At 45.1% G+C, this 72,089-nt stretch overlaps 1 long non-coding RNA gene across 1 annotated transcript; it reads right to left on the bottom strand.

Moving 5' to 3' along the window:
• Nucleotides 1-15,454: 15,454 nt before the first annotated feature.
• LOC120991533 lies at nucleotides 15,455-37,040 on the bottom strand. Its single transcript, XR_005776711.1, has 3 exons — nucleotides 37,030-37,040; nucleotides 21,360-21,363; nucleotides 15,455-15,807 (listed from the first exon to the last, which is right to left on the bottom strand). It is a non-coding gene; the product is annotated as an uncharacterized LOC120991533 (long non-coding RNA).
• Between the last annotated feature and the right edge of the window lie 35,049 nt (nucleotides 37,041-72,089).

A 72,089-nucleotide genomic window follows, 5' to 3' on the forward strand; every position in this document is an offset into this window, starting at 1 on the left:
CAGCCACTCGTACACCGTAAAGCACACCCTCCTTGAGCTGCAGCAACATAACAGCATCCCCCAACATAGGCTGATATACGATGTTTCCACCCGTTGGAATTCCACCCTCCATAAGTTGGAGTGACTATATGAACAGAGAAAGGCCATCAACGATTTCCTGATGATCCAAGTGGACAGGAGTACTCCCCTGTGTAACTTTAATGTCAGCCAGTGGCAGCTCATGCGTGACACTTGCTATTTGCTTAGGAGGAGAGGGCCACGTCATTCTTCAGTCGCCAGGACTACAGGATGAACGATGTCATTCCACTGCTTCATGTCCTGGAACAGATGCTAGTATATATGGATGGTCAGGGGACTGGAGATGTGGTGTGGTGCCTAAATCTCACGGCCACATGAGCCCTGTGGGGGCTGAACTGGAGGAGGAGGAGGACATTGGAGCACAGGCAATGTCTAGCGAAATGGGTGGTTTTGCTACACAGGTAACAGGAAAAGAGGAGCAGGAGGAGCAAGAGAGAGATAGGGAAGATGAGGCAGATGACCCAGACACATCGTGGCAGTATGCAGTGGAGATGGAGGCATGGAGTCCCTCCGAGTCACTTGCGTGAATGGCAATGCTCATTTGCTTGTGTAGTGACAGTCGAATTGTCACCATTCAGCATAGGGATGACTTCTGGCTCTTCACCTTGTTGGACCCTCCCTACCGGTCCAAAATGGGTGCCTTTTTTACACCCGCTGAGAGGGAGGACAAACTGAACTACTAAAGAGACATCCTATGTAGTCAGTTGGCCGCTGCCTATCTGCATCATCAACCACCCTATCGCAGGTCTAACTGGGGGGGGGGGGGGCTCTGCACTCATGTTCCACTGACATGGCTGCTGGGGAGGGGTGGGATGGTAGGAGCAGTACCAGCTCCATTTGCAGCAGCCTGAGTCTACAGTCGCTGATGAGCAACTTTCTTCACCCGCATAGTGAAATAAGTACTCACCGGCAGCAAGACGTAGAGCAGAACCTGAGCCAGCAGGTCGTGGCATACTTAGAGTGCACCCTGTCAGCCGACCCTGAAGATCCGCTGAACTACTGGGCAGCCAAACTGTATTTGTGGTCGCAACTGGCCGAGTTTGCCCTGGAAAAGCTGTCCTGCCCGGCAAGTAGTGTGGCATAAGAGCGGGTGTTTAGTGTGGCGGGGGCCATAGTTACTGTCACGTGGCGGTTCTCCGTGACGTGGTTTGTGCCCACTCTCAGGCAGTATCGTCTCCCAGTAGATATTCAGGTCTGTTGCGCCCTTGCGTTCTGGCTATGGCGTTCCGTGGTTGCTGGTTGCTAAGGGCGACGTCCTTTATCGCAGCTTCTTTGCTGTGGTTTCTTGTTTACCCCTGACCTGATTAGGTACCTCCCTGCGTGGTTCTGATAGGGTTAAACTCTCTCTTCAGTTCCAGGGGTGTGTCCTTTCAGGTGCGCTTGTTAGGCTGCTACTTCTGTCTTTGAGTATGGAGGTTCAAGGCTCGAAATTACGAATATATATCACTATAGCCCTGTGAGATGCAAACCTTCAGGACCTGCTGGGAGTTGCAGTTTTCCTGCAACATGCTGTAATTGTATATCACAATTATGATTGCATGCTACAAAAAATTTAATGAACATTGCTAAAAAAAAGTCATACACACTCCAACATACGGTATCAATATAGTATAGATCGGCCTCAAAAAGTGAGTCCTCACACAGCTCCATAGACGTAAATGTAAAAACATACAGTATTTTTTGTTTCATTTTGTGCTTTAGTTGTTTTTTTTTTTTTGTATTAACATGTAGGATACCTAGGTTTCAAGTAAAGATTTTTTTTATAAATAACAGAAAAAAAGAAAAACAGACATATATTACTGTTGGTATCACTGTGTCTGTAACGACCTGCTATATAAAAATATGACACAATTTATCCCCTCAGGTGAATGCCATAAAAAAAAAAACTGTGCCAAAACAAAGTCTAATGCCAAGCAATCTAAAAATCGTATGTACTCCGCATCATCTTGCAAAAAACAAGCTCCTACATAAGACAATTGCTTAAAAAAAAAAAAAAAATTGGCTTTCAGAAAATGGTACCACAAAAAGATATTTTTCACTGTGTAAAACTTAAAAGGATTGTCTTATCTCAGACAATGGCGGCATATGGCTTGTCTTATAGATGTGGGTCCCACCTATATCAGTAACGGAGCCCCGCAAAGTGGTGGCTGGAGGACTCCAGTCCGGCCACCACCAAGCAGTCCCCCTATAGAAGTGAATGGGAACGCACTGCTCATGACTGGCCACTGCTCCCATTCACTTCTTTGGGCCCGACAGAAATAGCCGAGCCAGCGCATGGCTATTTATGGCGGCCCCATAAAAAAATAAATGGAGGGCAGCTGCATATGCGCAGTGCGCCCTCCACCACTTTCAGGGCTCCATTCTCAATATAGGTGCGGGTCCTAGTGGTGGGACCCGCACCTAAAAGACAATGGGGGCATATCTTAGCAATATGCCCCCATTGTCTGAGATGAGACAATCCCTTTAATAGAAATAAAAAAGTAGACATATTAGGCATTGCTGCGTCTGTAACGACCTTCTTTATAAAAATATGACATGACCTATCCCCTCAGGTGAATGCCATAAAAAAAGCCACTTTTTGGTCCCCTTGCCCCAAAACAGTGTAATATTGAACGACCAAGAAACCACATGCAAACAACAATAGATATGTTAACTCTTCCTGCAAAAAAGGAGCCCCTACATAAGAAAAAAATATATATATATACACTGCTCAAAAAAATAAAGAGAACACTTAAACAACACAATGTAACTCCAAGTCAATCACACTTCTGTGAAATCAAACTGTCCACTTAGGAGGCAACACTGAGTGACAATCAATTTCACATGCTGTTGTGCAAATGGGATAGACAACAGGTGGAAATTATAGGCAATTAGCAAGACACCCCCAATAAAGGAGTGGTTCTGCAGGTGGTGATCACAGACCACTTCTCAGTTCCTATGCTTCCTGGCTGATGTTTTGGTCACTTTTGAATGCTGGCGGTGCTTTCACTCTAGTGGTAGCATGAGACAGAGTCTACAACCCACACAAGTGGCTCAGGTAGTGCAGCTTATCCAGGATGGCACATCAATGCGAGCTGTGGCAAGAAGGTTTGCTGTGTCTGTCATCGTAGTGTCCAGAGCATGGAGGCGCTGCCAGGAGGCCAGTACATCAGGAGATGTGGAGGAGGCCGTAGGAGGCCAACAACCCAGCAGCAGGACCGCTACCTCCGCCTTTGTACAAGGAGGAACAGGAGGAGCACTGCCAGAGCCCTGCAAAATGACCTCCAGCAGGCCACAAATGTGCATGTGTCTGCTCAAACGGTCAGAAACAGACTCCATGAGGGTGATATGAGGGCCCAACATCCACAGGTGGGGGTTGTGCTTACAGCCCAACACCGTGCAGGACGTTTGGCATTTGCCAGAGAACACCAAGATTGGCAAATTTGCCACTGGCGCCCTGTGCTCTTCACAGATGAAAGCAGGTTCACACTGAGCACATGTGACAGACGTGACAGAGTCTGGAGGTGCCGTGGAGAACGTTCTGCTGCCTGCAACATCCTCCAGCATGACCGGTTTGGCATTGGGTCAGTAATGGTGTGGGGTGGCATTTCTTTGGAGGGCCGCACAGCCCTCCATGTGCTCGCCAGAGGTAGCCTGACTGCCATTAGGTACCGAGATGAGATCCTCAGACCCCTTGTGAGACCATATGCTGGTGCGGTTGGCCCTGGGTTCCTCCTAATGCAAGACAATGCTAGACTTCATGTGGCTGGAGTGTGTCAGCAGTTCCTGCAAGACGAAGGCATTGATGCTATGGACTGGCCCGCCCGTTTCCCAGACCTGAATCAAATTGAGCACATCTGGGACATCATGTCTCGCTCTATCCACCAACGTCACGTTGCACCACAGACTGTCCAGGAGTTGGCAGATGCTTTAGTCCACGTCTGGGAGGAGATCCCTCAGGAGACCATTTGCCACCTCATCAGGAGCATGCACAGGCATTGTAGGGAGGTCATACAGGCACGTGGAGGCCACACACACTACTGAGCCTCATTTTGACTTGTTTTAAGGACATTACATCAAAGTTGGATCAGCCTGTAGTGTGTTTTTCCACTTTAATTTTGAGTGTGACTCCAAATCCAGACCTCCATGGGTTGAAAAATTTGATTTCCATTTTTTTATTTATGTGTGATTTTGTTGTCAGCACATTCAACTATGTAAAGAACAAAGTATTTCAGAAGAATATTTAATTAACTCAGATCTAGGATGTGTTATTTTTGTGTTCCCTTTATTTTTTTGAGCAGTGTGTGTATATATATATATATATATATATATATATATATATGGCTTTCAGCAATGGAAACATGATTTCTTTTTAAAAAAAGCTCTATTATGTAAAAAGAAAAAAATAGACATATTATCACAGTGTAGTTTACTGTGACATGGTTTACCGTGTTGCTCGCTTTAGTAGCTCTTGGGCATAATGGCTGCAGTGGATGTTGTGTAGGCTGATTACCTGATGAACAAATTAAATGCCAATTCATCGGGTACCGTAATTCGATCGTTTGTGCGCACATAAAAATTATTTACTGGAAGTAGATTGTGCTGTGTAATCACGATCTGCTGCCGGCAAACAACTAGTCAGTATGGGGAAGAACATTGACAGTAGTGATCACTGCTCCCCATACGATGGAGATCACTGCATCTAAATACAGCGTTCTCCTCCGTTAAAGATCAGGCAATTGTCGGGAAGGAACGCTTCCTTCCCAACAATCTCCTGCTCTGTCGCCCTGTGTAAAGGGACCTTAAAAGAGTAGGTTATCAACTACAATGAGCTGCTTAGTGAGAAACAATTTGATATCGAGCAGTGCACAATACCGTTCTGTTTTGCACACTGTATTGTGTGCTAAACTGCAAATATTCATGTGCATGAGCCCTAAAAATAAACAAGTAATATTTATTTTTGGTAGCTGTAGGGTGGGCCCCTAGAATAATTTCCACTGGTGCGTCCTAGGCACCCCAGTCCGACACTGTCTGTATGGCTGTCGTCCCAGAAGGAAGCCTCTTCTAAAGATAATGCCTGCAAACAGTTTGCTGAACACATGCAGACTAAGGACATGGATTACTGGAATCTGATGTGTCAAGCATGTGTGACAGCAACCAGATGAGGAGTACAAAGACAAGTGTGTCTTGCCTACAATCAAGCAAGGTCGTGGGAGTGTCATGGTTTAGGGCTGTATGAGTGCTGCTGGCTGTGGGGAGCTACAGTTAGTTGAGGGAACCATGAATGCCAACATGTACTGTGACATACTGAAGCAGAGAATGATCCCCTCCCTTCAGAAACTGGGCCTACAGAGTGCCTCCATGGGGTTTTTCTGCACCGCAACAAAAATAGAAAAATTTATATTTTTTTGCGGTGCGGACAGATCACTTATCCAAGTTGAATGGGTCTGGATTATTCGGTTCGATCCAAATTTATTTGTGGCTAATCGCATAAAAAAATGGCTATTTCCTGTCTGCAGAGAGCCTTTATAGTGGTGTAGAACACTGTGCCTTGCAGTCACATGCATAGGGAGTCTTCTGTAGTAGTGAAAGAATACTTTGAATCAGTATGACATGTATATGACAGGCGTCACTCTTAGAATCACTGCACACTTCACTTATTTGGGCAGTTACGGGGCCAAAACTGACCAAATAACTCAAGGGTGAACTTAACCTTACAGGTCAATGTTAGCCCCAGGTATAAAGAACTGTGCAGAGACCCAAGATTCCTACTATAGTGTGAAAAAGCGCACTCCGTTTACACCAATTAACTGATTCCACATATATTTCTATAAAACCTGTTCTATTAAATGCTTATACACGTAGAGCCCCCCACCCCCGACAGAGTGGAGTGGGTGTCAGCAGTAAGTTTGTGTTGACGTCAATGATTATTTTGCCCTTCCTCTGATCCATCAGAACAATAAACCACATAAAACGGATCCTGTCTGTGGAGCATCCGCCTTCACTCGGTCAGCATTTGGTCAGTAATATATCAGTATTGCTAAAGCCAAAAAACACAGTAGTGGATCCAAAACAGAGATGACACGTGAATGGAATATTTGCATTTCTTCTGTGTTTTGTACCCACTCTTGCTTTTGGCTACCAAATAATAAGCCAATTCTGATGCAAAATAGGGACCATGTCATGCAGGCCTTACAGCTGTTACATAGACAGGATCTGTTGTGCGTCTCATTTTTCAGATCAGACAGATAGACAAGAAGAAGGGTCAAAAAAATGATTATGTCAACCAGGCCGAAAGGCAAAATAGTGGCCCAGTCATGAAGTGGGGAGGGTGGGAACAGCGTGAGAAGTCCACAGAGTGGCCCTATGACATAGTGGTGAGGTGGAAGCAGCATGAGGGTGGCACAATGACAGTGTGGAGGTGGCAGCAGCAGCATCAAGAGGCAACTTAGTGGCCCAATGACAGAGTGTGGAGATGGCAGCAGCATCAGGAGGAGGCCACAGAGTGGTACAATGAAAGTGTGGAGGTGGCAGCATCAGGAGGCCACAGAGTGGCACAATTAGAGAGTGTGGAGGTGGCAGCAACACCATCAGGAGGAAGCCACAGGGTGGAACATTAACAGTGTGGAGGTGGCAGTAGCATCAGGATGCCACACAGTGGCACAATGACAGAGTGGAGGTGGCAGCAGCATCAGAAGGGGGCCACAGGGTGGCACATTGACAGTATGGAGGTGGAAGCATCAGTATCAGGAGACCTGAGTGGTGAGGTGGCAGCAGCATCAGGAGACCACAGAGTGACCCGTTGACAGAGTGGGGAGGTGGATGGCAATACCAGTACCAGCTGAAGATGGTGGGTGAAAGAAGGAGCATTTGGCATCAGATGTGTCACATCAGGCAGGTGGCAGCATCAGAATAGTAACTGAGGCAGGTAGCCAGAAGAAACAGGTCTCTTTTGTCAAAGTGTTGGTGTGACACCATGGATGATCTAGTCTGATGCATCATGCAATGATGGGTGGAAATCCTGGCTGATCTACGCCTGATTCATCTTGACAAAGGTCAGTCTCTCCACATTTTGGGTGTACAGGCAAGTTCTTTTTAGGGTAACTATGGCCTCCGTCACTCTGATGCCACACTACTGGCTGGGCAGGACAGCTTTTCCAGGGCAAACTCGGCCAGTTGCAGACACAAATTCAACTTGGCTGCCCATTAGTCCAGCAAATATTCAATTAGGGGTGGCAGGGTGCTGTTCAAGTATGCCACCTCCTGCTGGTTTAGGTCCTGCTCCAAGTCCAGCTGCTGCTGAGTAGATTCTTCACTAGGCGGGTGAAGAAAACTGCTTATCAGCGACTCTAGACTCAAGTTGCTACTGATGGAGCTGGAACTGCTTTTACCCCCCCCCCACCCTGCCAAAGCAGCCATAGCAGAGGAACTTGAGCGCAGATGGCCCCCTGGTCAGACCAGAGGATGGACAATGGCGCAGATAGGCAGCGGACAACTGACTACATATGATATATCTATAGTAGTTCAAATTGTCCTCCCTCTCAGCGAGTGTAAAAAAGGCCCTCATTTTGGACTGGTAGCGAGGGTCCAAAAAATAGAAAGCCAGAAGTCATCACTATGCTGAATGGTGACAATTCGGCTGTCACTACACAAGAAAATGAGCATGGAGCGGGCCATTTGCGCAAGTAACTCGGAGGGACTCACTGCCTCCATCTCCACTGCATACTGTAACAATGTGTCTGGGTCATCTGCCTCGTCTTCCTCATCTTTCTCTTGCTCCTCCTTCTCCTCCTTTCCTGTCACCTGTGTAGCAAAACCACCCATTTTGCTAGACATTGCTTGTGCTCCAATGTCCTCCTCCTCCCCCAGTTCAGCCCCCACAGGGCTCATGTGGCCGTGAGATGTAGGCACCATGTGTCCAGTCCCCTGACCATCCATATTTACCAGCATCTGTTCCAGGACATGAAGCAGTGAAATGACATCGTTCATCCCGTGGTCCTGGCAGCTGACAAATAGCATGGCCTCCTCAAAGGGCCTGAGCAAACGGCAAGTGTCACACATGAGCTGCCACTGGCTGACATCGAAGTTACACAGGGGAGTACTCTTGTCTGCTTGGATCATCAAGAAATTGTTAATGGCCTTTCTCTATTCGCATAGTCGGTCCAACATATGGAGGTGGAATTCCAACAGGTGAAAACGTCGCATATCAGCCTATGTTGGGGGATGCCATTCTGCCACTGCCGGTCAAGGAGGGTGCTCTGTGGTGTTCGAGTGGCTGAAGTGCATGCAAAGTTTCCTGACCATTTTTAGGATGTCTTGCAGATGGGTGGAAGACTTCAGGTACCGCTTGACAACCAGATTAAACACGTGTGCCATGCAGGGCGCATGGCTCAGCCCTCCTTGACGCAGCGCTGACACCATGTTCTTCCCGTTGTCTGGCACCATGGTTCCGTTTTTGAGTTGGCGCAGAGAAAGCCATGACACGGAGCAGTTCCTCCCCTAAGTGACTCTGTTTGCCCAGGCAAACGAGGTGCAGAACAGTGTGACACCGCCGTGCCCTGCACATGTGATATGCTGGAGGGGCACTGTGAATTGCCCCTGCAGTGGAGGCTGAGGAAATGGTGGAGGATGATGAGGCAGATGCTGACATTGTTGCAGGACCAACGGCATGAGAACGCAAAGGCAGAAGCGGCGTCACATGACCAAGTTGCTGGTGTGGCTATGCACGAACCACATTCACCCAGTGATCCGTTAAGGGCATGTATTGTCCCTGACCATAGTTAGAGCTACACATGTTGGCGCTACCATGCACTTTGGCAGACACCAACAGGCTCAGGGACTGGCCCACCTTCTGTTCTACATACGTGTGCAGGGCTGGTACTCACTTTTCCACAAAGTAATGAAGGCTTGGGACTCTCCACCTCAGCTCAGCAAAAGCCATTAGTTCTCTGAAAGGTGCAGAGTCCACCACTTAGAAAGGGAGGGACTGCAGCACCAGCAACTTGGCCAGGAGCACATTCAGCTTCTGCAACATTGGATGAGTTCACACATACTGTTGTCTCTTGGCAATCGTTTCAGTGATCCATTGCTGACGGAATGACTGAAGAGGAGTAGGAGAAGGAGCATGAACATCAGCACCAGCAGATAATGGGAAGAACAGACAGCTTCCTTTTGGCTAAGGTGGTGGAGCCTTGACTACCTGAAATCGGCTGTGTGCCACTGGGTGATGCAGCGGTTGAAGCGGCAGTCTGGACTGCCACATTGGAGCCACGGTTCTCCCAGGCCACTCTATGGTGACGCTGCATATGTTGACGCAGGGCCATAGTGCCAACATTGGCACCCTGGCCATGCTTCACCTTCTGCCCACAGATTCTACAAATGGCCATGTTCACTTCTTTTGACAGCTTAACAAAAAACTGCCACAACGCCGAGTAGGTGATTTTACCCCCAACACTCCGCACTGACTGACTGTTACTGCCGCTGTTTCCGTGAACCCCTGCACCACTACTTTCGGGCAGGTACAAAGCGGGTGGTCTACCCCGGGCCCATTTGGCTTCTGACCTCCCACTGCTGCCTCCCTGCTGACTCCTGGCTTGCTACCCCTCTTCTTCTGATGATGATTAAGCCCCTAATTCACCCAGCTCCCAAGTGCGATCAGGTAAATTAACATCATCGAGTACTGTCTGCACATCACTGATGTCCTCCTCAACGGTCTCTGGGTTATGAGCCTGACCTCTCGCAACATCAGCTCCCACGCCACTCTCCTCAACACTACTTTCACTCCTACAGGAGAAAGCTTTGGATGTCTCCTCCACATCATGGATGGCCTGTAGCTGCTCACTGTCCTCTAGTAGCTCTATAGTGGAGATGAGCCCACAGCATATAATACTTGTCTGGCTGAGGGAACAGAAAAGGAGGCAGGTTGAGGACAGGTGAGGGCAGAGTGCCTGCTCCCGGGCCATGCTAACTAAGGGTTGTGTCTGATGAACCAACTGACTCTTGGCTGGGGATGTCTGATGTCACTTGAGAAGAAGTGGATGACCAAGTCAACCATTCAAGAACCGCTGGGTTGCTGGTCAATACACGACCCCTAGATGACACTGGGAGCTCAGGCTTCTCACTGCGACTCCTGCTGCCATGCTCCCTTACTCTACTGCGACCTGTGCCTAAGCCAGAAACATTTAGGTCTCTGTCACTCTCCTGTGCAGAGCTTGGCACTTCTCTGTCTGACATACTCACTTCACTACACAACGGCTAATAAGCCGTTTTTTTCCCCCACTAATACACGTCAATGAAGGCTTTAGAACTTATAACTGCACCGCCGAACGGCAAATAATATATATTTTTTGCCACTAATACATGCCGAAAAGGGCTTTAGCACATATAACTGCACCGCTGAACTGCAAATATATATATTTTTTGCCAATAATACACGTCAAAAAAGGGCTGTAATTTTATCACTTCACCACACAACTGCAAATACTTTTTTTGTGCCACTAATACACAAAGAAAAGGTTGGAGAACATATAACTGCACCGCTAAATGACAAATATATATATTTTTTACACTAATACATAACAAAAAGGGCTGTAATTTTCTCACTTCACCACACAATGGGAAATACTTTTTTAATGCCACTTATACAGACCAAAAAGTGCTTTAGAATATATGACTGCACCACTGAACGGCAAATATATTTTTTGCCACTACTACACGCCAAAAAGGGCTGTAATTTTCTTACTTCACCACACAACGGCAAATCCTTTTTTTTTTGTGCCACTAATACATGCCAAAAATGGGCTTTAGAACATATAACTGCACCGCTGAACAGAAAATATATATTTTTTGGCACTAATACACGCCCAAATGGGCTGTAATTTTCTCACTTCCCCACACAAAGGCAAATACATTTTTTTTGTGCCACGAATACACGCCAAAAAGGGCTTTAGAACATATAACTGCACAGCTGAACGGCAAATAGGCCCTTACTTTTTTCCACTTATACACGCCACATAAGGCTTTAGAAAATATAACGGCACCGCAGAACGGGAAATAATATATATTTTTGCCACTAATACATGCCGAAAAGGGCTTTAATTTTCTCACTTCACCACACAATGGCAAATATATTTTTTGTGCCACTAATACAAGCCAAAAAGGGCTTTAAAACATATAACTGCACCACTGAACGGCAAATATATATATATTTTGCCAGTAATACACACCAAAAAGGGCTGTTATTTTCTCATTACACCACACAATGGCAAATACATTTTTTGTGCCACTAATACACCCCAAAAAGGACTTTAGAACATATAACTGCACCGCTGAACGGCAAATGTAATTTTTTTTTGCCACTAATACATGCCAAAAAGGGCTGTAATTTTTTCATTTCACCACACAACGGCAAATACTTTTTTTTGTGTGCCACTAATACACGCTGTGGGGATTTGCTCTGGTAGACAGGACAAGCGGATGCAGTATACAGTAGAGGCAAAGAGCAGTTTGTAACTCAAAAACATCCGTGTTTTATTCACACTTATGGCAACAAAACAGTACGACAGTCCATCTGCAGTTTTGGTGTTTGTTCACACTTAGACAGTTTATACTGTACGTCAAAAACAGTCACCTTTTATCCTGGGTGTTAATCCACACCCGATCTGCATAGCACAGGACAAAGCAGTCCTCCCAAATTCAGGCCTCCAGCCTGGCACAAGGCTCAGATTCCACAGAGATTGCCAGAGCTACAATGTCAGAGAGAGAGATCATCACCACCACCTGACATTGCTGGCTGTTTTTTTATAGGCCTCTCAAAACCCGGCCTGGAACGTGGGGCGTAGTCACCCACCCAGCACTTTGGCTACTCCCAGTAAGAGCCATCCCGGATCAGCTATTACAGCTATATTATATATACAGCTATAATAAATAGAGATGTCGCAAACATAAAATTTTTCGTTCGCGATTGGCGAACGGCAATTTCCACAAAAGTTTGCGAACGGGCGAACCGGGCGAACCGCCATTGACTTCAATAGGCAGGCAAATTTTAAAACCCACAGGGACTCTTTCTGGCCACAATAGTGATGGAAAAGTTGTTTAAAGGATACTAACACCTGGACTGTGGCATGCCGGAGGGGGATCCATGGCAAAACTCCCATGGAAAATTACGTAGTTGACGCAGAGTCGGGTTTTAATCCATAAAGGGCATAAATCACCTAACATTCCTAAATTGTTTGGAATAACGTGCTTTAAAACATCAGGTATGATGTTGTATCGATCAGGTAGTGTAAGAGTTACGCCCGCTTCACAGTGACAGACCAAACTCTAAAAGACCAAACTCCTAGTTTAACGCACCACAAACAACCGCAAACAGTCCATTTGCACAACCGCAAACTCCCCATTTGCACAAGGTTGGATACAAAGCTAGCCATGTCCCGTTCCTTGTCCTCACTGACGTCATTGAAGGTCTCTTCCTCCACCCAGCCACGTACAACACCAAGGGACCCCGAAAGGTGACAACAAGCCCCCTGGGTCGCCTGCTGTGGTTGGTCGTCCACCTCCTTCTTCAGACTCCTCTCTCTGCGTTGCCGCAGGTCCAGCAATCGACGACGACAAGGCTGTTTATGGTGGTGATGGTGACCACAACTCTTCCTCTTCATGCTCATCTACGGCCTGATCCAGCACTCTTCGCAGGGCACGCTCCAGAAAAAATGCATATGGGATGAGGTCGATGATGTTGCCTTGGGTTTGACTGACCAGGTTTGTCACCTCCGCAAAAGGACGCATGAGCCTACAGCCATTGTGCATGAGCGTTCAGTAACGCGGCCAAAAAATACCCAGCTCTGAAGAGGCTGTCCTCTTTTTTTTTATTAAAAAAATATGTTCTTACCAGTTTAATCTCTGTTTTGTCCCCTATCAGGAGCCGGTGTAGTGTATGGAATCGATTTTAGGCGCACTGCGCGTGCGCCGTGCAATTTACTGTGCTACCAGATATGAGTGGTATGTTAAGTAGTACTATTCCTATCAGTTTAATCCCTGTTACTTCCCCAGGGGACGTGTATGGAATATATTTTAGGAACCGGGAGATGGAAAAAGATGCTTGGTTGGTCCTCTTACTTGCAATTTGGGGCACTGCGCGTGTGCCGTGCAATGTACTGTGCCACCCTTTATGAGTGGCGTGTTAAGTAGTACTATTCTTATCAGTTTAATCCCTGTTACGTCCCCTATCAGGGGACGTGTATGGAATAGATTTTAGACAACCGCAAAGAGTTGTCAATAGTTGACACACTCATGACATAAATTTTATTCCTCTATGCGTCAATCGTGGTGTAGTGATGACTGTGCTCGTGCGCACGTTTGTGAGATTGCAGGCGATGGCGGTTTTTCAAAGCCTATGGTCGTGCTGAGGTAGTTCAGTGACAGTTAAGTGACCCAGAAAACAATGATTCTGCAGTGTGGGCCCATTGTTGGCCTAGTAGGCTTTAATGATCACCTTAGATGATCACAAAAAAAAATTATGTTTTTTCTATGCAAAATTATCCAGCCGATCGCTTTTGGTCTGTTCACAATGAAGCAACGACCCTATCTCATCTGGGGTGTGCCAACATTGCCATTGCCAACACACTCATAGAGGTGATTGCGTCATTGTGATACGCAAGGCCCTTCACCACAACAAGGTAACGATCACGAAGGGGAATTGACACATGTATGTGCCTTTTTATTTTTTTGCAGCCACAGCGCAGCACCAGAGGCCAGAAAAATTAGGCATGTACACATGCCTGAAAAATTAGGTATTGTTGCAGAAAGTGCACTAAAACATTGCGGCTTGAACCTTAGTTGGTGGCGGAGAAGTCACGCAAGTCATCCGGCATGCAGAGATAAAATACAGCAGCTTGTGGACCATTTTTAGCCCAAGGCATCTCATCTCATCAGGCCTTTTTTAGTCAAATGTATCGCCCACTGTCAGTCCCTTCGGGATCCATGCCTCATTCATCTTAATAAAGGTGAGGTAATCTAGACTTTTTTGACCTAGGCGACTTCTCTTCTCAGTGACAATACCTCCTGCTGCACTGAAAGTCCTTTCTGACAGGACACTTGAAGATGGGCAGGCCAGAAGTTCTATCGCAAATTGGGATAGCTCAGGCCACAGGTCAAGCCTGCACACCCAGTAATCAAGGGGTTCATCGCTCCTCAGAGTGTTGATAGCAGTTAAGGCGAGCTAGTCTGCTACCTGTCGGTCGAGTCGTTCTCTGAGGGTAAACCCCGAAGGGCTGTGGCGATGCGTAGGACTTAAAAAGCTCTGCATTTCCTCCATCAACAACACGTCTGTAAAGCATCCTGTCCTTGCCGGCGTGGTCATGGTAGGAGGAGGATTACTTTCACCTCATCCCCTGTTAGATTCCCGTTTTGCTGTGACATCACCCTTAAACGCTGTGTAAAGCATACTTTTTAACTTGTTTTGGAACTGCTGCATCCCTTCCCACTTCCGGTAATTCAATAACATTTCAGCCACTTTCTGCTTATACCGGGGGTCTAGTAGCGTGGCCACCCAGTACAGGTCGTTCTCCTTCAGCCTTTTTATACGAGGGTCCCTCAACAGGCATGACAGAATGAAAGACCCCATTTGCACAAGGTTGGATGCCGAGCTACTCATGTCCCGTTCCTCGTCCTCACTGATGTAATTGAAGGTCTGTTCTTCCCCCCAGCCACGTACAACACCACGGGTACCAGATAGGTGACAACGAGCACCCTGAGATGCCTGCTGTGGTTGGTCTTCCTCCTCCTAAAAGCCACATTCCTCCTCTGACTCCTCTTCCTCAGACTCCTCTTCCAGCGTTGCCGCAGGTCCAGCAAGCGATGCTGATAAGGCTGTTTCTGGTGGTGATGGTGACCACAACTCTTCCTCTTTCTCTTCACGCTCATCTACGGCCTGATCCAGCACTCTTCGCAGAACACGCTCCAGGAAGAAAACAAATGGGATGATGTCACTGATGGTGCCTTCAGTGCGACTGACTAGGTTTGTCACCTCCTCAAAAGGACGCATGAGCCTACAGGCATTGCGCATGAGCGTCCATTAACGTGGCAAAAAAATACCCAGCTCCGCAGAGGCTGTCCTAGCACCCCGGTCATACAAATACTCGTTGATGGCTTTTTCTTGTTGGAGCAGGTGGTCGAACATTAGGAGTGTTGAATTCCAACGTGTCGGGCTGTCGCAAATCAAGGGCCTCACTGGCATGTTGTTTCGCCGCTGAATATCTGAAAAGTGCGCCTGTCATGCCCTGCTCGGATGGTGTGCGAAGGTCTGTCAGATTGGCAGCACGTGTTTAACCTTTTGTTTGTTTTGGAATCATGCTGGATCTGCCTTCCTTCAGGTGCTCTGGGTGGGGTCATTGGCTTAAATTGCCTTCAATCCCAGAGGGCTGTGCGGGTTATACAATTCATTCTGGTCTTGGATTCAGGAAGGAAGGAAGGATTGTCTGTTCCAGCTCAGATAAGTTTCGTTTCTGTTTGTGTGGTTTGCGGTCTAGGCTATTTGTGTGTCTTCTGCCCCTTCTCCCCTTTCACCATCTCAGGGATTCTAGGGTGTTTTGCAGTCCAGGCACGAGGATACTTCATACCTACCATCAAGGTCTGAATGTGGGCTTAGCAGCATAGGGAGAGAAGTCAGGGATGTGCTTGGAGGTGACCTGTCCCCAGGATCTAGCCTAGACATTTGTGTATTTGGTTGTCTGTGTATCTGAGTTCCTGTCCGCCCTGACATTATAACCCGCCATACTGTGACTGCCATTACTCAGCGGTTTTGTGATGGCGTCAATTGATGCACTGGTTGACCGCATGCAGGGATTATCCCTAGAGGTTGCCGATCTGCGTAGTTCGGTCACACAGTGTCAGAGTGTTCTGGCATCAGGTGCACGTCAAATTGGTGGGGAGCCTAAAGTCGCTCTTCCCGAGAAATTTACAGGGGGTGCGGATGATTTTATCCGCTTTAAAGAGTCATGCAAACAGTATTTTCGACTGCGTCCATTTTCGTCAGGTGATGAAAGTCAGAGAATTGGTATCATCATGTCTCTGCTTAAAGGGGACGCACAATCCTGGGCTTTTCCTCTGCCGCCCTGTTCTCTGGCCCTCCGGTCGTTGGAGGAATTTTTCAAAGCCCTAGGATTGATTTACGATGACCCAGATCGGGTCTCGATGGCAGAATCTAAATTGCATAACTTATTACAGGGTGAACATACTGCAGAGGTTTACTGCGTAGAGTTTAGGAGATGGGCGTCAGGTTGGAACGACCCTGCGTTACGTAGTCAGTTTTGTCAGGGGTTATCTGAGAGGTTGAAAGATGCCCTGGCTTTTCATGAGTACCCGGATACTCTAGAGAATGCCATGTCTTTGGCTATACGGTTGGATAGACGTATCAGAGAGAGGTGTAAGGGTCCCTCCGCGCAAGGGATCCCTTCTGCGTGTGGTTTCGTCTCACCTGCTGCCCAGGGTGATATTACTTATAACTCTGGGGTAGGGGAGGAACCCATGCAGTTGGGTCAAATATTTTTTCGTTCTGATAGGAAAAACTTTAGGAGATTACATAAACTATGTTACTACTGTGGAAAAAGTGACCATTTTGTTTTTGCTTGTCCTTTTGTTAAACCGCATGATGATATGAAAGAAAAAAAAAAACATCCTGACTCTTGGTAGCGTGAATGGAGTAGTGGAACAAGGTATGCAAGCTCCCTGTAATTCTCGTTTCCAGCTATGGTGGCGCTAGACTCAAGCAAATTTTCTGTGGAGGTATTCATTGACTGTGGTGCTGGGTTAAACCTCATTGACTTTCTTTTTCTTCAAAATCTGAGTCTAAGTAAGTGCACTTTAGAAAGGGAGATTCCGGTGTTTGCAATAGATTCTTCACCTCTCTCTCAAAGGAGTTTCACTCATATTGCACATGGTATTCAGTTGAGGGTGGGTGATTCACATGTAGAGTTTATATCTTGTTTTGTCATGAGGGATTTGCCTGCTGCTATAGTCCTAGGTTTACCGTGGTTGACAAAACATAATCCAATTATTGATTGGCAAGCAAGACAAATTATTGTTTGGGAGAATTTTGTTCGGAGAATTGTCTTGGCACATCTATCTCTGGGGTGTCCACTGCGGTTCTACCTCAATATCTCTCAGACTTTGCGGATGTCTTTTCGGAGGGTGGGACCCTGGAATTGCCCCCTCATCGTGACTATGATTGTCCAGTTAATCTCCTCTCAGGAGCTAAGTTGCCAAAGTCTCACCTTTACAATCTTTCCCAACCTGAAAGAGAGGTCATGCGAAAGTATATCGCCGAGAGTTTGGCAAAAGGTCATATTAGGCCATCTAAGTCTCCGGTGGCAGTAGGTTTTTTCTTTGTCAAGAAAAAGGATGGATCACTGAGACCGTGCTTGGATTTTCGGGAATTGAACCGTATTACGGTCCAGGATCCGTATCCCCTTCCTTTGATCTCCGACCTTTTTGATCAGATTGTTGGTGCCAGGGTGTTCTCCAAGTTGGATTTGAGAGGGGCCTACAATCTGATCAGAATCAAGGAAGGGGATGAGTGGAAGACGGCCTTCAATACGCACGAGGGTCATTTTAAGAATCTGGTTATGCCTTTTGGGTTGACGAACGCGCCAGCGGTATTTCAGCGATTCGTCAATGAAATTTTTCATCACTTAGTGGGGAGGTTTGTGGTAGTTTACTTAGATGACATTTTAATTTACTCTCCTGATCTGAAGACCCATCAGGATCATGTGAGACAGGTTTTGACCTTCCTTCAGGAGAATAAGTTACATGCCAAATTGGAAAAATGTGTGTTTTCTGTGCAGGAGCTTCCGTTTTTGGGATATCTGCTTTCCGACTCTGGTTTTCGTATGGACCCCGAAAAAGTCCGGGCGGTTCTGGAATGGACCGACCAGAGAATCAGAAAGCTTTGATGCGGTTTTTGGGGTTTACTAACTATTATAGAAAATTTATTCTAAACTATTCCACCATTGTTAAACCTCTGACTGTTATGACAAAGAAGGGCACTGACGTCTCTGTTTGGTCGGAGGAGGCATTGCAGGCCTTTTCGACTATTAAGGAGTGTTTTGCGTCTGCTCCCATTCTGGTGCAGCCCGATGTGTCTCAACCATTCGTGGTGGAGGTGGATGCATCAGAAGTGGGGGTGGGAGCGGTTCTGTCGCAAGGTTCTTCTCCTGGCAAATGGGTCCCGTGTGCTTTCTTTTCCAAGAAACTCTCGATCGCCGAGAGGAACTATGATGTGGGAGATAGAGAGTTGCTGGCTATAAAGTTGGCCTTTGAGGAATGGCGTCACTGGTTGGAGGGGGCTTCTCACCCGGTTACTGTTTATACGGATCATAAGAATTTGGCTTACCTGCAATCTGCCAAGCGTCTGAACCCTAGACAGGCCAGTTGGTCACTGTTTTTTACCAGGTTCAATTTTGTTGTTACTTTTCGTCCAGGGGTCAAAAACATCAAGGCAGATGCGTTGTCTCACAGTTTTCCTGGGGGAGGTGATTCAGAGGATCCTGCTCCGATTTTGGCTGACGGGGTTGTAGTTTCCGCTCTGTATCCTGAATTGGAGATGGAGGTGTTGGGAGCCCAGGAGGGGGCTCCTGGTTCCTGTCCCCCAGGGAGGTTGTTTGTTCCCGAAGAACTGCGATACAAGGTTTTCAAGGAACATCACGATAATGTCCTTGCCGGACATCCTGGTGGTAAGTCCACCTGTGACCTTGTGTCTCTGAGGTTCTGGTGGCCCGGGTTACGTAGGAGCATTGAGGATTACGTGCAGCGTGTGAGACCTGTGCACGATCTAAGGTTGCTCATACTCGACCGGTTGGTTCACTCCTTCCTTTATCTATTCCGTCTCGTCCATGGACTTTATTACGGATCTACCGAGCTCCTCGGGGAAAACAGTAATTTTGGTGGTAGTTGATCGTTTTAGCAAGATGACTCATTTTATATCGTTAACTAGTCTGCCTAATGCCAAGACTCTTGCGCAAATTTTTGTTGACAATATCGTGAGATTGCATGGTATTCCTTCGGATGTGGTTTCTGATAGGGGCACGCAGTTTGTCTCCAGGTTCTGGAGGGCGTTCTGCTCTCGGCTTGGCATTCAACTTTCTTTCTCTTCGGCTTTCCATCCACAGTCGAATGGACAGACGGAGCGTACTAATCAGAACCTGGGGACCTACTTGAGGTGCTTTGTGGCGGAGAATCAGGAGGACTGGTCCTCATTCTTGTCGTTAGCGGAGTTTGCTTTGAATAACCGTAGACAGGAATCCACGGGTAAGTCGCCATTTTTTGGCGCATATGGTTTTCATCCTCAGTTTGGTACCCTTTCTGGGACTAGTTCCTCTGGGATGCCAGAGGAGGAAAGGTTTTCTTCTACCTTATCCTCTATCTGGCGGAGGATACAAGTGAATTTGGAGACGATGGGTGAGAGATATAAGCGAATGGCTGACAGGAGACGTGTGACTGGTCCGGACCTGTGTGTGGATGATCTGGTGTGGTTGTCCACTAAAAACATTAAATTGAGAGTGCCATCTTGGAAACGGGGTCCAAGATTTATCGGCCCGTACAAAATATCTGCGCTGATCAATCCAGTAGCGTTTCAACTGGATCTTCCGCAAACTTGGAGGATCCATGATGTGTTCCATAGATCTTTATTGAAAAAATATGTGAGACCAGTGGAACCATCGCCATTGTTCCCTCCTCCTGTTCTGGTCGATGGGAATTTAGAGTTCGAGATCTCCAGGATTCTTGATTCTAGAGTTCTTCAGGGTTCCCTTCAGTACCTGGTACACTGGAGGGGATATGGCCCAGAAGAGAGGATGTGGGTTCCGGCACTGGAGGTCAACGCCAGCTGACTGGTTAGGGCTTTTCACAGAGCCCACCCGGATAAGGTTGGTCCGGGGTGCCCGGAGGGCACCCGTAGAAGGGGGGGTACTGTCATGCCCTGCTCGGATGGTGTGCGGAGGTCTGTCAGATTGGCAGCACTTGTTTAACCTTTTGTTTGTTTTGGAATCATGCTGGTTTCGCCTTCCTTCAGGTGCTCTGGGTGGGGTCATTGGCTTAAATTGCCTTCAATCCCAGAGGGCTGTGCGGGTTATACAATTCATTCTGGTCTTGGATTCAGGAAGGAAAGAAGGATTGTCTGTTCCAGCTCAGATAAGTTTTGTTTCTGTTTGTGTGGTTTGCGGTCTAGGCTATTTGTGTGTCTTCTGCCCCTTCTCCCCTTTCACCATCTCAGGGATTCTAGGGTGTTTTGCAGTCCAGGCACAAGAAAACTTCATACCTACCATCAAGGTCTGAATGTGGGCTTAGCAGCATAGGGAGAGAAGTCAGGGATGTGCTAGGAGGTAAACTGTCCCCAGCATCTAGCCTAGACACTTGTGTATTTGGTTGTCTGTGTATCTGAGTTCCTGTCCGCCGTGACAGCGCCATGGCCGTGTAGGAACGCCTGAAATGGCCACACACCTTCCTGGTCTGCTTGAGTACGTCTTGTAAGCCTGGGTACTTATGCACAAAGCGTTGTACGATCAGATTCAACACATGTGCCATGCACGGCACATGTGTCAACTTGCCCAAATTCAATGCCGCCAACAAATTGCTTCCGTTGTCACACACCACTTTGCCGATCTCCAGTTGGTGCGGAGTCAGCAACTGATCCACCTGTGCATTCAGGGCGGACAGGAGTGCTGGTCAGGTGTGACTCTCTGCTTTCAGGCAAGTCTACCCAAAGACGGCATGACACTGTCGTATCCGGGTTGTGGAATAGCCCCTGGGGAGCTGGGGGGGTGCAGTTGATGTGGAGCAAGATGCAGCAGCAGAAGAGGACTCAGCCGAGGAGGTTAGCGAAGAGGATGGAGTAGGAGGAGTAGAGGAGGTGGCAGCAGGCCTGCCTGCAAGTCGTGGCGGTGTCACCAACTCCTCTGCAGAGCCATGCATTCCATGCTTGGCAGCCGTCAGCAGGTTTACCCAATGCGCAGTGTACGTGATATACCTGCCCTGACCGTGCTTTGCAGACCAGGTAAAATGGTCAGATGGACCCTTGCCCCAACACTGTGTGCAAGACATGCCATGACTTCCTTTTCCACAATAGAGTACAGGTTGGGGATTGCCTTTTGTGCAAAGAAATTTCAGCCGGGTACCTTCCACTGCTGTGTCCCAATAGCTACAAATTTTTTGAAGGCCTCAGACTCCACCAGCTTGTATGGTAAAAGCTGGCGGGCTAAGAGTTCCGACAAGCGGATGGTTGAGAGGGGGCAAGGAGGACAGCAGTGGTTGACGTGGCTGAAGATGCTGGACCAGGAGGAGGATGGCGGCTTTTTTTTTTTTAAATTTTTTTTTTTAGTTATCTTTATTTTACTTTTAGAAAACCGTACAATCAATACATAAGCCAATCTCTGTCATGATAATATATCCAATGTAACAGTCATATAACATCATTATATCCCCCCCCCCACCACCCCTTGGCTGTCGTCCCCTCCGTTCAGTTAATGTATGATAGTCTCAAAAATTTAATAATGTATAACTACATAGCCCTTCCTTTCAATATCCTCGTATATTTTAATTTATTGTAAGAGTAAAGCCCACTCCCTTGACGAGGGCGGGGAGACAGATCCCCAATACTTGACCAATATAGCTTTCGCTACCATCAATCCTCTCATCCAAATCCGTCTAACTTGGGGCGGAATCTCCATCTCTGAGCCATAATCTCCAAAGATCACTATCAGGATCCCCGGGTTATAGTTCATTGTAGATTCCTTTTGAAGGGCAGAAAAAACCTCATCCCAAAACTTTCTTATTTTATTGCAACCCCAAAGCAAATGAACATAGTTCGCATTTACATATCCACACTTAGGACAGGAACAGTCCCGGTCCTTATTTTGGGGGAATTTCCCTTGGGTTTTGGGCGTATAATACAACCTATGGAGAATCTTAAATTGGATTAGCCTATGGGCACTGGAAACTGTCGCCTTTTTCACATTCCTATAGATAGTAGGCCATTGCAGTGGGGGGCAATTCAACTCCTGCTCCCACTTACTAGGGCTTTTAAAAGGCCTTACGGTTGCCAGTGCCAATCGGAGCTTAGCATATAAACTAGATAGTTTCACCTTCACGTCCTTCTGAGCTTCACAGTAATCAAAGAATATATTTTCTCGTGGAAAAATAACACCCCTGTCCCTAGATGCTTCAAATATGTGTTTCAGTCGTGCATAGTTAAATAAATCTAATGGTGAACTAGCAGAAAAATCAAATTCCAAAAATGACTTAAAACGACCTGCCTGAAAAAGATGAGACACCCTATTGATGCCATTTCGTGTCCAATAACCAAAATCTGTAATTTTGAAGAATTCCTCTAACCCCCTGTTCCCCCACAGAGGGGTAAAAGCGAACGGGTCGGAGACTTTAAGGATCTCCTTCAACCTATTCCACACCCTCTGTAGTGAGCAAGGGATCAACAGGGACCTCTCCATTCCCATAGACCCAGTCTCCAAATATGCAAATATGTTCTCTATTGACCTATCAATAACCTTAGATAAATACAGTGAAAGTAAGCACTCTTTCCAATAACAACAACGCTGTATCTGTGCACACAAAAAATAACCTTACAAAAAAGGAAGTGACAGCCCGCCATCTGCCTCCGACAACCAAAGATATCTCTGCTTTATACGCACCCTCTTCCTTCCCCAAATTAAATCGTTGATCAAAGTCTCCAATCTATGGAAAAACATATCATCAATCCAAATAGGAGAAGCACTGATCGGGAACAAAACTATAGGCAATATAATCATCTTAATCAATGCGATTCGATCTGTCTGGGCCAGTATCAATTTCCGCCAAGCGGCGACTTTGGCCCCAACTTTATTCAAAACCGGGGCCAAATTTAGCTCATAAAACCTACTCAAAGGAACACCAATCTTAACCCCCAGATAATCCAAGGTATCATTAGGAGCCAAGACATGGACTCGCTGCCCTTCCTCTACAGCTTTCCGGTTCAGCGGAAGGAGCAACGACTTTGACCAATTGATCCTATAACCTGATAATTTACCATATTCTTCTATTACCTCTATCACATACTGTAGGATTTTCCAACCCTGATCCAAGAACATAATCACATCATCTGCATATAAGCTTATTTTGTCGCTCACTCCCGCCACTCCGAAGCCATCTATACAATTATCTAAACGAATCCGGCAAGCCAACGGTTCAATAAAAAGTGCGAAGAGGAGAGGAGACAGGGGGCAACCCTGCCTCATCCCCCTCCGCATCATAACAGGAGAAGAGCCAGTGCCATTAATATTAATATGTGCAATCGGATGTTCATAAAGCATTTGGGTCATTTTCACAAATAGGTTCCCAAGGCCAAAACCAGCCATCGTAGCCCACAAAAAAGGCCACTCCATTCTGTCAAACGCCTTTGCGGCGTCTAAAGACAGGATGGAGTGGTCCACCCCGCCCCCAACAGATAGATTCAGGTATACTCTATATATGCTCATCTGTATTTGGCGGCCCGGGATAAAGCCCGTCTGGTCCGAATGTACCAGGCAAGCGATAACCCTCTTCAGAAGACTCGCAAGGATTTTTGCAAAGATCTTATAGTCCATATTTAGCAGCGATATAGGTCTATAAGACCCCATATCGCATGGATCCTTCTCCTTTTTCAAAACCAAGATGATCACCGCCTCTCTAAACGATGGGGGTAAAGAGCCAGAAGCACACGCTTCATTAAAGACTTGAAGTAAGATCGGCAAGAGTGATTTGGCATGGTACCTATATATATTTCAAATGGCAATCCATCTGGACCAGGAGATGAATTATATTTTAGAAAGGGAAGAGTCGCCTGGAGTTCCTCCAAAAGGATGGGGGAGTCCAACATCTCTCTATCTTGAATAGATAACTGCGGGAGCACCAATTGTTGAAGATATTGCTCCATGTCGGTGCGGCTACACATAGACTCAGATCTATACAAGGTAGAGTAATATTTCGCAAATTCTTCTCTAATCTCCTCTGCGGATCTCACCCCAATTCCCTGTGGATTCCTAATTTCTCTTATACTGGTAACCTCTCTCTGGTTGGCCACCAAACGTGCCAAAAACCTACCAGTTTTACCAGATTCGCAAAAACGAGTCTGGCCCTGGAATAGGAGCTTATGTTGTGCTTTTTTATATAAGAGTGTCTTAAGCTGTGTATTAGCCTCCTTTAACTGATTAATATATTGCTCCGTTTGGTGGTCAATTAATTCGGCACGTAAACTCCTTATTAGCCCTGTCAGTTCTTGCTCCCTCCGCCGTGATTCCGTTTTAAACCTATTAATTTTAGAGAAATACATCCCCCTAATATGGGCCTTCAACGCGTCCCACACATAATGAATATGTGTCGAACCTACGTTAAACCCCCAAAATTCCTGGATATCCAGATCTAATCAGGACTGCTCCCCTATCACCTCAAGCCAATGCGGGTTTAATTTAAAAGTTCTTCTTGAAGTAGGAGCGTCCACAAACACAATCAAAACTGGGGAATGATCCGAGATTCCATGCGGTTCATACCTCATTCTCAGTACACGGCCACAAAGGTCCCGACTTGCAAAAGCCAGATCAATGCGGGACATAGACCCGTATGACTGGCTGAAACATGAGAAGATTTTTTTATTGCCATATAGGTGGCGCCAGATATCAACCAGCGCCAGCTCCTGGCACACAGCAGTGAGAGGGGACCCAGGGCGACCACGACCAGAAAGAGAAGAGAATCGATCCAACTCAGGATCAAGGACTGCGTTAAAATCACCTGCCACTAATAACGCACACTGATTTTTGGTGGATACATAATGGGCTAAATGTGAAAAAATCACTGATTTAAATGGGCGGGGGGGATATACATAAAGGCCAGTATCACCTCCTGCCCTTTCCAGTAGCCATATAAGAATACGTATCTCCCTTCTTTATCAATGACACTGTCTAACGGTTGAAACTCCATCGCTCGGTGGATGTATACACTGACACCTCTTGAGTAGGAAGAAAAACAAGCGTGGTACTCAAAAGTGGCCCATTTCCTTTTTAGAGTATAGATCTTATCTGATACTACATGGGTCTCTAGTAGTACCACAATCGCTGGCAGGTGACGAACCACAAGATCAAAGACAACCGTCCTTTTCACTCTGTCTCCCAGCCCTCTCACATTCCAACATAAAATATTAGACGGCATATCCTATGAATACAAAAGTTTCCAAATCCCCCCTCTTAACGGAGAGGCACGCATAGCCACGGAAAAGAACACGACAGCCAATCCCTCCCTTAAACCCACCCCCAAAAATCCCCCTGCATGGTTGACAAGGCATTTCACAATACCCATCAACCTCTCTCCTTCCTCCAAACCTCCCCCCCGCCACCTCCTCTCATTAAACTCCCCCCTCGCCACCTTTTCATACTATTTCATAAGCCCCTTGAGTCCAGCCATTGCACCGCCTCCGCCTGTGTGGAGAGAAAGCTCACAGAATCGTTATATACCACTCTCAGTTTAGCGGGGTATAACATTGAGTACTTAATCTTGGCTGAAATCAATCTCTTTTTAACATCAAAAAAGGCTCTTCTTTTAATTTGGGTCTCGCGGGAAAAATCAGGGAATATAGATATCAGATTACTATCAAAATATGTCTCTGTTATTTCTCTTTTACGTCTAAGAACCCAGTCCCGGTCCTTTGTGCAAACAAATTTTGCTAAGATTGCTCTTGGCGGAGCCCCTGGGGGGGAGGGGGTTTAAAGGGAATTCTGTGTGCCCTCTCCACACAAAAGGTAGAAGCATCATAATCTGGGCCCAATCTTTCTACCAGCCACTTCTGGATGAATTTTGGCGGGTCATCCTGCTCTGCCCCCTCCGGGAACCCCACTAATCGCAGATTATATCTGCGAGACCTGTCCTCCAGCTCTACCACTTTCCTTCTTAGCCAGGAACGATCTTCGTCTACTTCTGCTAATCTATTCTTTAGTACACCGTTCTCCACACTGACTGATTTAACTTCAGATTCTAATTCCTTCACCTTTAATCTCAGTTTCGTCATTTTGTCTCTTATTATTGTGACGTCCCCTTGTACCACTGCAAGGGAAGAGGCCAGCTCTGCAACCGATATACTAGTAGCATTTACCAGGATGGCGGCTTTGAGTTTGTGTGCTGCTTGTACTCATGTGTTGATCCCATAGGCGTTTGTGATTTCAGATCATGTGCCTTCGCAAAGCAGTTGTACCTAGGTGGGTGTTGGACTTCCCACGACTCTGTTTCTTTTGGCACAGCTTGCAAATGGCATCGCTGTTATCAGAGGCAGACACACAAAAAAAATGCCACACTGCTGAGCTTTGCAATGACAGCATTCTGGTGGTGGCAACAGCATGCGTTGATTGGTGTGCTGTCTGGCTGACCCCGGGTGCCGATGCATGCTGTCTGACTGTGCCACTAGCTCCTTGCGACGACCTCCCCCTGCTTCCAACTCGTCTACTCCTCCTCTCTGTCTCCCCATTTGAACTATCCCCCTGTTCTTCTTCTCTTCGAGCGGGCACCCACGTGACATCCACGGACACATCGTCATCATCAACCGCTTCATTTGTATCTGACAACTCAGCAAAGGAAGCAGCAGCGGGTACAACATCATCATCATCATCACACCGTACGTCCATGTGTGTAATGCTGCCTGACTGAGACATATCCCTGTTATCTACATCCTCTGGAAATAATGGTTGTGCATCGCTCATTTCTTCCAACTGATGTGTAAATAACTCTGACAGATCAAGTAAAGCAGCTGTGGTGCTAGTGTTGGTGGTGGCGGCAGGCGGGCGAGTGGTAACTTGAGAGGTGCCCGAAGCTGAGCTGGAGGAGGATGGTGCGTCAAGGTTCCGAGTGGAAGCTGTAGAAGATTGGGTGTCCTGTGTTAGCCAGTCAACTATGTCCTCAGAACTTTTTGAGTTCAGGGTACGTGACCTCTGAACACTGGGCATTATTCTAGGGCCAAAGGGAATCACAGCACCACGACCACGATGGCCCCTGTGGGGTGGACTGCCTCTGCCTGTCATTTTTTTTAGATTAGTTGTACTATGCGTGCAAGCTACTGTGACACCAGATATGAGTGGTGGCACTGTGCACTGGCAGTAGTTGGCATAGTACACACTGTAGGCCTAACACACACGCTTGCAGGCAACTAACTGCAATTATATTACAGTCAAAAAAGTTTTTTTGTTTTTTTAAATGTAATCTACTGTGACACCAGATATGAGTGGCACTGGTGACACTGTGCACTGGCAGTATTTGGCACAGTACACACTGTAGGCCTAACAGACACGCTTGCAGGCAACTAACTGCAATTATATTACAGTCACAATTTTTTTAGTTTTTTTTATGTAATCTACTGTGACACCAGATATGAGTGGTAGCACTGTGTACTGGCAGTAGTTGGCACAGTACACACTGTAGACCTAACACACACGCTTGCAGGCAACTAACTGCAATTATATTACAGTCAAAAAAGTTTTTTGTTTTTTTTTATGTAATCTACTGTGACACCAGATATGAGTGGCACTGGTGACACTGTGCACTGGCAGTATTTGGCACAGTACACACTGTAGGCCTAACAGACACGCTTGCAGGCAACTAACTGCAATTATATTACAGTCAAATTTTTTTTAGTTTTTTTTATGTAATCTACTGTGACACCAGATATGAGTGGTAGCACTGTGTACTGGCAGTAGTTGGCACAGTACACACTGTAGACCTAACACACACGCTTGCAGGCAACTAACTGCAATTATATTACAGTCAAAAAAGTTGTTTTTTTTTAAATGTAATCTACTGTGAGACCAGATATGATTGGCACTGGTGGCACTGTGCACTGGCAGTAGTTGGCACAGTACACACTGTAGGCCTAACACACACGCTTGCAGGCAACTAACTGCAATTATTTTACAGTCCAAATTTTTTATTTTTTTTATGTAATCTACTGTGACACCAGATATGAGTGGTAGCACTGTGTAATGGCAGTAGTTGGCACAGTACACACTGTAGACCTAACACACACGCTTGCAGGCAACTAACTGCAATTATATTACAGTAAAAAAAATAATATTTTTTTTTTAATGTAATCTACTGTGACACCAGATATGAGTGGCGTTGGCACAGTACACACTGTAGGCTTGACATACACGCTTGCAGGCAACTAACTTTAATTATTTTACAGTCAAAAAAGTTTTTTGTTTTTTTAATGTAATCTACTGTGACACCAGATATGAGTGGCACTGTGCACTGGCAGTAGTTGGCACAGTACACACTGTAGGCCTAACAGACACGCTTGCAGGCAACTAACTGCAATTATATTACAGTCAAAAAATTTTAGTTTTTTTTATGTAATCTACTGTGACACCAGATATGAGTGGTAGCACTGTGTACTGGCAGTAGTTGGCACAGTACACACTGTAGACCTAACACACACGCTTGCAGGCAAATAACTGCAATTATATTACAGTCAAAAAAGTTGTTTTTTTTTAAATGTAATCTACTGTGAGACCAGATATGAGTGGCACTGGTGGCACTGTGCACTGGCAGTAGTTGGCACAGTACACACTGTAGGCCTAACACACACGCTTGCAGGCAACTAACTGCAATTATTTTACAGTCCAAATTTTTTATTTTTTTTATGTAATCTACTGTGACACCAGATATGAGTGGTAGCACTGTGTAATGGCAGTAGTTGGCACAGTACACACTGTAGACCTAACACACACGCTTGCAGGCAACTAACTGCAATTATATTACAGTAAAAAAAAATATATATTTTTTTTAATGTAATCTACTGTGACACCAGATATGAGTGGCGTTGGCACAGTACACACTGTAGGCTTGACACACACGCTTGCAGGCAACTAACTTCAATTATATTACAGTCAAAAAAGTTTTTTGTTTTTTTAATGTAATCTACTGTGACACCAGATATGAGTGGCACTGTGCACTGGCTGTAGTTGGCACAGTACACACTGTAGGCCTAACACACACGTTTGCAGGCAACTAACTGCAATTATATTACAGTCCAAAAAGTTTTTTTTTTTTTTTATGTAATCTACTGTGACACCAGATATGAGTGGCACTGGCAGTAGTTGGCACAGTACACACTGTAGGCTTGACACACACGCTTGCAGGCAACTAACTTCAATTATATTACAGTCAAAAAAGTTTTTTGTTTTTTTAATGTAATCTACTGTGACACCAGATATGAGTGGCACTGTGCACTGGCAGTAGTTGGCACAGTACACACTGTAGGCCTGACACACACGCTTGCAGGCAACTAACTGCAATTATATTACAGTCAAAAAAGTTTTTTTTTTTTTATGTAATCTACTGTGACACCAGATATGAGTGGCACTGGCAGTAGTTGGCACAGTACACACTGTAGGCTTGACACACACGCTTGCAGGCAACTAACTTCAATTATATTACAGTCAAAAAAGTTTTTTGTTTTTTTAATGTAATCTACTGTGACACCAGATATGAGTGGCACTGTGCACTGGCAGTAGTTGGCACAGTACACACTGTAGGCCTGACACACACGCTTGCAGGCAACTAACTGCAATTATATTACAGTCCAAAAAGTTTTTTTTTTTTTTTATGTAATCTACTGTGACACCAGATATGATTGGCACTGGTGGCACTGTGCACTGGCAGTAGTTGGCACAGTCCTGACACACACGCTTGCAGGCAACTAACTGCAATTATATTACAGTCAAAGATTTTAGTTTTTTTTTAATGCAAGCTACTGTGACACCAGATATGAGTGGCCCTGGTGGCACTGTGCACTGGCAGTAGTTGGGACAGTATACACTGTAGGCCTGACACACACGCTTGCAGGCAACTAACTGCAATTATATTACAGTCAAAAAAGTTTTTGCCCAGTGCCACCACAGATATGAGTGGTGGCACTGGTCAAGGGGGCACAGTATACGCTGTGTGCCTGACACACACGCTGGCAGGAAACTGCAATTAGATTACAGAGGGGGAAAAAAAAAAGCAGACTTATGTACTAGCCCTAAAAATAGCTTTTTGGGGTGCTCTCAGGACGCTGTCCTTACAGCAGATCAGATGAGTCTTTCAGAACTGGAGTGGACACTGAATACACTGGCCTAACTATCGATTTCCCTATTAAATCAGCAGCAGCTGCACTGTCCCTCCTCTCACTAAGACTGCAGCTTCCGAATGAATCTAAGATGGATGCTGTCCTTGCTTTTTGCTAGGAGGTGGGAGGGTCTGGGAGGGAGGGTATGCTGCTGATTGGCTGGAATGTGTCTGCCGACTGTGAGGTACAGGGTCAAAGTTTGCTCAATGATGACGTATACGGGGCGGACCGCCGCGGAGAACGCGAACAAGCGATGTTCGCCGGGAACAGGTAGGAACTAGTGTTAGGGACCACTCATAGAGGCGACCTTGACGTGGTGAGTGGCTTATTACGCTTTGGTCAAAATGTACACCAATGCCTCATTCAACATCCAACATGGAGGCAGGGCGGAGTGCTGGTTGCAGAGTGCTATTGCATTTGTGTTTTTTTCTTGGTATATGTATTTCGCCATAGCGATGTGCACCTGCATATAGGGTTGTGCTGACTGAATCCCCCACATTTTTAATATTATACTATAAATAGAATTTCCACGAATCTAAATGTGACTCATGCTACTGAAACAACAAAAATATAATGCCACCAAATTTATTTGGGTGTATTAATGCAACTTTAAATTTCAATTTTAATTATCTCTTTTTTTAATTCAATAAATGTTAATTCTGATTTAAGGAAAATACACACAAATACAGGTAAAAAAGCAAAAAGGTAACTGGAAGTCAACAGTATTAATCAGTATTAGGCCATACAGGAGCACTATGATCGCCATTGAACAACTAGACCTATTTACGATTAGCAGAGCAGAGTGACATTTAGTTAATTGGAGTTACAGTCCAAATCAGCAAAATAAGCATCAAAATAAAAAGCATCAGGTGCTCCATATATGATTTTATGAGCCCACAGAATAATATATTTGTTCTCGAGCATCAGGAATTAGTGAAGTATTGATAGGGACATGAATATCATCCAAATACTGTACAAAAAGTGTTCAATCTATGTTAAAGCCAGTCAGTCTGCTAAAACAGAGCCACGAGTTGTTCCATAGAGTAAATGACTCTCAGTGGAGGTATTAAGTAATTTAAGGCAAGAGAGCCGTCTGCTTCCAAGAGCGAGTGATAGAAGATCTCTCTACATGAACTATATGGAAGTGTAAAGGTCATCCTGTCGGCGGAGTGACACTACATTTCAAAATAACAACAAAGCTGGGTCTGCAATAGCTGTTAAATGAATGAGAATGTAGACCACTAATAATTATAAATAGTATAGAAAGACCATCACATGTGAAATATAGAATCTCTTTACCCACACTCTCTCTAGCAAAGTTCTGAGTAAGTAGGATCAGATTTAGAGATCTGCACTGGTGTCAGGTACCACATGAGTAAAATCTTTCTTGAGAAAGACAACAATGTCTTTATAGAACATTTTTGGCCAACTAACTGCTCTCAACCAATTAATAGTGTTAAATGACATTTTTAGGTCTTTCTCCCATTTCAACATATGAGGGAGTCTAGTGAATTCAGATACAGTTACAGATGTTAAATAAAATATTAAAATGCCCTTAAGACTTTTATATAGAGTCACTCAAATAATGTTGAGTTCTGTAGGGAGCCAAAGGTTAGGTTTTGGGTGCCTCTTTAAGATATAAGCAGGGAGAACCAAGTTTGGAGAGCTGTGAAGCTCAACAAATGGTTGTCCTCATACAATCGTGATATTTGAGAAATCCCAGACAAATGCAATATTGCAGATAAAGATCCTTCCTGAGCCTTAGTAAGTAAATAGATAAGTGGTAGTTGCCTCCAGTCCAGGTCCCTACTGCCCTCATATTTGAAAATATTTTTCCTCCAGTTATTAACAGAGACAGAAGTAGAGTTAACAACCCGGTAATCCACCCCCACCACCTGTGTGCACACTGTCCAGTAGTATAAGCATTTTAGGGGGTTCAACAAGCTAATTAGTGGGCCCTTTGATATGAGGACTCCACTTCCATCTATTGCTGAGGGGTAAATTTCCACCTCTCCTTTATCTGTGCTATATTATAATTTAATATCTGGTAAACCTAAACCTCCCTGATGCCATGGGCTAGGTATAACTGAAAGAGACTCCTACTTTAGGGCTCATCTTCTTTTCATTTATTTACATCCTGTACATTTCCAAACTTGTTCAGTAAAATAAATCTTATTTACTGCGTTTTTCCATATCTGGAAATAATTTAGCTTTCATAACATAACATTTTATTATCATAAATGTGTCTAGACAGTGTTTTAAAACACTGAAAGGCCACTTTCACATGACAGTATTTGCATCAGTAATTGCAATACAAAACCTGAAAAAGCTACATGAAAGCATCCTTGGTTCATGTCTACAATTTCCAGGTGTGACAGTCGAATCCTAAAAGTATGTAAAGTACGCGATGATAAAAGTTTTTTTCTTGATTTGAAGGAAACATTTTCTTTTAAGAATTAGATTTATATTAGATTTAGTATGTTGTATTTATTTATTTATTTATGTTTTACTTTTAGGGGGCAGTTCCAAAACTTTTAAAGTTCAATAATTACTTATTATATTAAAAATGTTTGACAACTCCTATATTCTATAAATGTGCAATCTAAAATATTTTTTTTGTTATCTATTGTCTAAAGTAATCTGTTTTTGATGTAATGCTCCTCTCAGTTTCTGTTTTGTCCTGAAACTGTCTCTTTTCTCAATGTCAGTGTACATCTGTTCTGTTTCTAGATTTACTTTAGTTCTTAAGACTACAATTTCATTAGAGAAGTTTTGAGTCATATTTTACCACAGTATTTCAATCACGTCAATGTGAGGATATGCAATCAAACTCACACTTAGACATCGATTAGCATCCTTGTTATACTGTCAAGGATTCAGCATGCTGACTGATAGAAAATAAGGTGCAATTGCTTGATATTGATTGTAATAGACTTTATATCAACTTCCTTGCCAAACACTTGTCAAAAATGAAAATTAAGGCCAGCGCCAATCATCCTCATAGGCTTCCTTTTTGCTTGCACATAATACACTTAATAAGGTGCCCTGTACAACTTAATCTGTTCAGTGTAGTGCACAACTATTATGACAGCAATTATAAAAGAAATGTCTACTTGCAGTTTTACAATATGCTTTCATACACATACATTTGTATCTACATGTATATAAACCTTCCTTATAAATTTGTGATTGGCCACTATACATGTTACTTGTTATCTTTATTTGCTATCTGTTGTTGGTTTTAAAAATCAAAATAGTTGGGGGCGGAGCTTGGCAGCGGAGCGAGACGCACATGTCTGTGTGAGCTCTGCTTCTGGCTATGGGCACACAAGCTTTTTAAGCCACAAACGAAGCCCAGAGATGGGGAAAAGCAGCAGAGATAAGACCAGAGACACACCAGGCATGCATGGGACTCACCCTAACCACAAAGAAATGGAGAAATTTATGAGGAAAGGCGTCGGGCTGAATCAAAGATGGCACCGGAGCGAGATGCCTCTGAGCGAGGAGAGCACACGGACGCCTCGGTCGACTCTGATGGAGGTAGGGACAGTGAAGTCTCTGCCAGACGTCCCAGAGATAACCTCCCAGTATCCAGGGACTTTATTACACAAGCTCTAGGAGCAGCGCTAGCTCCGTTGAAACGGGACCTACAAGACATTAAATCCGATCTGAAGCAGGTCGGGGATAGGGTGGAATCCCGAGAGGCTGGCTGGGAAGGGACCATAGCCTTCAACTCAGTGGTCACTAACAGCTTTGACCATGCTCAAGCCCATATCAACCAGCTGTATAATCTGAAGATCAGGACAATCGTGGGCGCAGAAACAATTTGCGCATTAAAGGTGTCCCGGAGACCCTGCCTTCAGACGCCATCATGGCCTCCTTTTTGGAGTTGTTTCACAAATTACTAGGCCCGGACGCCATAGATGATTTTACAATGGACAGGGCTCACAGGGCACTATGCCCCCCTCCCAAGCCTCAAGAATCACTGAGAGATATAATATGTCGACTTACCAGCTTCAGTGTGAAAGAAAAGCTGCTCAAAGCTGCAAGGGACAAACACCCAGTATCCTGTTTCGGTTCTACAATAACCCTATTTCAGGACTTGTCACCTATGACACTGCAAAAGCGACAAGCTTTGAAACCTCTTTTGGAAATCCTACAAAGTAGGAACATTACCTATCGCTGGCTCCACCCATTCGGGCTGTTGGTAAATGCTCAGGGGCGTAAAGCGGTGATCAGATCTCCTGCAGACCTTATTCAGATTTACAACACCTTGGAAATAGAACCGCTGGATATCCAGGACTGGACCATCGTAAGAAATCTTACTGATCCTCCTGCCGTTCCAGCAGTAGCTACTTGGACTCCTGCCTCGTCCTCCAGACCTCAACGCCACAAGAGGAACCTACCCAGGATGACGCCAAAGAGGTTATCACTACATCCAGAATGAGACTCTCTACTCATATCATTCGCCGCATTTACCATCTATGTTGCAGGGCGCTCAGGAGATCAAGGCAGATCACGAGCTTAACTAAATGTCAGTTCTGATGTTGATTTTATGTTATTGCATACATTTTCAACGCTAGGCAGAGTTATAGGTGGTTATCTAGCTATCCCACTAAAACGAAGGAATCATATGCTCCTCCCCCCTCCCACTTCCTCCCCCCACCTTCCCACTTTCTTTTCCTCCCCCCATCCATCTTCCCCCTTTACCCCCCTCTCCTCTTCCCTTTTACCCTATTTATCCCCCCCCCCCCCGTTCCTCCATTTTCTTGAGATATATGATAGTTTAAATAGTTCTGAGGTTTAAGATTTACTTAAGTGGCAGTAACTTATGCTTAAAGATCTTACTCAATGAGATGTTGAGCTCGGGATCCTATATGGGTCGGACGTGCATATCAGGCACGCCCACCACATACAGGCCTTCTTGTTATCAATGTTCAATCTGCCTTCTCTCTCTGTGTTATTGGAAAAATCTACCTGCTCGCGTGCGCAGATTAGCCGCGTTCTCAGACCAATTCTCTCCCCCCATAGTGCCTCCTCTTGTAAGGAGACATTCTTTTCACTATGGTTCACTTATTATTACCGTTCATTAGTGTTACATGTCTGGAGATATCATTGGATCTTTTCACTAATGTTATTCTCTTAGTTTTTTCGTATTGTATATTCCATTCCTCTCCCCCCCACTCCATTTTATCCCCTGCAGCAACCGTTTCGATACTCGTTCTCTCTTGGGCCGAGATAGCTGTTTACTGGACCTCCGTGACGGCGTGATATGGCTACCATAAAGATATGCTCCATTAATGTCAGAGGGTTAAACTCACCTGCCAAAAGAAGTCAGATAGTTCAGCTTATGCGTAAACAAAAGGTGAGCGTCATGATGCTACAAGAAACACATTTTAAGAAGGACCATGTGCCGCGGTTGAGCCATCTTACTTACAATAGGTGGTACCACAGTACATGGCCCTCCTCGGCTTCTAAAGGGGTATCAATTGCCCTACACAAAAACTTCACTTTCACTGTGAGCTCTACGTTAGAGGACCCGGAGGGTAGATTCCTTTTCATGAAGGGCACAATTGGGAGCTGTACCTATACGTTTGGTAACCTGTATGCACCAAATGTGGCGCAAACCAAATGGATATGTACTTCTCTGGACCTTCTGAGGGACTTTACGGAGGGTACCTTGATACTGGGGGGAGACCTAAATCTCACATTACACCCATTGCTAGATTCCTCGTCGGGCATCTATTCCACTTCACAAACAGCCTTAAATGGGTTCATTCAACTATTAGTTCCTTGGGACTAGTAGATGTCTGGAGGACTCTAAATCCCACTGATAAGGACTACTCTCACTATTCGGTGGCACTTAGGTCAGATCAACGACTCGACTATTTATTTGTGCCTGCTCATAAGCTGACCTCTTGTCTTAGCGCCTCTATTGGCACGTTACTACTGTCAGACCATGCTCCGGTATTTGTAGAGATGGGTTTTGGGTCTTTGCCTAAACCTATGTCGAATTGGAGGCTCAATGAAACATTGCTTGACTCACCGGAGCATGTTCAGAAGGCTACAGAACGGCTGGAAGAATATTTTCAGCTCAATACAACCCCGGACGTATCACAAGGTATAGTTTGGGAAGCACATAAGTCTGTGATAAGAGGTCATTTTATTAGTTTGGGCTCCTTCCTAAAAAAACTAAGGGAAGAACAAGTGGCATTTATGAAGAGGATTTTCAAGGCTTACCTGATGACATCAGACGTTTATTAGACTCATGGGATATACCATTCACATCCTGGTTCGGCAGACATTCCTTAATTAAAACCATTATATTACCCAAGGTTCTGTATTACCTCCAAACTCTCCCTATCCATCTGCCCCGTCCTTTTTTAACTCAATTAGAGTCAATACTTTCTAAGTTTTTATGGAACAAGAAGAAACCTAGACTTACTAAACAGTACACTACCTTACCCGTCAGTCAAGGGGGTATGGGGGTACCGGATTTTTATGGATACTATTTAGCGGTTCATGGGATGAGATATTTAGAGTGGCTACGCTACAAGGGAGATAGACTTGATATTCAATCTGAGTTGGCTACTTGTCACTCCACATTGCGACCATTACTTCTACATGGAAAATATGTCACCGGAGCATCTATTGGAAACACCATTACTAGATCCAATTATGGAAACAAAAACTTATTACTCCCCTACTCACTACTACAATCTCCCCTTTGACTCAACTCAGAGATATTCTACACGATGCACCCCTGCAATTTATACAAACACTCCCTGAGAGGGTGAATACATATACTTCACCAGTGGTGGACTTACTAGACACGTGGGGTGCACTGAACAGCGAGTGAGATAAAGGGGACAATATTTCCTCTTTGTCATTTTTACAGAGGTCATATATAAGAGACTATCTAAAAGCGATTATACCAATAAATAAAACAGACCCAACAAGGTTTGAAAAAATGGTTCTCCAGAGGCAGGAACCTGTTAAAAAGATCTCTACACTTTAATCTATGATACTTACGCATGCGAGCCCGAAAATCAATCCGTATATAGTAAGATGGGAATCGGATCTACAATTAGATCTGAATCAAAACTCCCTACATAAATGTCTCTCACTCACCCCGAAAATCTCGACTTGTGTGAGATCACAAGAAAATTACTTTAAAATACTAACCAGGTGGTATTACACGCCAGATGTTCTACATAAAATGTACCCTGAGGTCAGTGAAATATGTTGGAGATGCAACAAGGAAATAGGCACTTTCTTACACATCTGGTGGCAGTGTGATATAATTAAAAAATATTGGGAACAGATATGTTCAGCCGTCACGGAGGTCTGCAAGAATAAGGTATAGCCCTCTCCACAGATTTGTCTACTGAATTTACTAGACCAGATAAGGTGCTCAGTTTTCACCAAACGTCTCATTACGTACCTTCTGGCAGCTGCACGTGTTTTAGTTGCTGTTATGTGGCGGAAAAATACCCCTTCTTCAATGGAACAATGGGAACTCAGATTTGATGATATACAGTACAGACCAAAAGTTTGGACACACCTTCTCATTCAAAGAGTTTTCTTTATTTTCATGACTATGAAGGCATCAAAACTATGAATTAACACATGTGGAATTATATACATAACAAACAAGTGTGAAACAACTGAAAATATGTCATATTCTAGGTTCTTCAAAGTAGCCACCTTTTGCTTTGCTTTGATTACTGCTTTGCACACTCTTGGCATTCTCTTGATGAGCTTCAAGAGGTAGTCCCCTGAAATGGTCTTCCAACAGCCTTGAAGGAGTTCCCAGAGATGCTTAGCACTTGTTGGCCCTTTTGCCTTCACTCTGCGGTCCAGCTCACCCCAAACCATCTTGATTGGGTTCAGGTCGTGACTGTGGAGGCCAGGTCATCTGGCGCAGCACCCCATCACTCTCCTTCATGGTCAAATAGCCCTTACTTTCAAAGTTTTCCCAATTTTTCGGCTGAGTGACTGACCTTCATTTCTTAAAGTAATGATGGCCACTCGTTTTTCTTAACTTAGCTGCTTTTTTCTTGCCATAATACAAATTCTAACAGTTTATTCAGTAGGACTATCAGCTGTGTATCCACCTGACTTCTCCTCAACGCAACTGATGGTCCCAACCCCATTTATAAGGCAAGAAATCCCACTTATTAAACCTGACAGGGCACACCTGTGAAGTGAAAACCATTTCAGGGGACTACCTTTTGAAGCTCATCAAGAGAATGCCAAGAGTGTGCAAAGCAGTAATCAAAGCAAAAGGTGGCTACTTTGAAGAACCTAGAATATGATATTTTTTCAGTTGTTTCACACTTGTTTGTTATGTATATAAATCCATATGTGTTAATTCATAGTTTTGATGCCTTCAGTGTGAATCTACAATTTTCATAGTCATGAAAATAAAGAAAACTCTTTGAATGAGAAGGTGTGTCCAAACTTTTGGTCTGTACTGTATATAGGATGGAACAGATTGCAGGAGAATAGACTTACCCCTGTGTTCCAAAAAGTATGGGGCCTCTGGGTGGCTCATAGAGGTTTTTATACCACACAGTGAATTTCTTTCTTTCTTCCTTCTCAGGACTTAAGAGGTTGTTTAGACTACTACTAGTAGGACATCAAAACGTGTGTTGCAATTTCCCCCCTCCCTTATCCCTTCCCACCCCTATTCCTCATTACCCCCACTATTGTGTTATGATAACGCTTTTACATTTCTGTATGCAAGTGTGAAATCTAATGAAACAAAGATATACAAGATGTCATTAATATCTACATTGATAAATGCAAAAATTCTTTGATACGTGCTTGCATTTATGAGCTATCTCTGAATAAAAGTTGTTTGAACATAAAAATAAAAATAGTTCCTGTTGATCTAGCATTTACATCAGGACATTTGTCACAAGTTGCAGAACATTGTTACTCCCTTTCCCAAGAGCAATTTCTTAGGTTGCAATGACTTCTGAAAATGTGTGGTATTTTAATTAGCAGATTGTGCTGACCATAACAAATGTTATTATATTATGAGCAAATCCAAAGATTATTTTAATTGTTAGCAGCAGCTGACAAATCATAATTTTTTTTTTAGGACTTCACATTGCTTGAATAGTAGCAGAACGCATTAACCAGGCATGGCCACTACACAGTGTACAGAGCTGTACCGGTCCCTTGTTGCAGTGTATAGCTACCTTTCAAACAACCGATCAGTGGGGGTGCTGGGAGTTGGACCCACGCCAATCTTATATTGATGATCTATTCTAAGGGTTTGCTTCCAATATTTTAATCCCAGAAAAATCTTTACATTTAAAAGTTGAAAACTGTTATCCTATGTAATCAAAATTTTTAAGAGTTTAGGCTACTTTCATGCTTGCGGCAGAGTGATCCGGCAAGCAGTTCCATCGCCAAAACTGCCTGCGGATCCGGCAATCTGCATGCAAACGGACAGCATTTGTAGACGGATCCTGATGCGGATCCTTCTTACAAATGCATTGCAAGAACGGATCCGTCTCTCCGGATGTTATATATTTTTTTCACATTTTTACCAGTCTGCGCATGTGCAGACTGGAAGAACGGATCAGGCATTATCCGGCACTAATACCTTTCAATGTAAATTAATGCCGGATATATCATTCCGGCAACTGATCCAGGATTTTGGACGGAGCTAATACCGCAGCATGCGTCCAAAACGCAGTTTAGTGACTGAACTGAAGATGTCCTGATGCATCGTGAACGGATTTCTCTCCATTCAGAATGCATGGAGATAAAACTGACCAATTTTCTTCCGGTATTGAGCCCCTATGACGGAACTCAGTGCCGGAAAAGAGAAACGCTAGTGTGAAAGTACCTTTACCGTCTTATATTGCTCATCCTCTGAATTAAACAAGCTAAATGCTAATGGTTTTATTTTTGACTACTCAACATTATATTATAATGGATTTTTTTCCTTCTACTTACTGGTAGAATAACCTAATTAGATAATCATTAGTGTTGAGCCAATTGAAGTTCAATACAAATTTTAGGGAGAATTTGATTCACCACAAAGCCAAATTTCCTCGTTCTTCATGGTAATGAATCGATTTTCCCTGAATGGCGGTAACAAATGTTAAAAAATTATACCTCATCCATTTGAGTGCTAAGAACTGGTGTCACGAGGGTGTCGAGGACCACGCCTGACTCCGTTATACCCGGGGTCAGGAAGTCGCAGCGGTTGGCTGCACGCTCTATTTAAGATAGGGCTGTTTTCCTTATGGTAGCTTTCTGGGTTTGCTTAGCAAACCCTTTTGGCTCACTCAGGGATCCGTAGCTCCTTCTCCTCAGCTGTTCCTTGTCCAGCACTCCCAGACCTCCTTATATTTCTCTCTCACACTTCTCTGGTTGCCAGAGATAGAGCTTCCTGCCTGGACATCTATTCTGACCTTCTGGAGCTGTGTTGCTGCGTTCGCTGGTAGTTGGTCCAGTACGCTACCCTCCAGATCCCTGTTGGACCTTTTTGGTATATTGTGGTCGTATGTGTTTGTATGTTTTGTCTGTCCTCTCCCTGGTGTTTCCCTCTTAGTGATAGTGGTGTGGACTAGCGATCCCACCGGCCTGTTCACTATCCAGGGCTCATATTAGGGAAAGCCAGGGTTTAGGCACGCGATCGCCGCACGGGTGAGGAACCCGTCTAGGGATGTCAGGGCAGTCAGGTGCCAGCCGCAAGGTGAGTTAGGGGTCACCACTAGAGTTGAGCGAACACCTGGATGTTCGGGTTCGACGAGTTCGGCCGAACTTTCGAAAAATGTTCGGGTTCGGGATCCGAACTCGACCCGAACTTCATCCCGAACCCGAACCCCATAGAAGTCAATGGGGACCCGAACTTTTGGGCACTAAAAAGGCTGTAAAACACACCCGGAAAGGGCTAGAGGGCTGCAAAAGGCAGCAAAATGTAGTTAAATCCCCTGCAAACAAATGTAGATAGGGAAATGATGAGTTAACATAAAATAAATAAAAATTAAACAATATTAATTGGAGTGAGGTCCCATAGCACAGAATCAGGCTTCAAGTCACCCACCAATGGAGAAGGTCACTTACTATTATTTTGACCACAGCACCCAGACAAAGGAGAGAGGTCCCACAGCAGAGAACCAGGCATCATATCACCCACCACAGGAGTAGGCCACCATTTAGTTACTTTGACCCCTACACCCAGACGGAGGAGAGGGGTTACACAGCAGAGAATCAGGCATTTAGATCACCCACCACAGGAGTAGGCCACCATTGAATCAGACCCCGGCAACCATGTCAGATGGCACAAGCATAAGCTTTATATCAATCAGCACAGGAGAAGGCGACTTTGACAGACTTTGACCCCTACACCCGGACGGAGGAGAGAGGTTTCAAAGCAGAGAATCAGGCATTTAGATCACCCACCACAGGAGTAGGCCCCAATTTAATGGGACCCCGGCAACCATGTCAGATGGCACAACCATCAGCTTCATATCAATCAGCACAGGAGAAGGCGACTTTGAAAGACTTTGACCCCTACACCCAGACGGAGGAGAGAGGTTTCACAGCAGAGAATCAGGCATTTAGATCACCCACCACAGGAGTAGGCCCCCATTGAATCAGACCCTGGCAACCATGTCAGATGGCACAACCATCAGCTTTATATCAATCAGCACAGGAGAAGGCGACTTTGAAAGACTTTGACCCCTACACCCAGATGGAGGAGAGAGGTTTCACAGCAGAGAATCAGGCATCATATCAACCACCACAGGAGAAGCCACCATTTAGTTACTTTGACCCCTGCACCCAGGAAGAGGAGAGAGGCACCACAGCACATATTCTGGCATCATATCAGCCACCACAGGAGAAGCCACCATTGAGTTACTTTGACCCCCGCACCCAGGAAGAGGAGAGAGGCACCACAGCACATATTCTGGCATCATATCAGCCACCACAGGAGAAGCCACCATTGAGTTACTTTGACCCCCGCACCCAGGAAGAGGAGAGAGGCACCACAGCACATATTCTGGCATCATATCAGCCACCACAGGAGAAGCCACCATTGAGTTACTTTGACCCCTGCACCCAGGAAGAGGAGAGAGGCCCCACAGCACATATTCTGGCATCATATCAGCCACCACAGGAGAAGCCACCATTTAGTTACTTTGACCCCTTCACCCAAACAGAGGAGAGAGGTTCCACATCAGAGAATCAGGCATCATATCAACCACCACAGGAGTAGGCCACAATTTAATGGGACCCCGGCAACCATGTCAGATGGCACAACCATCAGCTTCATATCAATCAGCACAGGAGAAGGCGACTTTGAAAGACTTTGACCCCTACACCCAGACGGAGGAGAGAGGTTTCACAGCAGAGAATCAGGCATTTAGATCACCCACCACAGGAGTAGGCCCCCATTGAATCAGACCCTGGCAACCATGTCAGATGGTACAACCATCAGCTTTATATCAATCAGCACAGGAGAAGGCGACTTTGAAAGACTTTGACCCCTACACCCAGATGGAGGAGAGAGGTTTCACAGCAGAGAATCAGGCATCATATCAACCACCACAGGAGAAGCCACCATTTAGTTACTTTGACCCCTGCACCCAGGAAGAGGAGAGAGGCACCACAGCACATATTCTGGCATCATATCAGCCACCACAGGAGAAGCCACCATTGAGTTACTTTGACCCCCGCACCCAGGAAGAGGAGAGAGGCACCACAGCACATATTCTGGCATCATATCAGCCACCACAGGAAAAGCCACCATTGAGTTACTTTGACCCCCGCACCCAGGAAGAGGAGAGAGGCACCACAGCACATATTCTGGCATCATATCAGCCACCATAGGAGAAGCCACCATTGAGTTACTTTGACCCCTGCACCCAGAAAGAGGAGAGAGGCCCCACAGCACATATTCTGGCATCATATCAGCCACCACAGGAGAAGCCACCATTTAGTTACTTTGACCCCTTCACCCAAACAGAGGAGAGAGGTTCCACATCAGAGAATCAGGCATTTAGATCACCCACCACAGGAGTAGGCCCCAATTTAATGGGACCCCGGCAACCATGTCAGATGGCACAACCATCAGCTTCATATCAATCAGCACAGGAGAAGGCGACTTTGAAAGACTTTGACCCCTACACCCAGACGGAGGAGAGAGGTTTCACAGCAGAGAATCAGGCATTTAGATCACCCACCACAGGAGTAGGCCCCCATTGAATCAGACCCTGGCAACCATGTCAGATGGCACAACCATCAGCTTTATATCAATCAGCACAGGAGAAGGCGACTTTGAAAGACTTTGACCCCTACACCCAGATGGAGGAGAGAGGTTTCACAGCAGAGAATCAGGCATCATATCAACCACCACCGGAGAAGCCACCATTGAGTTACTTTGACCCCCGCACCCAGGAAGAGGAGAGAGGCACCACAGCACATATTCTGGCATCATATCAGCCACCACAGGAGAAGCCACCATTGAGTTACTTTGACCCCCGCACCCAGGAAGAGGAGAGAGGCACCACAGCACATATTCTGGCATCATATCAGCCACCACAGGAGAAGCCACCATTGAGTTACTTTGACCCCTGCACCCAGGAAGAGGAGAGAGGCCCCACAGCACATATTCTGGCATCATATCAGCCACCACAGGAGAAGCCACCATTGAGTTACTTTGACCCCTGCACCCAGGAAGAGGAGAGAGGCACCACAGCACATATTCTGGCATCATATCAGCCACCACAGGAGAAGCCACCATTGAGTTACTTTGACCCCTGCACCCAGGAAGAGGAGAGAGGCCCCACAGCACATATTCTGGCATCATATCAGCCACCACAGGAGAAGCCACCATTGAGTTACTTTGACCCCCGCACCCAGGAAGAGGAGAGAGGCACCACAGCACATATTGAGGCATCATATCACACACCACAGGAGAAGGCCTCTTTCAGTGATTTAGGCCTTTGGACCCAGACAGAGGAGAGAGGCACCACAGCACATATTCTGGCATCATATCAGCCACCACAGGAGAAGCCACCATTGAGTTACTTTGACCCCTGCACCCAGGAAGAGGAGAGAGGCCCCACAGCACATATTCTGGCATCATATCAGCCACCACATGAGAAGCCACCATTTAGTTACTTTGACCCCTGCACCCAGGAAGAGGAGAGAGGCACCACAGCACATATTCTGGCATCATATCAGCCACCACAGGAGTAGGCCACAATTTAGTTTATTTGACCCCTGCACCCAGGAAGAGGAGAGAGGCCCCACAGCACATATTCTGGCATCATATCACACACCACAGGAGAAGGCCTCTTTCAGTGATTTAGGCCTTTGGACCCAGACAGAGGAGAGAGGTCAGAGATTAGCTTCATATCCCCCAGCACAGCAGAAGACCGCTTTATTTGACTTAGGCCTCAGCACCCAGACAGAAGACAGAGGTAGCATGGCAGAGGTTATGGCTTCATGTCACCCATCTGGTTAGGCCCCGGCGCCCAGACAGAGAAGAGTTTCATTCAACTGTGGGTTTCATAAAATTTGTATCAAATAAAGAAGTGGCCCGTAGCACAACAAGACATGTTTTAGGCAGTTAATAAGGACTACTCTGCACAAGGGAGGGACAGGTCCTGTGGGATCCATGCCTGGTTCATCTTTATGAAGGTCAGCTTGTCCACGTTGGCTGTGGACAGGCGGCTGCGCTTGTCAGTAATGACGCCCCCTGCCGTGCTGAATACGCGTTCAGATAAAACGCTGGCCGCCGGGCAGGAAAGCACCTCCAAGGCATAACATGCTAACTCTGGCCACGTGGACAATTTCGAAACCCAGTAGTTGAATGGGGCCGAACCATCCGTCAGGATGTGGAGGGGTGTGCAGACATACTGTTCAACCATGTTAGTGAAATGCTGCCTCCTGCTAACACGTTCCGTATCAGGTGTCGGTGCAGATAGCTGTGGCGTGGAGACAAAACTTTTCCACATTTCTGCCATGCTAACCCTGCCCTCAGATGAGCTGGCCGTGACACAGCTGCGTTGGCGACCTCTTGCCACTCCTCTGCCTTCACCTTCCACCTGTTCCCCTGTGACATGTGGGAATGCTCTCAAGAGCGCCTCTATCAGCGTGCGCTTGTACTCGCGCATCTTACGGTCGCGCTCCAGTTCAGGAATTAAAGTGGGCACATTGTCTTTATACCGGGGATCCAGCAGGGTGGCCACCCAGTAGTCTGCACACGTTAAAACGTGGGCAACTCTGCTGTCGTTGCGCAGGCATTGGAGCATATATTCGCTCATGTGGGCCAGGCTACCCATGGGTAAGGACAAGCTGTCCTCTGTGGGAGGCGTATCGTCATCGTCCACCGTATCCCCCCAGCCACGCACCAGTGATGGGCCTGGGCTGCCACCCCGCTGTGAACTTGCGTCATCCTCGTCCCCCTCCACCTCCTCCTCCTCATCCTCCTCGTCCTCCAGTACAGTGCCTTGGCTGGCGACTTGTGAACCTGTCCTCTGCTGCTTAAACAAACCTCCCTCTGAGCCACTTCGAACAGACTGGCCCGAAAGTGTTAGAAACGAGCCCTCATCCTCCTCCACCTGGGCCACCTCCTCTAACATCATTGCCCTAAGTGTTTTCTCAAGGAGACATAGAAGTGGTATTGTAACGCTGATAACAGTGTCATCGCCACTGGCCATGTTGGTGGAGTACTCGAAACAGCGCAGCAGGGCACACAGGTCTCGCATGGAGGCCCAATCATTGGTGGTGAAGTGGTGCTGTTCGGCAGTACGACTGACGCGAGCGTGCTGCAGCTGAAACTCCACTATGGCCTGCTGCTGCTCGCACAGTCTCTCCAGCATGTGCAAGGTGGAGTTCCACCAGGTGGGCACGTCGCATATGAGGCGGTGAGCGGGAAGGCCGAAGTTCCGCTGTAGCGCAGACAGGCGAGCAGCGGCAGGATGTGAACGGCGGAAGCGCGCACAGACGGCCCGCACTTTATGCAGCAGCTCTGACATGTTGGGGTAGTGGTGAATGAACCTCTGCACCACCAAGTTCAGCACATGCGCCAGGCAAGGGATGTGCGTCAAACCGGCTAGTCCCAGAGCTGCCACGAGATTTCGCCCATTATCGCATACCACCAGGCCTGGCTTGAGGCCCACCGGCAGAAACCACTCGTCGGTCTGTTGTTCAATACCCCGCCACAACTCCTGTGCGGTGTGGGGCCTGTCCCCCAAACATATGAGTTTCAGAATGGCCTGCTGACGTTTACCCCGGGCTGTGCTGAAGTTGGTGGTGAAGGTGTGTGGCTGACCGGATGAGCTGGTGGAAGCAGTGGAGGAGGAAGCCGAGTAGGAGGAGGAGGCTACAGGAGGCAGAGAATGATGCCCTGCGATCCTAGGGGGCGGAAGGACGTGCGCCAAGGAACTGTCCGCCGGGGGCCCAGCCGCCACTACATTCATCCAGTGTGCAGTTAGTGAGATATAGCGTCCCTGGCCGTGCTTACTGGTCCACGTATCTGTGGTTAGGTGGACCTTGCCACAAATGGCGTTGCGCAGTGCACACTTGATTTTATCGGACACTTGCATGTGCAGGGAAGGCACGGCTGTCTTGGAGAAGTAGTGGCGGCTGGGAACCACATACTGCGGGACAGCCATGGCCATCAGCTTTTTGAAGCTGTCTGTGTCTACCAGCCGGAATGACAGCATTTCAAAGGCCAGCAGTTTAGAAATGCTGGCGTTCAGGCCAAGGGCTCGAGGGTGACTCGGGGGGAATTTGCGCTTCCTCTCTAAGGTTTGAGATATTGAGAGCTGAACGCTGCTGTGTGATATAGTGGAGACGCTAGTTGACGGTGGCGGTGGTGGTGGTGTCGGTGGCACATCCTCTGTTTGCTGCTCGGCAGGTGGCAACATTCCTCTCGAGGCGGAAGCCGAGGCAGCAGCGGTAGAGGGAGCAGGGGGAGCCTCAGCGAGTGCCTGGTTTTTAAGGTGTGTACCCCACTGCAGTTCATGCTTTGTATGTAGATGCCTGGTCATGCAGGTTGTGCTGAGGTTCAGAACGTTAATGCCTCGCCTCAGGCTCTGATGGCAGAGCGTGCAAGTCACTCGGGTCTTGTCGGTAGGACATTGTTTAAAGAAGTGCCATGCCAGGGAACTCTTTGAAGCTGCCTTTGTGGGGCTGGGTCCCTGTTGGCGATGTCCAGTAGCAGGCGAACTCTGGGGGCGGCGGCTCGTCTGCTTTGGCCCCCTGCTCCCTCTTTGGCTTCGCTGTTGTCTCGGTCTCACCACTACCTCTTCCTCTGAACTGTGAAAGTCATCGCCACGACCTTCAGTCCATGTGGGGTCTAAGACCTCATCGTCCTCTGCATCGTCTTCCACCCAGTCTCCCTCCCTGACCTCCTCCTGTTCAGTCTGCACACTGCAAAAAGACGCGGCAGTGGGCACCTGTGTTTCGTCATCATCAGAGAGTCGGTGACTCTGCTGTGGTGGTATTCCCATGTCCTCTTCATCTGGAGACATAAGTGGTTGTGCGTCAGTGCATGGTATGTCTTCCTCCACTGGGGAAGGGCTAGGTGGACGCCCCTGGGAAACCCTGGAAGCAGAGTCTTCAAACAGAAGAAGAGACTGCTGCATAACTTGTGGCTCAGACCGTTTCCCTGATATGCTTGGGGGTGATGTGACAGACTGATGGGCTTGGTTTTCAGGTGCCACCTGTGCGCTTTCCGCAGAAGACTGGGTGGAAGACCATGTGGTGAACGTGCTGGAAGCACTGTCGGCCACCCAATCGATTAATGCCTGTACCTGCTAAGGCCTTACCATCCTAAGAGCGGCATTGTGCCCCACGAGATATTGCGGTACATTCTGCCGGCTAGTTGAGGGAGTTCGTTCCCTACTGTGTGCGCCTGGGGCCGAACGGCCACGTCCTCTACCAGCAACAGAGGCTCCACGGACACCACCACGACCGCGTCCTCGTCCCTTAATAGTATTTTTCTTCATTGTTGCGATTCAACTCGCACCACAATGAAATATATTATTTTTTATAAGCAAAATCCCCTCACTGGAATACTTTCAGTCTTTTGACTGTATGGATTACAGATGGAATGACTGTTATATGTGAGTACCGCTTTCTTTGACAGATTCTAGTATGGGTACATATATGTTTTCCCAACCCCAGCACATTAGTTTGCTAATTCCAGATGTATGAAACGCAGGCCTAACTGTATCTAGTATATTGAACGCCAGATAAACTAACTTGGCCTTTTTTAAATAAAAAAAATTCCCTCACTGAAATACTTTCAGTCTTTTGACTGTATGGATTACAGATGGAATGACTGTTATATGTGAGTACCGCTTTCTTTGACAGATTCTAGTATGGGTACATATATGTTTTCCCAACCCCAGCAAATTAGTTTGCTAATTCCAGATGTATGAAACGCAGGCCTAACTGTATCTAGTATATTGAACGCCAGATAAACTAACTTGGCCTTTTTTAAATAAAAAAAATTCCCTCACTGGAATACTTTCAGTCTTTTGACTGTATGGATTACAGATGGAATGACTGTTATATGTGAGTACCGCTTTCTTTGACAGATTCTAGTATGGGTACATATATGTTTTCCCAACCCCAGCACATTAGTTTGCTAATTCCAGATGTATGAAACGCAGGCCTAACTGTATCTAGTATATTGAACGCCAGATAAACTAACTTGGCCTTTTTTAAATAAAAAAAATTCCCTCACTGAAATACTTTCAGTCTTTTGACTGTATGGATTACAGATGGAATGACTGTTATATGTGAGTACCGCTTTCTTTGACAGATTCTAGTATGGGTACATATATGTTTTCCCAACCCCAGCAAATTAGTTTGCTAATTCCAGATGTATGAAACGCAGGCCTAACTGTATCTAGTATATTGAACGCCAGATAAACTAACTTGGCCTTTTTTAAATAAAAAAAATTCCCTCACTGGAATACTTTCAGTCTTTTGACTGTATGGATTACAGATGGAATGACTGTTATATGTGAGTACCGCTTTCTTTGACAGATTCTAGTATGGGTACATATATGTTTTCCCAACCCCAGCACATTAGTTTGCTAATTCCAGATGTATGAAACGCAGGCCTAACTGTATCTAGTATATTGAACGCCAGATAAACTAACTTGGCCTTTTTTAAATAAAAAAAAAAATTCCCTCACTGGAATACTTTCAGTCTTTTGACTGTATGGATTACAGATGGAATGACTGTTATATGTGAGTACCGCTTTCTTTGACAGATTCTAGTATGGGTACATATATGTTTTCCCAACCCCAGCAAATTAGTTTGCTAATTCCAGATGTATGAAACGCAGGCCTAACTGTATCTAGTATATTGAGCGCCAGATAAACTAACTTGGCCTTTTTTAAATAAAAAAAATTCCCTCACTGGAATACTTTCAGTCTTTTGACTGTATGGATTACAGATGGAATGACTGTTATATGTGAGTACCGCTTTCTTTGACAGATTCTAGTATGGGTACATATATGTTTTCCCAACCCCAGCAAATTAGTTTGCTAATTCCAGATGTATGAAACGCAGGCCTAACTGTATCTAGTATATTGAACGCCAGATAAACTAACTTGGCCTTTTTTAAATAAAAAAAATTCCCTCACTGGAATACTTTCAGTCTTTTGACTGTATGGATTACAGATGGAATGACTGTTATATGTGAGTACCGCTTTCTTTGACAGATTCTAGTATGGGTACATATATGTTTTCCCAACCCCAGCAAATTAGTTTGCTAATTCCAGATGTATGAAACGCAGGCCTAACTGTATCTAGTATATTGAACGCCAGATAAACTAACTTTGCCTTTTATAAATAAAAAAAATTCCCTCACTGGAATACTTTCAGTCTTTTGACTGTATGGATTACAGATGGAATGACTGTTATATGTGAGTACCGCTTTCTTTGACAGATTCTAGTATGGGTACATATATGTTTTCCCAACCCCAGCAAGTTAGTTTGCTAATTCCAGATGTATGAAACGCAGGCCTAACTGTATCTAGTATATTGAACGCCAGATAAACTAACTTGGCCTTTTTTAAATAAAAAAAATTCCCTCACTGGAATACTTTCAGTCTTTTGACTGTATGGATTACAGATGGAATGACTGTTATATGTGAGTACCGCTTTCTTTGACAGATTCTAGTATGGGTACATATATGTTTTCCCAACCCCAGCACATTAGTTTGCTAATTCCAGATGTATGAAACGCAGGCCTAACTGTATCTAGTATATTGAACGCCAGATAAACTAACTTGGCCTTTTTTAAATAAAAAAAATTCCCTCACTGGAATACTTTCAGTCTATTGACTGTATGGATTACAGATGGAATGACTGTTATATGTGAGTACCGCTTTCTTTGACAGATTCTAGTATGGGTACATATATGTTTTCCCAACCCCAGCAAATTAGTTTGCTAATTCCAGATGTATGAAACGCAGGCCTAACTGTATCTAGTATATTGAACGCCAGATAAACTAACTTGGCCTTTTTTAAATAAAAAAAATTCCCTCACTGGAATACTTTCAGTCTTTTGACTGTATGGATTACAGATGGAATGACTGTTATATGTGAGTACCGCTTTCTTTGACAGATTCTAGTATGGGTACATATATGTTTTCCCAACCCCAGCACATTAGTTTGCTAATTCCAGATGTATGAAACGCAGGCCTAACTGTATCTAGTATATTGAACGCCAGATAAACTAACTTGGCCTTTTTTAAATAAAAAAAATTCCCTCACTGGAATACTTTCAGTCTATTGACTGTATGGATTACAGATGGAATGACTGTTATATGTGAGTACCGCTTTCTTTGACAGATTCTAGTATGGGTACATATATGTTTTCCCAACCCCAGCAAATTAGTTTGCTAATTCCAGATGTATGAAACGCAGGCCTAACTGTATCTAGTATATTGAACGCCAGATAAACTAACTTGGCCTTTTTTAAATAAAAAAAATTCCCTCACTGGAATACTTTCAGTCTTTTGACTGTATGGATTACAGATGGAATGACTGTTATATGTGAGTACCGCTTTCTTTGACAGATTCTAGTATGGGTACATATATGTTTTCCCAACCCCAGCACATTAGTTTGCTAATTCCAGATGTATGAAACGCAGGCCTAACTGTATCTAGTATATTGAACGCCAGATAAACTAACTTGGCCTTTTTTAAATAAAAAAAAAATTCCCTCACTGGAATACTTTCAGTCTTTTGACTGTATGGATTACAGATGGAATGACTGTTATATGTGAGTACCGCTTTCTTTGACAGATTCTAGTATGGGTACATATATGTTTTCCCAACCCCAGCAAATTAGTTTGCTAATTCCAGATGTATGAAACGCAGGCCTAACTGTATCTAGTATATTGAACGCCAGATAAACTAACTTGGCCTTTTTTAAATAAAAAAAATTCCCTCACTGGAATACTTTCAGTCTTTTGACTGTATGGATTACAGATGGAATGACTGTTATATGTGAGTACCGCTTTCTTTGACAGATTCTAGTATGGGTACATATATGTTTTCCCAACCCCAGCACATTAGTTTGCTAATTCCAGATGTATGAAACGCAGGCCTAACTGTATCTAGTATATTGAACGCCAGATAAACTAACTTGGCCTTTTTTAAATAAATAAAAAATTCCCTCACTGGAATACTTTCAGTCTTTTGACTGTATGGATTACAGATGGAATGACTGTTATATGTGAGTACCGCTTTCTTTGACAGATTCTAGTATGGGTACATATATGTTTTCCCAACCCCAGCACATTAGTTTGCTAATTCCAGATGTATGAAACGCAGGCCTAACTGTATCTAGTATATTGAACGCCAGATAAACTAACTTGGCCTTTTTTAAATAAAAAAAAAATTCCCTCACTGGAATACTTTATGGCTTTTCACTGTATGGATTACAGGTGGACTGGTATTAGTAGGGGTGACACAAGCACACCCAAGTCCCTGATGTAGGATTTCTATGGCACAGACCACTATTACAAGTGATTAATGGACGTTGGGAGAGATTGTGCTGCAGCACTAGTCCCAAGATGGCCGCCGCCTATCAGCCCAGTAACATGGTCTGCACAACCTTTAAAAAAAATAGCCTTGGACTGTGCTGCTAAATCGCTATTGGTCTGAATCCCAGGTGTAGATGTCTGACTTGTTTGGAGCTTTGGAATGCACACTGTGGCAGCTTCTGCTGCAGCACTACAAGTCGCAAAATGGCGGCCGGCGGTCAGCCCGGGTACATGTGGATGGAAAAATCACTCTGGCCACTCTAAAAATAGCCAATCCCTATCAAAAAAGCAGCTCAGCTGCAGTTGTTCAGATGAATCACAGGTGGAGGAGAGAAATTTGCTTCCAGTTATTCAATTATCCCTGCCTATTCTCGCCCTAGCATCAGCTGCGTCTAACCCTGTTCTATTCACATCGGGAGTGAGCACGTCCCGACGTGCGCACAAGCTTATAAGAGGCTGAGTCACATGCTGCACTTGGCCAATCACAGCCTTGCCAATAGTAGGCATGGCTGCGATGGCATCTTAGGGCAAGTAGTATGATGCATGTTGATTGGCTGCTTTGCAGCCTTTCAAAATGCGCCAAAATACATGCCGAACGACGAACCCGAACCCGAACTTTTACGAAAAAGTTCGGGTTCGGGTCCGTGTCACGAACACCCCAAAATTCGGTACGGACCCGAACTATGCTCGAACTGTTCGCTCAACACTAGTCACCAACTTTCCCTCTCCCTTGGGCAGGGCTTTCCCTGTTTTCCTCCCTGTGCGTGTCGTCGGTCATCACATTATCTCTGGCCATTATTTTGTGTAGGTAAAAAAAAAAAAAAAAAAAATTATTTTTTTACCTACTTAGAATCCAGTATGGATCAAATTGCTGCTCTGTCCAAACAATTTCATGGCCTGTCTTTGGAGGTGGTAGGATTGAAGGCGTCGGTCCTCCAGCAACAGCAGCAATTACAACTGACTGCAAGCCCAGCGGTTGCTACTGGTAACCAGGTTGTTGCGGAACCCAAGGTCCCTCTCCCTGACAGATTTTCTGGGGGAAGGGACAAGTTTTTGACATTCCGTGAGGCCTGTAAGTTATATTTTAAACTGCGCCCTTACTCCTCTGGTAATGAAGATCAGCGGGTGGGGGTTGTTATTTCCCTGCTGCAGGGGGATCCGCAGTCCTGGGCGTTCTCTTTACCTACTGATTCCCAGGCTCTTCGGTCAGTGGATGAGTTTTTTGGGGCCTTGGGTCTCATATATGATGACCCTGACCAAGTCGCCCTGGCTGAATCAAGATTACGGAGACTCTTACAAGGAGAGCGGCCGGTAGAGGAGTATTGCTCTGAATTCCGTAGGTGGGCTACGGATACCCAATGGAACGACCCGGCTCTCAGGAGTCAGTTCTGCTCTGGGTTATCCGAAAGGGTTAAGGATGCGCTTGCATTATATGAGACCCCCTTTTCCCTTGATGCGGTTATGTCCCTTTCTATCCGAATAGATAGACGCCTTAGGGTCAGGTTGAAAAAACCGGAGCAATTGGTAACCCCTCCCAAGCAGCAGTTAGTCTGTACGGACTTAGACGAGCCTATGCAGCTAGGAGGAACTACTCGTCAGGTCCGTCCTCCTGAGGCTCGCCGTAGGCGTGGGGTTTGTTTTTTTTGTGGGGAGAGGGGTCATTTCATTAATGTCTGTCCTTCTTTCCTCAGAAACAAAAGACCGTCGGAAAAACTACTAACCCCAGGCTGTGTGGAGGATGTCAGCCAGGGGGTATACGTTTCCTCCATACGTACATCGCAATTTGTGTTGCCAGCGGTTATTATTTTTGGTGATAAGACGGAGACTATTTCTTTCTTTCTAGACAGTGGAGCAGGGGTAAATTTGATAGATGCCCATTTTGCCCGCACTTTGGGTTTGTCTCTCTGTACTTTACAGAGACCCATTCCCATATTCGCTATTGATTCTGCTCCCCTGTCTCAGAGAAACCTCACGCACGTGGTTCATAATTTACACCTTCGGGTAGGGGACCACCATAACGAGATGCTTTCAGGTTATGTTCTGGAGGGGCTTCCACTCCGGTAGTGCTGGGTCTTCCCTGGTTGGTAGCGCACAATCCAGTGGTGGATTGGCAGGCCAGGGAGATATTGGAGTGGAGTGAGCAGTGCAGAGAAAATTGCTTAAATAGCAATTGCTTAGTCGCCTCCATAACTACCCTACCTACATTTATTTCGGACTTTGAGGATGTTTTTTCTGAAAAGGGTTGTCAGAAGTTACGTCCTTATGATTGCCCGGTTAACCTTATTCCCGGCGCAAAATTACCCAAGACCAGGTTATATAATCTTTCGGGTCCAGAGAGACAAGCCATGAAAGATTATATCTCCGAGAGCTTGGCTAAGGGACACATCAGACCCTCTTCTTCACCCGTGGCTGCAGGGTTTTTCTTCGTTAAAAAGAAAGATGGGGGCCTGCGTCCTTGCTTAGATTTTCGCGAATTAAATCAGATAACCATCCGAGACCCATACCCTCTTCCTCTTATTCCTGACCTGTTTAATCAGATTGCGGGTGCTAGGTGGTTCTCCAAACTTGATCTTAGGGGTGCCTACAATCTGATTCGTATTAAGGAGGGGGATGAGTGGAAGACAGCGTTTAACACCCCTGAGGGGCATTATGAAAATCTAGTTATGCCTTTCGGTCTGACCAATGCTCCTGCCGTCTTTCAACATTTCGTTAATGACATTTTTAGTCATCTAATCGGCAGGTTTGTGGTAATATACCTAGATGATATTTTAATTTATTCGTCCGATCTGAAAACACATGAGGTGCATGTCAGACAAGTACTGCAGGTCCTACGGACGAATGAATTATATGCTAAAATTGAAAAATGTGTCTTCGCCGTTCAGGAGATACAATTCCTGGGTTATTTTTTATCTGCGTCAGGTTTCCGTATGGATCCTAGGAAGGTCCAGGCAATTTTAGATTGGGATCTTCCTGAGAACCTCAAAGCACTACAACGGTTCTTGGGCTTCGCGAATTTCTAAAGGAAATTCATTAAAAATTATTCACTTATTGTAAAACCGCTTACTGACATGACTAGGAAGGGGACTGATTTTTCTAAATGGTCTGACGCCGCTAAAGTTGCTTTTTCCTCTCTAAAAGAGAGGTTTACCTCAGCACCTGTACTGGTCCAACCTGATGTCTCTCAGCCTTTTATTGTTGAAGTCGATGCGTCAGAGGTGGGAGTGGGGGCGGTGCTGTCTCAGGGTCCATCTCCTGGCAAATGGCATCCTTGTGCTTTCTTTTCTAAAAAACTATCTGCAGCAGAAAAGAACTACGATATTGGCAATAGGGAACTTTTAGCTATTAAACTTGCGTTTGAGGAGTGGCGTCATTTCTTAGAGGGGGCAGTCCACCCCGTCACTGTAATTACGGACCACAAAAATCTTCTGTACCTCGAATCAGCTAAGCGTCTCACCCCTAGACAGGCTAGGTGGTCGCTATTTTTTACCAGGTTTAACTTTGTGATTACCTATCGTCCTGGGGCAAAGAACACCAAGGCTGATGCACTATCTCGTTGTTTCCCTGGAGGGGGTAATGTGAGTGATCCGGTACCCATTCTTCAAAGAGGAGTGGTTGTTTCTGCGGTACACTCTGTTTTGGAGGGGAAGGTGTTAGAGGCCCAGGGGGACGCCCCGGTCTCTTGCCCCTCAGAGAAATTGTTTGTACCGTTGAACTTACGTTTCAAATTATTAAAGGAACATCATAATTCGGCACTTGCTGGGCACCCGGGTAGTAAAGCAACCTTGGAACTATTGTCTCGTCGTTTTTGGTGGCCAAGGTTGCGTCAGGATGTATTGGATTTTGTGTCTTCTTGTTCTACCTGTGCGCGTGCAAAAGTTTCACATACACGTCCTGCAGGGTCTCTATTACCACTTTTCATTCCCAATAGACCGTGGACACATCTGTCAATGGATTTTATCACTGACTTACCTTTGTCTGCGGGTAAAACAGTTATTTTGGTAGTAGTGGACAGGTTTAGCAAAATGGTACACTTCATTGCGTTACCCGCACTACCTAATGCTAAGACTCTTGCTCAGGTATTCGTCAGTGAAATCGTGAAGCTTCACGGGGTCCCCTCCGATGTTGTTTCGGATCGGGGTACCCAGTTTATTTCTAAATTTTGGAAAGCTTTTTGTTCTCGTTTGGGGGTACACTTGTCCTTTTCCTCTGCTTTCCATCCTCAGTCGAATGGACAGACTGAGCGTACCAACCAAAACCTTGAGACATATCTAAGATGTTTTGTGTCTGAAAACCAAGAGTTGTGGTCATCATATTTACCGTTAGCTGAGTTTGCCATAAATAATCGTCGTCAGGAATCCACTGGCAAGTCACCATTTCTTGGTGCATATGGTTTTCATCCCCAATTCTGTACTTTCAAAGAGGGGGGGTCTTCTGGGGTTCCCGAAGAGGAACGGTTTTCGTCATCTCTTTCATCGGTATGGCAGAAGGTGCAAGCTAACTTGAAAAATATGGGAGGTAAATACAAATGCATGGCTGATAAGAGACGGTCGCCAGGTCCGGACCTAGGAGTGAATGACTATGTGTGGTTGTCTACTAGGAATATTAAATTGAAGGTTCCCTCTTGGAAACTGGGTCCTAGGTTTATTGGCCCTTACAAAATTGTAGCCATCATCAACCCCGTGGCTTTTCGCCTGGAGTTACCTCAGACTTTTAAAATTTATAATGTTTTTCATAAGTCGTTACTCAAAAAATATGTTCCACCTCTAGAACCATCACCGCTGCCACCCCCTCCTGTTGTCGTGGATGGTAACCTAGAATTTCAGATATCCAAAATTGTTAATTCTCGTCTGGTCCGCCGCTCTCTTCAATATCTGGTGCATTGGAGAGGTTACGGTCCCGAGGAAAGAATGTGGGTTCCTGCGTCTGAGGTAAACGCCGACAGGTTAGTTCGGGTTTTTCATGCCTCTCATCCTGGGAGACCTGGTCCTGAGTGTCCGGAGGCCCCTCGTAGAGAGGGGGGTACTGTCACGAGGGTGTCGAGGACCACGCCTGACTCCGTTATACCCGGGGTCAGGAAGTCACAGCGGTTGGCTGCACGCTCTATTTAAGATAGGGCTGTTTTCCTTATGGTAGCTTTCTGGGTTTGCTTAGCAAACCCTTTTGGCTCACTCAGGGATCCGTAGCTCCTTCTCCTCAGCTGTTCCTTGTCCAGCACTCCCAGACCTCCTTATATTTCTCTCTCACACTTCTCTGGTTGCCAGAGATAGAGCTTCCTGCCTGGACATCTATTCTGACCTTCTGGAGCTGTGTTGCTGCGTTCGCTGGTAGTTGGTCCAGTACGCTACCCTCCAGATCCCTGTTGGACCTTTTTGGTTTATTGTGGTCGTATGTGTTTGTATGTTTTGTCTGTCCTCTCCCTGGTGTTTCCCTCTTAGTGATAGTGGTGTGGACTAGCGATCCCACCGGCCTGTTCACTATCCAGGGCTCATATTAGGGAAAGCCAGGGTTTAGGCACGCGATCGCCGCACGGGTGAGGAACCCGTCTAGGGATGTCAGGGCAGTCAGGTGCCAGCCGCAAGGTGAGTTAGGGGTCACCACCTTTCCCTCTCCCTTGGGCAGGGCTTTCCCTGTTTTCCTCCCTGTGCGTGTCGTCGGTCATTACAACTGGCCGCCGCCATCTTCATTGAAGATCCCGCTCAAAATCCCTTGCATTGTGACATCATTGAAGACCACCCGAGATTTCACCCTAGATCTTTAATCAGGATGGTGGCAGCCAGCTCTTTATGATCAAATGGATGAGTTTAGTATTATTTCATTATTAATTTTTTATGTGACACTGTAATATCAATGTCAGATGCCACACTCAGCTATGAACGTAATATCTGAGGGGTACAACGACGGAGAGCAGCGCGATTGACGCTCCCTGTCATTGCACCCACTATTTACAAAGAAATATGCTTTTTGACGGAAAACTAGTCACAAATCTAATTTTTTGGCTAAATTTGGCGAAGCAGTCAAATCGAATTTTTTAATACTTTGCTCATCACTAATAATGATGATCTAGCCAATTTCTACATCCAACATTTATTGTTGGCTTTTTTAGCCAGATTTAGATTTTCACTGGTTAAAAAATGTACTTTAATGCTGATGACACCCAACAAGAGTTTACAATTGTATTACAACACCTAGTCACACATTGATTTACTCCCATTAAAATTGCATGTTACTTTGCCTGTGCTGTACCTGTCATTTTTAGCTATGTCTTTTTATGCTTGACAGATGACACCTTTTTAATATCATGGTCTTATTTGCCGGTGAAAGAAAAACTGAACCTCTTTGATTCCATTACAAGCAGGCAATGCTGTGCAGTTTTCAAATAACAAATTTATTAGGACTGAAGAATTCAATGAATTTGTTTCATGTTTCTCGTGTTTGTTGAATATAGTGTTGTCACTGTTAATTTTACTCATTCACTCCCTTGTGCCTTTCTCAAGTACCAGCAATATCTTTGAGACACATCTAGCACAGATGGAAGTAAACCGGGATCATATAGTTTACAATTATCATTCTTTCATTGTGCTGATTCTCTTTATTTCAGACGTTCAATTCAGAACAAGAGCAGTTTAGGGATTTTGAGGATTAAGGGTTGACCTTGCTCAGAATTAAGTTATAGAATGTTTAAAGCATTTATGTTTGCAAGCTGTTATTGCCAGAGACATGGGGGTGGGTTACCAGTGTTAATGTTATATACTCAAAGCTAGACAAGCTTCAGACAAAAAATAAAAAAAAAGTAATAATAGAAATAAAAATACATCAGGGAAATATGAATGGGTAAAATATATTTAATAATGAAAATATAAAACAGGTTCATTGAAAGCTGCTAATGGTGAATGGTATGGAAATTATGACTAACAAGCAATATTCTAAGGGTACCTGTACACAATGCAGTCATGAAAAGGTTATGTGCTGTGAAGCTGAGAATGGTGCCACAAAGCCGCATGCACTTTATTATTATTTTTTTATCAAATGATGGTATATACTACCATACCACCAGAATTATATTTGTTTCTGGCCTGATTCATAAAAATCTCTGATTCTGGCCGAATAAATGAAACGCATCCCAATTGCCCTGAAAAGTCATGTATGACACTCTGGGTTCTCCTAGTACTGTACAAACCATCAAGACAGTATTAGTAATGTAAATGGATTGTAGCCAGTGGTAACATACAGCATGCTTAACCCCATAGTGGCCAGACTGTTTTGATTGTTAGGGATGAAGCGATTGTTTTAATTTTCTTTTGTTTGTACAATCCAAGAGCTAAAACTTTTTATTCCCTTACGTCCTCAACAGCAGCACAGATGGGGTTAACTGCCCCTGTGGACTGGTAGGACCGGCGGAATTTTAATGAGCCCAAGAACCAATAAACGATCTTCAGCTCCCTGAAAGGGAGGAGATCACCCCCCAGCCCACCGTGTTTTTTTCTGTCCTCTGGACAGGTGGACTGGCGTGTCGCTCCCTCTCTGGGAGCTGAAGATTGCTTAGGGGTTCTTTTCCCCTCCTTAAGCTTAGCTCGCTTTCTATGGATCTCAGTGCCTTTATTTTAGGCCTGATCATGGCGATTTCGGTCTGGGGTACCGTCGGGGAGGGGTCGTCCCCTCCCCTCTTCTCTCATCATCTGTAGACGGTGCTCCATCCCTCCGTTACCGCATGTGTGCGGCGCTATGGGCGCCGCCATTTTCCGGAAGTGACGCGCCCTAGGTGCGTTACGTCACTTACGGTTTTCCGAAGCGTTGCGGTGATGTATAAAACTCACCTTTCTTTTAAACTGGCTCCCTAGAAGGACATCCTGGACTTAGGATTAGTCTGGGGAGACAATTTTCGTATAGGTAGAGCCAGTATAGGCTCTGGTTTTTCTACAAGAGAAAAAAAAACAAAAAAAAAACGGAGTGGTGCTGTCTCATTTCAGGAACCCGCCCATTGGGCGGGGCTTCCTCCTTTAAGCGCCCAGAGCCCATCAGTCAGTGCTCTGGTTGCGTTGCTTTCACAAGTTAGCTCCAGAGCTCTCCTGTGCTTTGTGATATTCCTGCAGTATTGCTTTGCTTGGGTTTTGTACTTCCTCTTCTTTCAGCTCTATTTCTTCTAGTGCTGGTGGGCCCCCTTAAGGTCTGGTTTTCTCCACCTCCTGATATTGTAGGTGTTATGACCTGTTTTGTTTCTTCCATTACAGACTATGGCTTCCCCTAAGGAGCAGGATCAGCGGAAGGCTGGGGCCAAGAGGAAGCATTTGGCATGTTACGAATGTAACACACCCCTAGATGACAGCTGTCCTTACTCCAGATGTGAGAGTTGTCGCACGGCATCCACGGAACCCACGATGCAGGAGATGTTCCAATGGACCAAGACATACGTGGATGATTCCATCAAGGGAGTAGTTCAGCTGCTTAATGACAGGCTACCAGGTCCCTCTCAGACTCCCATGGAGGTGGTCGCACCGGTCGAAAGACCTACCCCCTGTTCAGTGGGGTCTTCTTCTTCTGAGGAAGAAGAATCTACTTCTTGCTTTTTCCCTCCAGAAAAGACGCAGAAGTTACTCAAGTCCATCAGGTCGGGGGACCAGGATGTTGACATGGGGGAGTCCTCCGATCCCGCCGGTCGGACACAGCGTGTCTTTAGAGCGGATGAGACCCTCCTCTCTGTGATGCGCACAGAGTGGAAAAAGCCTGAGAAGGGTCCAGTGCTTACCAGAAAATTCAGACTCATGTACCCGATGGCTAAACCCTTGGTGGAATCGTGGGGTTCCGTTCCCAAGGTGGACATGGCTATAGCCAAGTTGTCCCGGCGCACTCTAGTCCCTGCAGACGATGGGTCTAGCCTGCAGGACCCTCTAGACCGGAGGGCAGAGTGCACCCTTAGGAGGGGTTACGCGGCGGCCGCTGCCTCCGCATCTACTTCCATTGCAGCCACTGAGGTAGCCACCTATCTACGCTCTAGGCTTAATCAAATGCAGACGGATGTGGACCAGAGCGTATCAAGAGACGACATCCTGGCAGCCTTCAAGTCAGCCAACCTGGCTATGGACTTTTTAGTTGATTCCTCCCAGATGCAGCTGAAGCTGGCCGCCAAAACTATGGCCCTAGTTTCAGCTGCTCGCAGACCACTCTGGCTCAAACCGTGGATCGCGGATAACGCATCCAAGTTTAACCTTTGTGGGCTCCCCTTCGAACCAGATAGGTTATTCGGGTCCGAATTGGACAAAATAATGGAGGGGCTCTCCGATAAAAAAGGGAAGAGCCTCCCCCAGCAGCCCTTTCGGGGACGCCCCAGACAGGAAAAGAAGGGCGGAGGTCGTCCTGGGCAGCAGTCTAGGCGCAGAGATTGGGGGGGGCCGTCTCGTAAATATCCGAGACGCCCCCGCAAACCCACCAGGGAGGCAAAACCCTCCTGACTATGGGCCTCCTCGAGGCTCTTGGATAAGCCCTGCTGCCCCTGCAGTGTCTCCTCTAGATTTTCCCATACCCCTCCCCCAGATTCCCATGGGGGGCCGTCTTACCCATTTCAAAGACTCTTGGAGCCGGTTGATTGCAGACCCCTGGGTCCAGGACATAGTTTCCGCCGGGTACCGGGTAGATCTTATCTCTCTCCCCCCAGAGAGATTCATCGCCACACGAAACTTCGGGTCTGCCAAACAGGTGGTCCTAGAATCTTACATTCAGGACTATATTTCCAAGGGAGCCCTAGAGGAGGTACCGGCAGGGGAGAGGGGCCTAGGGATTTATTCACTAGTGTTCCTGGTTCCCAAGAAGACAGGAGATCTCCGGATGATCATCGATTTGAGATTCCTCAATCGATTTATAAGGAAAACAAGGTTTCGCATGGAAACCATAAGATCAGTCAGCCATATCCTCAATCCTGGGGACGTCATGGCTACTCTGGACCTCAAGGATGCGTACCTTCACATTCCGATCCATTCCGCTTCCCGGAAACTCCTCAGGATCGCGGTCCAGATTTCAGAGGTTTGCAGGCACTTTCAGTTTGCCGTGCTTCCCTTCGGAATCTCTTCTGTCCCCCTTATCTTCACCAAGGTGGTGGTTTCGGTGGTAACAGCTTTGAGACTCCAAGGACTAACTATTATTCCTTATCTGGACAATTGGCTTTTCATAGCCTCTTCAGTTCCGATCCTTACCCACCATCTTCAGGTCGCAATCTCTTTTCTCTTCCGCCTAGGCTGGATTATCAACTGGCAGAAGTCGAATGTGAGCCCATCGACTTCAATCCATTACTTAGGATTCGTGGTCGACTCTGTGGAGATGTTGACTCCAGAAAGGAGAGCGCGGATTCAGGACCTGGCAAAGGTCCTTTATGTCCCTCGTCGAGTCTCTATCCGGACTCTCATGAAGATGCTGGGGCTCATGTCAGCGGCTGCGGATGCGGTCCCTTGGGCGCTATGGCACCTCCGTCCTCTTCACTCGGAGGTCTTACACCTATGGAACGGCAGCCCTGCGGGGCTAGATTCCCTGTGCTCCCTGTCCGGTCAAACCCGAAATTCCCTCAGATGGTGGTTTCAGCTACCAGCAAGGAAGTCTATGACCCAACCAGCTTGGGTCATATTGACTACAGACGCGTCCCTTGTAGGCTGGGGCGCTCACCTGGACAGATCCCCAATTCAGGGATCTTGGTCTCCTCTGGAGCTGCATCTTTCCTCCAATCTTCGCGAGATGCGAGCTATCCGGCTAGCCCTCCTTCACTTTGCGCCTCAGATCCGGGGCAAAGCAGTGAAAGTCCAGTCAGACAATATGACTGCAGTTCTCTATATAAACAAACAGGGAGGCACAAGATCATTGCCCCTTCTGTCAGAGATCGGGGTAATTCTTCGGTGGGCAGAGCTGAACCTTTCCCATCTATCTGCCGTTCATATTCGAGGCTCCCTCAATATGATAGCGGACCGCTTAAGTCGAGGATTACCGACCATGGAGTGGTCTCTGCATCCGGAGATCTTCAGGCAGCTAGTTCACAGATGGGGTATGCCAGAAGTGGATCTCATGGCAACCAGGTTCAACGCCAAGGTGATGAGGTTCTGTTCCCTCTACAGGGAAGACAACCCCCTGGCGATAGATGCTCTGTCAATACCGTGGAGGTTCAGGCTGGCTTACATCTTCCCTCCCTTTTCCATGATACCGAGGGTATTGATGAAAATCCGTCAGGATCAGGCCTCGGTAATAGCCATCATACCGTTTTGGCCCAGAAGATCCTGGTTTACCCAGCTCATTCAGATGAGTCGGGGACAATACTGGAGACTCCCCCCGGAGCAGACCCTGGTGTCGTGGGACACTCACCTCTGCCTAGATCTGCACAGGTTCAACCTGACAGCCTGGAGGTTGATCAGTCCCTTCCCAACATAGAAGGGCTTTCCGAGTCGGTCCTGAGAACTTTGTCGCATTCCCGAGCAGAGTCTACAAAGAAGGCCTACTCCAGGATCATGAGAATCTTCGAGGCATGGTGTGATTCCAGACAGGTGGCGTCTGCAGATCCGCCCCTTCCTGCGATACTTCAATTTCTTCAGGATGGATTAGATAGAGGCCTATCTCCAGCTACCTTGAAGGTACAGGTTTATGCCATCTCGGCCTGTCTCAACTGGCCACATTCTCGGGACCCACTCATCAAACGCTTCCTGAAGGGAGCTGAAAGACTAAAGCCTACTATACTGAAACCTATCCCCCAGTGGGATCTTTCAGTAGTGCTCAGGGGGCTAGCATCTCCCCCCTTCGAGCCCTTGGAGGAGGTAAATTTTAAATTTTTGACTTTAAAGATGGTCTTTCTTCTGGCTATAGCTTCAGCCAAAAGAGTTTCTGAATTGCAGGCTTTCTCCGCAATTCACCCGTACATTATTTTTCTACAGGATAGAGTACTCCTGAAGTTTTTACCTTACTTCAGGCCTAAGGTGCCTACTTTCCAGAACATCAATCAGGTAATATCTTTACCAGTTTTGTTTACAGCCTCCTCCTCTGATACTCCAGCTAGAGACCTGCTGGATATTACAAGATGCCTCCAGATCTATGTGGATAGATCTAGTGAGTTCAGGATAGATGAGAATCTTCTTATCCTGTTTGCCGGTAAGTCTAAAGGCCGTAAAGCGTCTAAAGCCACCATTAGTCGCTGGATCAAGGAGGCCATTATGGAAGCTTTCGTCTCCCAATCCTTAGATCCTCCTGAGTTTGTGAGGGCCCATTCTACTAGGGCGGTCTCCACCTCGGTTGCGGAGAGAAGACTCCTCCCCTTAGAGTTGATCTGTAAGGCGGCCTCCTGGAGCTCTGAGTCAACCTTCATCTCCCATTATAGGATAGATGCTAGGATGGCAGAGTTTTCGGCTTTTGGGCAGACTGTTCTTAGTTCTGCCAGGCATGAGGACCCTCCCTAGGGGATTATTCTTGCTATCTCTCCATCTGTGCTGCTGTTGAGGACGTAAGGGAATCGTTAATTTCTAACGATAATTTGTTTTCCCTTAGTCCTAACAGAAGCACACAAATATCCCACCCTAAATACATTATGCTTGTTAAAAACACGGTGGGCTGGGGGGTGATCTCCTCCCTTTCAGGGAGCTGAAGATCGTTTATTGGTTCTTGGGCTCATTAAAATTCTGCCGGTCCTACCAGTTCACAGGGGCAGTTAACCCCATCTGTGCTGCTGGTAGGACTAAGGGAAAACAAATTATCGTTAGAAATTAACGATTTTTCCATCTATGTATTCATATGAGGGCTTGATTTTTGCAGGACAAGTTGTAGTTTTTAATGGCACCGTAGCTAACTTTTATGAACTTTTTCTCCCAGATTGGTAAAAAAACAAAAAACAGCAATACTGCCACTGAGTTTTTACATTATAAATGTTTTGCCATTCATTATTTGGCATAGATAATATAATACTCCCTGGGTTAGTACTATTACAGCAATAACAAATACGTTTAGTTTTGCAACAATAAAAACACTTTTAAAAGTTTTTTGATCGCTGATTCCCAAGACCCTTAAAATTATATTTTTTGTTCTATACAGATATGTGAGGCCTGATTTTTGGGGATGACTTGTAGTTGGTAACATCTTGGGGTACATAACATTTTTTGATTGCTTGTTATTAGGGTTGAGCGAACCCGAACTGTAAAGTTTGGGTTCGTACTGAACTTTATGATTTTTGGACCCTGAACCCGAACATTTCTGTAAAAGTTCGGATTCGGTGTTTGGCGATTTCTTAGCGCTTTTTGAAAGGCTGCAGAGCAGCCAAATCAACAAGCGTTTAACTGTGTGCCCTTAGAAGCCATCACAGCCATGCCTACTAATGGCATGGCTGTGATTGGCCAGTGCAGCATGTGACCCAGCCTCTATATAAGCTGGAGTCAAGTAGCACTGCATGTCACTCTGCTGTGCTTAGTGTAGAGATAGGATGCTGCTGCTGCTGTGAGGGAGAGAATAGGACAGAATCTGTGATCAGAACTCCAATTGAGCTCAGCGATCTACATAGATTTAGTTGGGTGGGTGCAGTGCACAATATTTTTACCCTGCCCTGAGCCCAGTGACAGAGAAAAATAACTTTGATCCGTCTGTTAGTTAGGTGGGCGGCGGCGGCCATTTTATGCAAGCTCAGTGCACCAGCACTGCATATGTGCTTTTGTGACATTCAAATCCAAGCTTGAAACACTGCAATAATAATCTGGTTTAAAAAATATTTATTTTTTGGGGAATATCCTATATCTGTTGCCTTTGCAGCATTAGTCAGTGTGCAATTTAAGCTAGAAATACAGCTATAATTTTCTGGGTTTTTAAAATCACCCTTTTTGGGCAAAATATTTAATATTGCAGCCCTTGCTGCATCTGTGATTGTTAAAAACAAGTTTGAAATACTTCAATAATTTTCTGGCTTTGAAAAAACAATTTTTGGCAATAACCTTCATCTTGAGCCTCTGCCGCATTAGTCAGTGTGCAATTTAAGCTAGAAATATAGCTATAATTTCCTGTGTTTTAAAAAACACCCTTTTTAGGCAAAATACACAATTTTACAGCCCTTGCTGCATCTGCACGTGTGGAATTAAAGTGTTATATACTGCTGTCATATTCTGTTAGTAAAAAAACACCCTTTTTGGGCAAAAATAGTAATTTTGCAGCCTTTGCTGCATCTGTCCTTGTGAGATACACCCTTTACATACTGTTGTTCTAGTCTGCTATTAAAAAAACACCCATTTTGGGCAAAAAACTTACTTTTGCAGCCTTTGCTGCATATGTCATTGTGAGATACACCCTTTAGATACTGTGGTTCTATTCTGCTATTAATAAAATACCCATTTTGGGCAAAAATCTTTAATTGCAGCCTAATCTGCAACTGTACGTGTGAGATACACACTTTAGATACTGTGGTTCTAGTCTGCTATTAAAAAAAAACACCCATTTTGGGCAAAAAACTTAATTTTGCAGCCTTTGCTGCATATGTCATTGTGAGATACACCCTTTAAATACGGTGGTTCTATTCTGCTATTAATAAAACACCCATTTTGGGCAAAAATCTTCAATTGCAGCCTACTCTGCATCTTTACGTGTGAGATACATGCTTTAGATACTGTGGTTCTATTCTGCTATTAATAAAACACCCATTTTGGGCAAAAAAAACTTAATTTTGCAGCCTTTGCTGCATATGTCATTGTGAGATACACCCTTTAGATACTGCCAAAGCCAGTATCTGCTAACCAGTCCCTGCTAACACTCGCTGACCTGCTGACACTTATCTAGCTCCGTTACGGCTAATGAATCTGGGTTGTCTGTTACACCCATGCCATTAATCTTGGTTGGCTTACTTTGGGACATAATAAACGGCACTTGGCATGGTTTTTTAGCCTGAACCATATGATTAATATGAGGGCCGATTTATATGCAATAACGCACTGGAATGCATTGCAGAGAAATAGCATTTGGCTTCTAAAATAACTAAAATCCAAATTAGCTAACCTCTATCTTTCTAACTCCCTTGGCTGATGATTTATTTATTTTTTTGACTAACCATGTATGTTATATATGTTTATTGGACTGTTTGAATGCATGGCAGAATATCCATCAGAAAACAAAAAAAGCAAAATGAGCCCCTACTAACATCTATTAACATTTGGTTCATTAACCTCCTCTGGCTTATCGATATCTGCTGCTGAATATTCACTGGACTACAAGAAAATCTGGCATTGTTGCCCATAGCAACCAGCCATAGTTCAGTTTCCTTATTCAAGAGCACTGTAAGAAATGCAGCGTGCACTGGGATAGGTTGCTGAGTTTTGTTTGCAGGGGAGAGAGAGGGGAGAAGACGCGGGGAAGGAGGAGGAAATAAAGAAGAGAGAAGAAAACAGGGAAAAAATTAAAATAATTGCCTGCTAATATTTCTGCTACCTGCCATGCTAACCCCCTCGGCTGAGGAACCTTCTGTGTTTAAATACCTATGTTACAATCTACTGCTACTCTGTAGGGTCCCCTCCTTTGGTCTGGATAAAGACTGTGGACTTGGCACTGTCCCCCTGTGTTTTTATGGGTGTGGATGAAATTGGGGATCTGAGGAATACTTCTGCCACATTGATCTTGTGACTGGATTGGAGTGGGAGTAGGTCACAGGACATATCCTAAGGTTTATGATCTTGGAATCGATCAGCAGGCGAGAAGATTGGAAACTGATTATTATTATTTTTTCCTTTCTTTTCTTAATATTGCTAATGTTGCATGTTTGATAATATAATGCCAGCAAAGGTCCCAGGTAGGAAGTCCTTGGGTGTAAGCAGAGGTAGCCCAGTCTCAAAAATTGATAAATTCTTGAAGTCACCGCAATATAAGACTAGGACTAATCAGAAGAGTAATAGGGAGAATAAAACGGATTTAACAGATTCACCAAATATAGAGGAGATTAGTGATAGAGAAGAGGGAAAGAGTGATAAGCATGCCTTAACAGAAGAGAGGATAGACATAGTGGATAAGAAGCTGACAGATATCCTGAATGCGGTTCAGCAATCGAACCAAGCATTCGGAGACCTGTCCGCTAAAATTTCAACAGTCCAAACGGATCTATCTTTAATTAAAGATGAGATGAATAAAGTACATGAGAAAGTTAAAGATCTCCAGTTGGTTACAAAAGAGTTAAAGAGAGAGATGGATGGGATTAAGAACAGAATGGGGGCGATGGAAACTGAAAATAACTCATTACAGGAAAGAGTCACTGAAATGGAGGACAGATCTCGCAGAGCGAATATTCGCCTGGTTGGGTTCCCTGATGGGTCTGAAAAAGAAGACCCCACAAGGTTTATCCAGCAATGGTTATTAGAAATGTTTGGAGCAGATCGGCTGTCCATGGGGTTTTCGGTGGAGAGAGCCCACCGGATACCAAATAGACTGCCACCGGTAGGGAGCCCTCTAAGAGTAATCTTGGCTAAAATGATAAATACTCGGGATAGGGATAATATTATGAAAAATAAAAGAACTTTACTTCCCCTAGAGTACAATGGAAGAGAAATAGAAATATATCCGGATTATTCTAGGGCAACACAGGTAAAACGCTGTGAATTTAGAGAGGTTTGGTATGGGGTGGGTGGATGGGGTCTTGGTTGTCACTATGTGGTGCTCTCTCTCTCTCCCTTTCCCCTCGCCATGGCGGGTGCGGCGGATGCAGTACTGAGTACGAAGATACATGAATAGAATATTTACGTGGAATATACCGGGAATGACCGAGAAAGAGAAACGGGTGGTCATGTGTGATGTAGTGGCGAGACATCTTCCAGCGATTATATGTCTCCTTGAAACGCATCTCACATTTGAGAATATTAGCATTGCAAAAAGGAAATGGGCAAAATATGACTACCATGTTTGCTGCTCGGCCTACTCCCGGGGTGTTAGTGTGTATGTCCACAGAAATGTGGATTATATTCCAATTGTCCATAGAATAGATCGAGAAGGTAGATTTGTTTTTCTGCATTGTCAGTTAAACGGTATTATCTGCATATTGGCATTTGTGTATGTTCTTCCGCCATTTTCTATGTGTGTCATGTCATACTTGGCGGACTTTATTGGCTCTAGAGCAAGGTGCCCGGTTTTGGTAATCGGGGACTTTAATGATGTGATGAACTTAGAGCAAGAAAGATTTTTCAAGGACTACGTATATAAAGCAAATGGAGATAGACTAACACCGCTAAGAAGGGTCTGCCAGGAAATGGCATTGACAGACATTTGGCGATATCTGTATGGAGAAAAAAAAGGAAATTCCTGTTTTAGCCGGGCGAATACAGTAATGTCTAGAATAGACTTAGCTTTAGCTAACCTTGATTTTTTTGATATGGTAACAAAAATGAAGTATGAAATACATACGATCTCCGACCATTCTCCAATAGTGGTAACAATTAAAATGGGGCAGTTGGTTAAGGAGCAGGAAAATATAACAAATGAGATCCGGGAATTTTGGCTATTGAATGCTCCGTCGGCACCTATGCAGTTTGTATGGGATTCTCTTAAAGCGTTTTTGCGTGGAGTTTATATAGCCAAAATTAACTGTAAAAAAAAAAGGGTATGCGGCAAAAGAACTAGCCTTAAAAAAAAAGGGTCCAGTCCCTACAGGGAGAGATAGTTAATAATTTGAACTCCGCTGTACAATTACAGTTTGAAGAAGCTAGACTGGAGTATAACAACTATCTACTAGAAAAAGCACAACATAGTTGTTTTTTTACAGGAGCCAAATACTTCTCTCAGACAGGGAAACCTGGAAATCTTTTATCATCTTTGATCCAAAACCAAAAAAATATCAATAGAATAAAAAATATCAGATTGAAAAATGGGGTGGTCACTACGCATCCGGAGGGGATTGAGCGGGAATTCGTGAAGTATTATAAAACCTTATATACAAACAACAATAAGCAGCAGGATGGAGACGCTGAAAAGTCCTTAGAGAACATTAATCTCCCCAAACTAACAGAGGAAGATCGCAAAATACTAAATCGGCCTATAGATTTAAAGGAACTATCTGAGGCTGTCAAGACCATCCGGGGAAACTCTTCCCCAGGGACTGACGGGCTCCCGTTTGAAATCTATCGCCAGTATGGAGACACAATATTGCCAATGTTACTACAGGTTTTAAACAAAACCTATCAGACCGGGGAACTCCCTTCATCTCTATCTGAAGCTGTGATCACACTTATTCTGAAAAAGGGTAAAGATGAAAGAGAGATAGGGGCATACCGCCTGATCTCTCTATTAAATACAGACTATAAAATCTGTGCAACAATATTCTCTAATAGATTAATGGGAGTTATTGACAGGCTATTTCATCCAGATCAGACTGGGTTTATACCCAGGATTATGGTACAATCCACCATACATATAGCTTTTTTGAATATGCAGGTCAGGGAGAGGGGAGGTACCCGCTCCATCCTGTCATTAGACGCTGAGAAGGCGTTTGACAGGGTGGAGTGGGAATATCTTTGGAAAGTAATGCATAGGATGAATCTGGGCCAATACTATATTTAGTGGGTCCAAATCCTATATAATCATCCCAAAGCTAGAATAAATATTAACAGAGTATGGTCCGAGCAAATAGAGTTGTATAGAGGAACAAGACAGGGATGCCCCCTTTCCCCCTTACTGTTTGCTCTATTTATAGAACCGCTGGCAGCTAAAATTAGATCAGATGAAGTGATCAAAGGTTTTGGTATGAACGGGACCTCCGATAAGATAAGTATGTATGCAGATGATATCTTAATCTTTTTGGAGAACCCAACATCTCAGCTGTCTCATCTTATGGAACTAATAAATAAGTTATCTCGGGATATAAAATCAACTGGGCCAAATCAGTATTGTTACTGCTTGATCAGGTACCCCTACCGAATTCTGCAGAAATCAGGGTATTAAAACCTATGGAATCCTTTGAATATCTGGGTGTAAAGCCGAGTGCAGTATCTTGGAATTCATGAAATTAAATGTCTCTCCTTTGCTGAACAGATGTAAAAGTAAAATAAGTGTTTGGCAAATGTTATCGATAGGACAAGTGGAAAGAATTGTGTTAATAAAAATGGTGTTACTTCCCCAGATTTTGTATATTTTGGCAGCTTGTCCAGTTTGGATAGAGGACTTTTTTTTCAACCACCTGGAGCAGCCGCTGAATGACCTAATCTGGGGAAGAAAAAGGGTAAAACTAAAACAAAAATATCTCTGGTTAGCGGTAGAGGATGGAAGGCTATCGGTTCCCTTTTTCCAGGGATACTATTTGGCCTCTCAAGTTCAATGGTTAAAATCTGGGGGAAATAATATAAAAGAATACCTAGAAAGGGGCTTTAATGGTCCAAAATATAATATATTTAGCATATTAGAGACAGGATTTATTAAAAAAAACAAAGGAAAAAAGTGCCCAATATGTCAAATGGTTGATTTGGTTTGGGGAAAAATTAAAAAAATATTAGGAATCTTGAACACTTCATATTTTTCACCTCTGTGGTGCAATAATAATATGAGAGAATTTCAATTAATTGCAGAATACAAGTATTGGTAAAAGTACGGTATTATTTATGTATCACAGTTAGTAAAGAATGGGAAAATAAGAGCACTAAAAGAGTTATGTCCGGGGACAAATTTAGACTCAATGAGTCGGTTTCGGTATCACCAACTAAAACACGCTTTTATAGCTACACAAAATAGGGAATACTTTATCACAACAAAACATGAATTTATAGATTTTTGTTATCAATGCACGACAACTAGGATCACTATCTCACAAGTGTATAAGATAATAAGGAAGGGGTTGGGTAAAATAGTAAAGTTTAATAGT

This window comes from Bufo bufo, chromosome 2 (assembly GCF_905171765.1).
Source record: "Bufo bufo chromosome 2, aBufBuf1.1, whole genome shotgun sequence".
NCBI classification, from domain to species: Eukaryota; Metazoa; Chordata; class Amphibia; order Anura; family Bufonidae; genus Bufo; species Bufo bufo.